Consider the following 72,089-nt stretch of genomic DNA (forward strand, 5'->3'; position numbering starts at 1 on the left):
GGTTTGGGCAGGAAAACTCTCAGCCGCACGGTGGGGAAGTGGATGGGGTCACGCGGAAGGAACCCTGGGCAAAATCCGAATGAGAGCCAGGAATCCCAACCCACAGCCAAGGGGAAGGAGGAGAAAGGACCATGGCCAACAAGGGTGGCATTTGGAGGACACGGCGGACATCACAGCTATGCTTTGTCACTCTGTCCCCCGTCAGCCACCTCGCTGCCTGCTCCTAGCAAGTGCGTTGCACCCGTCTGCCACTGTCCTACCACATGTGTGACATGCACTGACTCCTTCAATGCTCATAGCAACCTTTGAGGATGGAAGCATTATTATCTTCATTTTGCACTTGAGAACACAAATGTAAGGAGGTTTATGTGTTTGGGGTCAAGGTGAGAGGGGGCAGAGGAGGGATTGGAGTCAACGAAACGTGGCTCTAGTGTCCATTCTATTTTTTGCTTTAAGTTTATTTATTTCAGAGTGAGGTTGGGGTGGGGGCGGGAGGGAAGAGAATCCCAAGCAGGTTCTGTGCTGTCAGTGCAGAGCCCGTTGCAGGGCTCAGTCCCACAAATGTCAGATCATGCCCTGAGCTGAGATCAAGAGTTGGACGCTTAACCGCCTGAGCCACCCGGGGCGGTGGGGGGGCCCAAGATTCCTTTCTATTAACGAGGGTGAGTAAGGCAGTTCCTGGTGGGGGGAAGGAGACTCCGAAGGCACCACATAAGTTAGAACAGAGGAGCACAGAGGACAGGGAGGCACTTGGCTGGGAACTGGCCCTGAGCATCTAGACCGGGTATTTCAGAGATGAAAACATTCATTTCATTTTGTTCTGCTTTGAGCATGTGATGAGCTGCTCTCCCTTGTCCCGGACCTGAGCCCTTGTCTGCCTTTGTCACTGTTCTTCAGGCAAGTTCTTCTCTTTAGATGAAGGTGATTGGAATGATCCAGATGAATGGCGGTAGCCGGTCCCTACAGCGGGAGCCGCTCGTGGCTCCTTCTATCCTTGGAGCAGAAACTGGCTGGAGAGAAGAGGGTGGGAGAGCGGGCTTTGTGGGAGACACAGCAGCAAGGAACCGTGGTCTGGGCTCACCTTGACCCTGAGCCAGCTCCCAGCTTGCCTCACTCATAAGGGGGGAAGCCCTCCCGCCCTTGCGGTGCTCGGTGAGGGTCACGCGGGAAGTCCCACGGTGCACGGAAGGCCTTCAGGTCACGCTGTGTCCCTTGCCGTCTTGTCATGCGTCCCGTCTTCTGTCAGCCCCGGGCTCCCCTTCCCTCCTGAGCTGTGTGGTGCAGCCCGTGTACCCTGAGTCTGCGATCCCCCAGCCTCATGGCTTTCCCTTCCGACTCTGCACTTATGGTCTCCTTGTGACGGTCCCTCCCCCCAGCCAGCCGGCCGCCCTCCCTCCCCTTCCCTGCACATGCCTGAGGGAGCACCCCCACTGTCACCTCTTCACGGAGCCCTCTGGGCTGCATGGGCTCCGCTCGCCTCCCCGCTGCACGCCGACAGGTCTCCCTTCCTCGCTTGGTCTCGTTTCAGTGTGTTTGCTCCTGCCATTTCCCATGCACACTTTGTCCTCTGACTTCTAAGCCTTTTTCAGCTTTTTTCATGAGGGGCCAGACCCTTGATGGTGGTACCTGAGACCTCATTATTGAAAAACAGTCCCTCTGGTTTATTAGTTATTATAGCTTCCGGAAGTCTCTGTAAACATGCAAATTCTTCTTGGTTGGTTTAAGGTATGTATCGAGGCCATTGACAGATCTTTGCCTGAGATGCTAATGTAGGGCTTTGAAAGAATAAAATGCAAGACAGGTTGGTCTTGAAAAGGTGATAAGAGGGAGCAGAGGCTGGCCGGGGTAAGGTGCCACAGTGGGTGGAATTGGTCACATGGGAACGTTATGGACGGAATGTGTCCCACCAAACTCATATGTTGGAACCCTAACCCTCAATGTGATGGAATTTGGAGGTGGGGCCTTTGGGAGGTAATTAGGTTTAGATGAGGTCATGAGGGTGGGGCTCCCTTGAAGGCATCAGTGCCCTTAGAAGCAGAGGCAGCAACCAGAGCCCTCTCTCTCCACCATGTGAGGACAGAGAAAAGGTGGTCATCTACAGGCCAGGAAAAGGGTCTCACCAGGAATCAGATCTGCCAGCACCTTGATCTTGGACTCCCAGCCTCCAGAACGGTGAGAAGAACATGCCTGTTGTTTAAGACCCCCCAGTCCATGGTTCTTTGTTGTAGCAGCCTGAGCTAAGACGGGGAGATATTTCCAAAGCAAACAAAAATGTGCAAAGGGGAAGGGAGGGGGAGGGTCAGACCACAGGCTCTGGAGTCAGACCTCTTAGGTTCCTGTATCACCTCTGCCTCCTGCCAGTTATCTAACTTTGGACAGATTCTTAAACCGTGTTCTTTTCTTTTCTTTTTTTTTTTTTTTTTTTAATTTTTTTCAACGTTTATTTATTTTTGGGACAGAGAGAGACAGAGCATGAACGGGGGAGGGGCAGAGAGAGAGGGAGACACAGAATCGGAAACAGGCTCCAGGCTCTGAGCCATCAGCCCAGAGCCTGACGCGGGGCTCGAACTCACGGACCGCAAGATCGTGACCTGGCTGAAGTCGGACGCTTAACCGACTGCGCCACCCAGGCGCCCCTCTTTTTTTAAATCTGTGAAATGAAGACCCCAGTATCTTCCTTATGGGTCATTGTGAGTGTCCTGCGTGTGAAGTGCTTACGACAGTGTCTTCACATTAGGATGTGCTTACTAGGATTGCTCCAATCATCTTTATTAGTCTTGGTTGGAACTCTTTCCTATTTACAACCGTAAATGCACGGGAGCTTGGGTACCTTTCCTGGGAAGCTGATATTACCACCCCCACTTTACAGAGGAGGAATCAAGAATTTAGATTTCCCTGAGGCCCCACAGAACGCTCAAAGTTGAAATCCCAGTGAAGGTCTTCCTGCTGGGTTTACTGCACGGCCTTCCTGCCTGTCTGTGGCAGGTGTATGCTGTTTCCAAGCATCCTTGGGCACTTTCTGGTGGTTCGTCTTAGGACCCAACTTGGCCAGGCTGTGGCACCTGATTGGTTGGCAACGATGTTATCAAACACTGTCTAGTCATTTCTGTGGAGTATTTTTAGGGGCCATTAACGTCTGAAGTCAGTTGACTTGAAGCAAAGATTTTACTTTACCTTAGGAGGCCTCTAATGTGGGTGGGCCTCATCGAATCAGCCGAAGTCCCTAAGAGCACGCTATAGTCTGCTCAGGCCGACATAACACAATACCACAGACTGGTTGTTACACAACAGAAATCTATTCTCACAGTTCCAGAGGCTGGGAAATCCCAAGATCAAGGTGCGGGCTGATCCACCTTCTGATGAGAGCTCTCCTGCTGGTTTGTAGATGGCTGATTCTTACTTACCTTCACACGGCAGAGAGAGCAAGCTCTCTGGTGTCTGTCTCTCTTATAGGGATCCAAATGCCATCATGAGGGCCCCACCTCATGACCTCTTCCAACCTTAGTTACCTTCCAAAGGCCACATCTCCAAAGTCCATCACATTGAGGGGTAGGGCTTCAACATATGAATTTCCAGGGGACACAAACATTTAGTTCACAACAGAGCAAAGACTGACATTCCCCTGAGGGGAAGGGAATCTGCCTCAAGACTACAGTGTGAACTCCTGCCTGGGTTTCCCGCCCTACAGATTCCAGATGTGTCAGCCCCCACAGCTGCTTAAGATCCCCCTTGATTCCCCGCTCCTCCAGTTGGCTAACCGCCACATACGTCTCTTATTGGTTCTGTTCTCTGGAGACACCTGACGAAGACGTGCTCAGAGACAGGTTTTGAGTCCGTAAGTTCCCTCCTTTCACGTTCAGGCCAGGAATGACTTACGCCAGCCCAAACCTGGAGACTTAAAATGCGACTTACCTCTCCACTTCCATCCCCGTTGCTACAAAAGGCCATATTTCATTCTTTCTCATTGCCACATTATGCTAAGTGAAATAAGTCATACAGAGAAAGACCGATACCATATGTTTTCACTCTTATGTGGATCCTGAGAAACTTAACAGAAGTCCATGGGGAGGGGAAGAAGAAAAAAAAGAGATTAGAGAGGGAGGGAGCCAAAGCATAAGAGACTCTTAAAAACTGAGAACAAACTGAGGGTTGATGGGGGGTGGGAGGGAGGGGAGGGTGGGTGATGGGTACTGAGGAGGGCACCTTTTGGGATGAGCACTGGGTGTTGTATGGAAACCAATTTGGCAATAAATTTCATATTAAAAAAAAGAAACGCAAATGTTGTGCAGAATGTTTCCGAAGGCTCTTAATACCGAGTAAATTTTCATTCCCTAAAAAACAAAACAAAACAAAACAAAAACAAATGACTTACCTTTGGAAAAATATAGTGACCCTAGTTGCCAAAGCTCATTTTCCCACTATGGGATCAGACTCCAAGTTCACTGCCAACCACTCCTCCTCTTGCATCATGGGACGCTTATCAATTGTTGTAGGCAAGGTTCAGGGAGAACTGTTGTCAATGGTGAGCCATTCATTACTGTAAGGAACAACTTAATTGCTCCTACTCATCTCTTTGTTAAGCCTATTTCTTTATTCTTAATCCTTGCATTATTTTAGAAATATAGAAAAAAATGAGTTAGAAAGAAGAGAAAGGGGATAAAAGGTAACTGGAGGGTGTATGGGACTCATTATTCTTTTTCATTTTACCCAAATGTTATTAGTTCATTTGAACATCGATTCTTTATCAGTCGTCGTCGTCTTCTTCTTCTTCTTCTTCTTCTTCTTCTTCTTCTTCTTCTTTTAATGTTTATTTATTTTTGAGACAGAGAGAGACAGAGTGTGAGCAGGGGAGGGGCAGAGAGAGGGGGAGACACAGAATCGGAAGCAGGCTCCAGGCTCCTAGCTGTCAGCACAGAGCCCGAGGTGGGGCTCAAACCCATGAACCATGAGATCGCGACCTGAGCTGAAGTCGGATGCTTAACCGACTGAGCCACCCAGGTGCGCCACCAGTCTTCTTGATGTTAAGGTGGATTCTTTGAAGGCCATCTTCCACATACCATTTGTGAAGAGACAAGGGACAAATAATTAGTAATAATATTAATGGTGCATTATAGCCATGCCGCTTTGTACCTTGGGAAGCACATTTGTAGATCTTATTTCGGTTCATGCATTAAACCTTGCCATACCACAGGGAAGCCTTTCTATAATCAATCCTTAACACTTAGGAGAGATTTTTTCCCCCTGAAGCCTTCTTGCGTCTTTAGAACCAGTGTGTGTCAATTCCTTTATAAAATAGAATTGAATGTAATTTGAAACCTTTGAAGAATAACATAAGACATGACATGCAGAGAACAGCAGTGCCAGATGGGGAGGAAGGAGCTAGATCCCAGGCACGGAGTTGGGAGTGGTGCCTCCAGCCCCAAGCCCTAGAGTCCTCCTGCCTATGGCCACTCAGCGTCTCAACCCCTCCCAGCCACTGTGTCTGTTCTTTGGCATGTCCTGGGTCACCAATCACCTGTGAGAGTTGACACGGGAAAAGTTGAATTTTCAAGGGTCTGTTGCAGGGCTGGAAAATAGGGAGCATCTTGGCAGCATTTTCCCACCCCAGACCCACTGGCAGATACACCTGATTGTCTATGGGAATCTCTTCCTCTCATCTCTGGACTGTGCTTCAGAACCCTCCCTTGCCACACCTCTCTAAGGAGCCATCAACCAATCAGAATCAGTGCTAGCCTCAATCCGTCTTTGCTGCTCAGATCCTATGTTATTATTCTGCTAGTCTGAAGTAATTGGAAGGAGTCCATGTGATTTACTCAGTCTCAGAGAATTTCAGAATATCAGAATGGGAAGGGGACTTGGAGATTGATGGCAACGCTTTTACTGAATAGCTAAGAAACTCTAGAGAAGTGGCCAAGGAGATCTACACCATTGGGACAAGAACCCAGATTTCCCTGCCCAGCGAGGGACTACCATTGTTAACATGCCTTCCAAAGACCATGGGGAGAATCACTTCATTCTCCCTATTCTGAGTTAATGGAATAATTACAGGTTCCCTGAGTCACAAGGACTTAATGTCCACTTGGTCCAGCTTCCCATCCATGGGAGGAAGAAGGCCCGAATTCTTCCAGTGACAGAACTCCTTGTCAAGAACCTTTCCATTTTGGATTCTAGTTGAATTAAAATCTTCTACTCAAGAGCTCTCAACAGCTGACCCCAGTTTTTCCCCTCTCAATGAGCCTGACAGACTGGTGAATGTATTATCTTTACCAAAGGGGGTAGAAATTTAGCTTAGTTAAGTGCATCTATCTCCAGCTCCCTCTTAAGAAGTCAATCTAATGGTGACCATTTTTTAAAAAAGATTTTTGATGTTTGTTTGTTTTTGAGAGAGAGACAGAGAGACAGAGTATGAGCAGGGGAGGGTCAGAGGCAGAGAGAGATACAGAATCCAAAGTAGGATCTAGGCTCTGAGCTGTTGTCAGCACAGAGCCCGATGTGGAGCTCAAACTCACGGACCACGAGATCATGACCTGAGCCAAAGTTGGACACTTAACCAACTGAGCCACCCAGGCATTCCTCTAATGGTGACCATTTTGAGTACCATGTTAGGTGGAGGGGAGACACTTTCAGGCAGATGGACATTCTCTGGGGAGCTTTTGAATAGCTCCATCCAGACACCTGCTTTCTCCTTCACACACCAGGTCAGATCTGAGGCTCCCAAGGAATGGGCCTGAGTGGGGTGTCTTTGGGCAGGTGAGCCACAGTCCAGGCGGTTGTTACTGAGGCTCCAGGAGTCTCTCTCTGGCCTTTGTCTGGACAGGTGACCTTACAAGTATTTTCTGAGGGTTAAAATGGCTTCCTCTAGGTATGTGAGCTCCTCTCTGTGTGCCATCTTGACTGATAGTCATTTTTTCCACAATGTAAGCCATTTTGACATGAAGAGTGTGCTTTTCCAAGGCACTTTTGTACTGATCGTTTGCCATCAGACTTTGACAAAGCTCCATATTATCGGAAATACCAGAGGAGCAGCTCCACTCTTCACTATAACTCAGGAAGCATATTAGGCCCTGAAATTCTAATACCTCATTTTCATGACAAACGATGCAACAAGAGCCCGAAATGGCGGCCATGAATCTCTGTTCCTCACTGCGGTCACCCTGGGAGAAGGAAAGTGCCGAACACTTAACCTCTCTTCGCCGGCACATGGGTACACGAGGTGTGTGGGGAACACTGACCACAAGTTAGGGCTGCCATTCACGTGGCTTTGGGACCCTCATAACTTCGAGTAGACTCAGTTCTAAAATATAGGAACATGTCAAGAAACCAGGATTATGATGGTTACACTTGACATTGCCCTGACCACCGAGGCCTTGGCAAAAGGCACTTGAAAGCCACAGGAGTGAAAACATCCCACTGAAGGGGGCACACTAATCACGGTACAAGTTAGCTCTCCAGGGGCTCTGCAAGAGTAGCAGAAGGTTACCAAACAGCATGCAAGCTTTCATTTCACTCACTTTTTTTAAATGTATATTTATTTTTGAGAGAGAGAGAGAGAGAGAGAGAGACAGACAGACAGACAGACAGACTGTGAATGGGGGAAGAGTGGAGAGAGAGGGAGACACCGAATCCGAAGTAGGCTCCAGGTTCTGAGCTGTCAGCACAGAGTCCGACTTGGGGCTTGAACTCACGAACCACAAGATCTTGACCTAAGCCGAAGTCGGGACTCAAAGGACTGAGCCACCCAGGCGCCCCTCATTTCATATGCAAATGAAACATGGCTCAATGTTTGTATCAACTTGGGAGTCCCCAGACACTCAGTCTTAGTGATGGCAGTTTTCATGATAGAACAGAATTCAGAAGTAGAGAACAGGCACCTTGACCTCCCATAAGAGACTCTAGTAATTAAAACACAAGGGGCTTATGGGTTAGGGTCCTCCGGGAGCCAGGACCGATGGGATGTGCGTGTGTGTATGTTTGTATGTGTGTGTATCTGTAAACTAAGGAACTGGCTCATGTGGCTGTGGAGGCTGGCAAGTCTCACAATGTGTGGCCAACAAGCTGGGGACTCTGGAGAGCCAGTGGTGCTGTTACTGTTGGACTGGAGGCCAAGAGCCTGGAGCCGATGATGCAGTTCAGCGAGGCTCCACTGCTCCAGGTTCTAAAGCCAGAAAGAAATTGATGTTCCTTCTCTAAGGCAGTCAGATGGGAGGAATTCTCTCGTACTCAGTCTTTTTGTCACATTCAGACCTTCATTTGACTGGGTAAGGCCCATCCACATTAGGGAGAGAAATCTGCTTGCTTTGATTCAAACGTTAATATAATCCAGAAACACTCTCACAGAGACAACCAGAATAATGTCTGGCCAATTGTCATTGGTCCGTCATTGACCATGACATTGGCCTAGTCAAGTCGACACATGAAATTAACCATCACAAGTCTATCACTTGTCACTTGGCGCTCATTCATCTCCACAAGTCCTACTTAATATCCACGTGAAGACAATAACAAGGTCATAACTCTGCCTAAGCGATGCCTGTCCTGAGTGTACCTGACAGCACGCTGATTCAGACTCTGGAAGAGGGGGTGAAGCCCCCCAGTGAGGCTTACTGTTGATTTCCTGTAACAAATACTAGGATGTCATATTAGCAACACTTAAATACTATGGAATAAAGTCAACGCATCTTATGCTACATGATGAGGGAATGACAGGGAAGTAGACAAAGATATTTGCTTAATATATATGTACACACACACACACACACACACACACACACACATATGCACACACACAGACACATTCCTAACAATCTAAGGAGGAAATGCTCATGGCAATTACAATCCTCATTTGTGTAACTGGTCACCTGGCCAGACCTGGTGTTTATAACTACCTTCTTTCTCTACCCTTTCTGTATCCCCTTTGCCTTCAGCAAAATACCTCACCTGGTTGTGGTTCTCTACCTGTGGGGTGATCCAGACCTCCATTCCTGAAGAGTCTGGGCAATTAGTAGTCCCACCTGGTTGGGCAGTTGTAGTTTTCCGTTGGCTTTAATCACAGGGCATAGCAATCCTAACACACTCTAAGGGAGCTCCTGTATTCCAGACACACTCTTCCTCCCTTCAGTGTCCAGTCTCCCCACGGTGGTTAGGACCAGTCACCTCCAACAGAGAAACTCCTTTGGAACTAGAACCTCTGGGCCAGGAGAGCATAAGGTCATGGGAATAGGAAGCAAACATTTTGCTAGTGGTCACTGGGTGGTTCCACTTTCCCTTTGACCCCTTGATTGTTGGGTCTGTGAATCCTGGCCATGGGAGAAAGAGCGCCATATACCAGACAGCGATGCTCAGCATGTACAGTCTTCTGGAGAGCCTTTCCTCAGCCCTGCGGGGCATTGCCACCTAGCTGACACTGTACCTGAGTCTTCAGAAGGACATTCCACCGTTCTACGAGGCCAGCTGCTTCAGGAGGGTGGGGACACGTATGGCCTGTGAATTCCAAGCGTGTGGAGTCATTGCTGCACTTCTTTCGCTGTGAGGTGGGTCGCTTGATCAGGAGCAAAGCTGTGTGGAATGCCATCTTGGTAGATCCGGCATTCTGGAAGCCCAGAGATGATACTTCTGGCAGAAGTACTGCATGTAGGGAAGGAAGATCTGTATCTATAGTAAATGTCCATTTTAGTAAGGACACAATGCTGCCTCCTCCACAATAGAAGTGACCCAATGCAATCAACCTGCCATCAGACAGCTTCCCGGGGCATGGCGCCATATTGGACACTCAGTGGTGGCCATGGTCAGGTCAGCCTTGGTGCGTGGAGGTCTGTGTTGCTGAGCCCATGTACAAGCTCCATCCCTGCCAGCGTGGCCACTTTGTTTATGAACCCATTGAGCAGAGACGGGGGTGGGTGGGGAAAGAGGATGACCAGTATCCACAGAACAATCATGGAACCACTCGGTTTTTAAAATCCTTCTCTGTCCCCTCGCCCACATTCCTGCCTCAGTCCTGATCTCTCTCCCTGGTAGCCAGCCCTGATGTCTGACCTGCCCCTGGGTGGGGTCCTCCTCACTGTCCCCCTCCACCAACCTCTAATCCTCGGTGAGGTCAGCCCTCGTCTCGGGAGAGGTGGGAACAGCCTTGTCTGCTAACGTGTTCAAGTGGCTTCCACAACTCGCCTCATGGTACGTATTTGCTTTTCTCCTGGCATTGCATGGGGGTGCGTTCCCAGGGGAGACCATGTGAATCAGTTGGGGTAGACAGAAAACACATCACTTATTTCCCAGCCCCATTCTGGAGCTTAGCTGAGCTTATTCGATTTGATTAAAGGATTTTATGTCTGGCTTGTTGGAGAGATAGGGATTAAGCAGTAAGGAGCTTTTCCCTTCCTGGGCTCTCTGAACTTATCACCAGAGTATAGCCGTGTTCTGGCTTCTTGGCTGCTTCTCTTAAAATGCCAGATTCTTTTCCTTCGTGTGTATTAATGAGATCAGTCAAAAATTATTGAACCTTGTGCAGTTTTGCAACCTGTAAATTATCAAATATAAAAGCTGGGAGTTTAGAAAGAATCCCACCAGCCCCAAACATCATTTTACTGGAGATAAATATGAGATATGAGAACTGGAGAGGTTGACTTGCTTGAGGTCACACAGCAAGTTCCAGGCAGAGTGATGAGTAGAACCCAGGTCTCCTGTCTCCTGAATTGGCAATGCTTTGCGTCCTCTCTTGGCCCTGGAGATGGAGACTGAGCCTCGCAGGGAGCAACAGCGAAGGGAAGTAACAAAGGGAGAGTTCTTTCCCCGTGCCTGTGCCTACTCGGGCTCTCTGCTCCCTCTCTGGCAGACACGAGCAGCCAGTAAGCCCTGACATTTTACTAGAGAATACCAAGGGAGTGGTGTACCCAGGAAAGTTACAGGATCACGGAACCGGAGAGAAGGGAAAAGGGCAATACGAGAATGTGACAGAGAAAGTGGTCCTTAGCGATCAGTCCTCGGCGAGTCGGTGTTGTGTATTTATGGCCACCATACACCCGGGGCCGGGACTGTGAGACTCCCTGCATGAGGGGCGGCCTCTGCTGGGCTCGCTGAGGAGGAAAGAATTGAGGACTCCCAGAGTCTCACAGCTGAAAGCATGGAAGGCCCTCTTGGCCAAGGTTATGGCAGGTGCAAGTCAAAGCCAGGAACGTAATGCGGGGCTTGACTCCTTCTCCGCATCCTTCCTCAAGGCCTTGGCTCCACCATGAACAGAGGGTCCGTCTAGACTGAGGCAGGTGTTAGTGGCCTGGGGTACTTAGGAGTTTAGGAGAGGCCATGTGTGTTGGGTTTATTTCTCGAGAAGGTGGCTGTTTTCCTTCATGTATATTTGTGTGTAGATCGTGGCTATAGGGGCATTAACATAAATGGACTCTGTCTGCTTAACTGGAAGCAGGGTTGACTCTTGGAGGTGAGTCTGGGCACACCCGTTGACGGGATGGGTTCCGATGCAAATGGGAGGCATTCCAGCAGGTGGGCGAAGTGCAGGAATCAGAGATGGAAAACATCCACGCAGGGTAGGATGGGCAAGTCCCTGGGAAGAATGGGGTGTCCCGTGGGCAGAAGGATCAGGGACCGCTTGGAAATATAGGCCTGAGCCAGTGGGTAGCAAGAATGCCTGAGAGGCAGCAGGAAACTGGGCACAGGATGGGGGTCAGGAGGTGTGGAGAAGCATGGGGTGGGGTGTGAGGGCCCAGACTCAATGCAGGAGACTGGGCACGGTCATGGCTAGTCAGCAGAACGGAGGTCTGCCTGTGCCTCACCGGGAGGTGGGAGGGTGCTGGCTCTAACCAGGGCTCCTGCTCCAGGGCCATGCCCTGTCCCCGAGCCTGACAGCCTCTGCTCTGGCCCCGGGTGTCTGGTCCGGCGGCCTCCTGGCCCCGTTCTCCATCCAGGAGCTCTGCCTGGGTGCACTCAGTCTCCTCCAGGCATTTATTCACCCAGCACCTTTCCCGAGTGTGTGTGTTCTTGGGATACGAAGAGCAGAATAGTCCAGAGGTGACTCTGGGGCATACTTGGTCCATCAGGAAGCATCAGTGCTCGGTAAGTCTTGTGGAATTGAACTGGATTCCCCAGAGTGCGAGCGTCTGGCCCAGTACTGGCCAGTGGTGGGCCCAAGTCCCCATACCTCAAAAGCTTAGCCACCTATGGTTTCTGGACAAACACTGCCTGAGGCAAGCAGGGTCAAAGGACCCCTCCCTCACTAGCAAGTAGGTGCTGGAATTGTCCTTACTCTCTTGGGACCATTATCCAATCTGCCTGGGCAATATATTGGCTGGAGTCAAGGCAGACAATCTGAAATTGCACTAAAAGTTCATATGCATAACCTCAAAATGTTGCCATTAATGGAAATACCCTGATTCTGTGTCCTGTGCATCATATCGGACCCTTGAATACACCTCTGGTCTCACCTGGGTTCTTTGAGGACACTGGACAGCTGGCTGCTCTGTGTGGTGTGGGGAAGAGGTTCAGTCCTACAACCACATAATGGGCCCCACCTTCCACATCTTTCTCCTTCATTCATTTGCCCACATGCCTAGCATCACAGCATGCGCTGGGGCAGAAGCTTCACGGGACAGGTTAGGTTGCATATAATAGAACATCCAACTGAAACTCATTTAAATACTTTATTTGATTTATTGAGCCATGTAACTGGGGAAAAACCCCGGAAGCAGATTGGATTTTAGGAATGGTTCAGTGAGATTTCTGTCCCTCTGTCTGTGATTGTCTCAGTTTTGTCCCCTCCAAGTTATGTCGTGTCCTTGGATTGGCTTGCCCCGTGGACACACAATGGCTGCCAGCAGCAACCACGGCAACATGCTTCCTTAGGCACATTCAGCAGGAGAGGCTGTGGCTTCCTAAACTTGTCAAAGAGCCTGACCTGCACTCTGATGGGATCACACCTGCACCAATGGCTGTGGTAGGGAGATGCTGTGTGCTGATAATCCAGGCTGGAGTTGGGTGCTCACGACTCTGGCAGGGGAGGCTGCTATCTGACCGGGAGCCTCCCCCTTGTCCCGGAGCTGGGCATGAAGCCACAGACACACAGACAACACGGCAGGAGACAACAGGGGACACCGGGAGGCTTGTCGGAAGGTACTCATGACTTCAAGAGCTTGAAGAATAGGTAGGATTTGGAAATTTCAAATTATATGACAAATGCAAACCCACCTGCCATGTTTGTGTAGCAAGATCCCAAGGGTAGACCCATTGCCACCGTATCTGTATTACTGTAATGTTGTTCAGGCCGTGCATAATTGTAAGCAGATCAGAGCTGGGTGAAACAGGCGAAGGCCAAGCAGGTAGGGAAGAAGCAGGAGGAAACTCAGGACAAATTGGCCGACTCTTCGGCTGACACGACCCCACGCTTCCCCCCGCCCCCCAGAACATTATTTTGATTGGCCAATTACATGCTAGAAGATCAGATTGAATTCCATGAAGAAACACTTGGATGGAAATAATTGTAGGTAGAGTCATTTTATTAGTATTCCTAAAGACCTCTGATGAGGAATAATGATGGTAAATCATTAATATATATTTTCAGCTGCTTTAAAAATTAAATCTGTTCCACAATGTGTTTCGCCATTTTATGGCCATTATACAGAGCCCTTCGGGATAGTCTCCTAAAAGGCATTCCATAAATTTGATCTGTCCTTGTATTGCATTACATTTTACAGCAATAATCTGGCATTTTAAAAAGCTCCCAGGCATCATCTCTTTCAGAAGCAGCAGTGAAGGAAAGTGTGGGAGAATGGAAAATAGTGGGTTCTGGAGATGGAATCACCATCCTTTTTCAGAGGGGTCCGAGGAAAGGGGTCAGATGCGATCAGTGTTTTGGGGAGAGGTTTATTCCACCATTCCCTGAGGCTTCCTGTTCAACTCTTACTACATAGGTCTCTTCCTTAACTGTCCTTCCCCCCCCCCCCCAAAAAAAATCCAGGCAGGGATCACCTCTATAAGACATTCTATAGTGGGGATCACTCTTGCCTTGTGGCACAGTGGGGTTGAAGGGATATGGTGCACATGATGTCGGCCCTGGAGGTGGAGGGAGTAATTCATCCCTTCCGTTTCTGCAGCTGTTGACATCACTGTCCAGTCACCACCCACATGCTGTTTCCATAGTGCCCACGATGCTTGGACAGCCTCTCCAGGCATTTGAAGATTCAGATACAGAATTTGCAGAGTATTCCCGAAGGGAAGACAAGGCAAGGGATCTCGTAACCTGCGGGGGCACCGTAGCTTCTCAGTCCTCTAAGATTGTTTGGATTTGGGGTTGGAAAGTCTACAAGGTGTGCATTTCTTGGTATTGAGGTCAACAGCATTATGCGGCTCTAAATGGAGAGGCCCTGATGCTAGCATCTAGAATACTTGGAACTGAAGTGACGTCAATGTGGAGTTGATTTATGGATCTGTTCTTGGGGCCACGGTTGCTGCAGGAGGAACTGACGTGTGACCCAGAGACATGGGCGACCATCTTCTGGCCGAAGCAAATAGAAAAATGAACTAAAGAGAAAGGGAGTGGGAGGGGATTTGTGGGAGGGGAGGATCGTTTTAGGAACCTTAAGTGCTTCGTGGGAACAGGATCTGGGCTTTACAAGGGCAGAGTGTCCCTTTGTCCAACGTCATGGATGTCTTACCCCTGCGACGCATTATTTGGGCTCCACCACCGTGGGGTGAGCTTGATTGGGCAACGTGACCATTGTAGTCAGTACTGCGTATCAATACCCTGTGCTCGCCTCCCTGGGCTCACGCGGGTCTGTGCTCCCCAGACCCTCTGCCGTCAGGCAGGACCATGTGGTGTGTGCTCGCCAATGAGCTGTGAGCTGGGGTGACTGTCAGTTTCCAGGGTGACACAGTGACCCTCGAGCTTCTCTGTCCTCTCCTTGTCCAGGAGCCCCGAGGTCTTCTGCTGAGCTGGCTGAACAAGATGGGGGCAGCAAGGGTCACTGAGTCACTGGGTGGACGGTGCCCACACTCACAGAGGATTTTATGTGCGAGGCAGATGCTGCACTGATGAGGTTTTGGAATTTTGTTGTTGTTACTTCCGCTTGGCCTAATTTATCCTGAGTAGGATCGGAACTGTATACTTTGAGGCCGAATTAAAAGAGGGTAACTTCTCAACCCACCAGGTTGGAGGAGCCTCATGAAAGCTTAAGTGATGTCTGGGTCTTACTCATTTCAAAGGCTTCCGAGGCAACCACAAAGAGACTTTACTTATTTATTTTTTTAAATATTTTTTTGTAAGTTTCTTTATTTTGAGAGAGAGTGTGAGCACACAAGCGGGTCAGGGGCAGAGAGAGGGAGGGAGAGAGAATCCCAGGCAGGCCCTGCACTGTTGGCACAGAGCCCCATATGGGACTTGAACTCACGAGCCAGATCATGACTTGAGCCGAAATCCAGAGTCGGATGCTTAACCGACTGAGCCACCCGGGCGCCCCAACAAAGAGACTTTAAAGCCTTGATGGAGGAATACATCTAGGGGGTCCCTGGTAGTCACGAAGGAGCCCCAGGGCCCTGGTACCTTGTGCTGGAATGTCCTGGAGTGTGGAATGCAGGGCAGTCCCGATTTCCCACCAGACAGGGAACAGCCTGAGTCTCGGAGCCTCTCCTTGGCTCTCAGACTCATCAGTTCACAGAGTAAAGAACACCAATTGGGGAATCACTGGCTTGTAAGGTCGGCCCCAGGCACCAGCCATGCAATGCGGCACCTGCCAAGGTGTGCTCGTACGGAGCTCTGAACGCCCTGGGCGCCGGGCCCCCAGTAAGAACTTTTTGGAAGCCTGCCCTCACGGTGCAACCCTCTGCGTCTGTCACCACATTTGTGGATCCAGCGTCTGGCACACGGTGGCATTCAGACAGATGACAAATGCGCCAGACCAGAGGACAGTCTTGGAGGAAGTGTCTGCAGAGTCGCTGGTGGGTAGTGTCATCCGGGCTTCGAGTAGGAGCACGTCCGGGACCGAAGCCGAGAGCTTCTCACCGTGGCGTCCACGTCAGATCCTGCTGGCCCCACGTCAGGCGCATGGGACTCTCTCCTGCCTTCAAAGCGGTGTTCAGCCTGATTGTCTTTTGCACCTGACAGCTTTTGTTCTGGGGAAGAATCCTGTACCTTGTTTTCTCCCCATGTCCTAAGGTTACGATGGATTGCATTAGAAGCAGCAGACAGTTCTTAGGAAAAAGCAATCCTCTTTGTTTATGGTGAGATGAATCAATGCAGGGGACCCAGCAGAAGTCACAGTCAATAGAGCTTTTCCCCGACCGCCACGATCTCTAACGGAGTTGGGGCACCCTGCTTATAGTTCAGTGGAGTGTCCTTGAGTGAAGACTGGTTTCCAGGACATTGTTGGAAGTGTCCCCAGTGAGAAACTTTCTAACTTTGCAGAGAGAGCAGTAAGATAAGAAGCTTGGGGATCTTCCTACAGCATGTGTTGATTCCTTGGTATAATTTTATGGTTTCAGCTCCCTACCTGCCCTCCGGTATTACAGGCTGTGGATCCTTAGTCCTCTTGGCTTAGTGGGGCCTGGCAGCAGAAAGTAAGCAAAGGATCAGACGGTAGGCCCAGAGCAGTTAACACATGAGTGGGGTGTGGAGATTACCAGCCAGTGTCCTGAAACTTGAAAAATAATGAAAAGATGAACATCCATTTCTTTTTATTGTTACCTGCTTTCTTGTACGAACTAAGGCTTAGGGAACGTGTTCTGTACACGTCTTCAGATTGGGATTTAACTAATATAAAGCATGATCTTCTCTCTGATTTGAACTTCTGCACAGAGCCAGCAGCCAGTGGATAAAATCAGTGCTTGTTGGGTTTAACTAGGTTGTAATCTTGGAGCATTGCGCTCTCAGGTTTTGTCCTTATTGAATGACATAGTCTGATATTGATAAGCTTTTCTTTTTTCTTCTCCCCCTTTTCTTTCTTCTCTCCTTCCTTCCTTCCTTCCTCCCTCCCCCTTCCTCCCCTCCTCCCCTCCTCCCTCCCTTCCTTCCTTCCTTCCTTCTTCCCTCCCTCCCTGCCTCCCTTCCTTCCTGTCCCTCCCCCTCCCTTCCTTCCTTCCTTCCTTCCTTCCTTCCTTCCTTCCTCCCTCCCTCCCTCCCTCCCTCTCTGCCTCCCTTCCTTCCCTTCCCTCCTCCTCTCTTCCTTCTTTCCTTCCTTCCTCCCTCCCTCCCTTCGTTCCTTCCTGTCCCTCCCCCTCTCTTCTTCCTTCCTTCCTTCCTTCCTTCCTTCCTTCCTTCCTTCCTTCTTTGTGGTCAGCTGCAAAGTTAATGTTTTTCTTTCCCTCAGCTCCTTTTGCTTCTAGATTGAAATGTCCTTATTTGTACGAAACATTTTAGACATGTGGAGACCTTTTAGGATTGAAAGGGAGGCTGCGTCTCCCAGACTATGTGCGGTGAAACCTTCTCCAAGGCGCCCGACTGACCACAAGGACAAAGCTGGCAGTGTTTATGGAAGCCTCATGTACAACTGCCCCGTAACCCAGCACGTCTGCTCCTGGGCGTATACTTGAGAGGGATGGCTGCATGTGTCTCTTGAAAGATGTGTACTCGAATGCTAGCAGCCGTCTCTGTAACAGCCAAAAAAGAGAAACTTCCTAAGTGCCTCCAAGGGCAGAAAGGATAAAGAATCATGGCTACACCAGTCTACTGAAACAAGAAAGAGCTGCTAATAAACAAACACCACAACCTGGATGGGTCTCAAAGAACACAGTGATGAGACAAAGAAGGCAGACCCAGGACAGCAGATGCTATGTGATCCCCCTCACGTGACGTTCCAGAACAAGTGGGAGTTCTCTATGGGGGTAGAACCCAGAATAGTTGTTAACTTGGCAGGAGGAGGGTCATTGTGCAGGAGCGTGGTGGGGGGCCTTTGAGGTATCAGAAGTGGTTTTCATTTAATTTTTTAAGTGTATTTATGTTTTGAGAGAGAAAGAGAGAGAGCAGGGAAGGGGCAGAGAGAGAGGGAATCCCAAGTAGGCTCTGCACTGTCAGCACAGAGCCTGATGTGGGGCTCGAACTCACGAACCGTGAGATCGTGACCTGAGCCGAAATCAAGAGTCAGACACTTAATCGACTGAGCCACCCAGGCGCCCTGGGATTGTTTGTACAAATTTTTTTAATGTTTATTTATTTTTGAGAGATAAAGCATAAGCAAGGGAGGGGCTGAAAGAGAGGGAGACACAGAATTCGAAGCAGGCTCCAGGCTCTGAGCCGTCAGCCCAGAGCCCGACGCGGGGCTTGAGCTCATGAACTGTGAGATCATGACCTGAGCCGAAGTCGGACGCTTAACCGACTGAGCTACCCAGGCGCTCCTCTGAGGTGTTTTTGAATCTTGATCTGGGTGATGGACACACACACATACACACACTTACACAGAATTCGTCAGGCTGTCTACTGTAGATAGACACATCCATAATCCTCCTAATGAAAAGACAAAGGCTGATACAGACAACTTGCTTTTTCAACCCAGTTTTATGTTCGCATTCCCTCCCACTGCTCATTCTTGTTCGGTTGTCCTGTAATGAAGGGCGATCTGTTTCATTAGAGTGAGTGCGTATGTTTAACTGAATCCGTAGATAAGGTGTGTTAGGTCCACGCATTCAGGGAGGCTGGGAAAAATGAGACAAACATAAGGTGATGGTATTGGGAGTTTGTACTCCAAGGGACGTGTGACCAAATGCAACAGAATCTCCATAGGAGACTCAGCTGTACAGACCTCGTCCTGGTCACTGCAGTCACTGGGCACCCCCCTACACTCTAAGAATTTGTGGGGACCCGCAACAGTGAGACACTCCTGAGGCTCACGGAGGGGGCAAAATGCCCATCCCCTGGGTCCTGCTTGGACACCGATAAGCAGCAGTAAGGCCTGGGCCAAGCCCTCATTGTCAGAGGAGACGGGGGATGGGGTGGGGTGTGTGTGTGGCGGGAGACCGGGGAGTGCTCATGGAGGGCTCTTGTCCTGCAAGTAACATGACTGCTGTTGGCTTGGGGACTTCGGGGCCTTTCTTCTGTTATCACAGCCATACTGAAACGTTTGCAGGTCAGTATCATCTCACTGGTTCTTCTAGGTGGCCATTCCTGCACAGGGATGGAAGATGGTGTTCATCTTCCTGGTGTGCCTGGAAGAGTGCACAGTTAGACACGGGCTGGAGGCAAGGACAGTGATGAACAGGTCACACAGTAGAAGCCCAGGGGCACAGCATCCTAGCCTGTGGCTCGTGGGACCCCTCAGTATTCTGGCCTGTGGCTCCCGAGACCCTGGAGCAGACACAAGAGCCACAGGCACAAAACATGCCTCTCCTCTTCCATCTCTGCCCTGGGCGACCCCTAGGCTCGTTACAATGCATCGCAGTGCGGTTACAGCCCCCCGCGCCCCTCTCACGGGAGAAGGCTGCCATGATGGTTCCAGTACAAACCTTGTGGGGTCAAAACTCCCCCTCCCAACCCATGGGAGGAGCCCCCCAGATGATTGGAAGCAGCCTCCCTTACAGAGCACCCTGTCCAGGACCCAAGACCCTGTTCACACAGAAGGAAAGGACCCTGTAGGCGCAGGTCAGCCACCACCTCTGGGCCTGCCCGCTCTCCCACCTTGAGAGTGTCCTGTCCTTAATCCACTGCTCTGTGCTCACCACTTTCCCCCTGGCCCTCTTTATTCCAGCACGGACACTCATGTAGATCTTCTGGGTGGAATCCAAGAGCCCAGACCTCCACTCAGACGACACAGACTCTCCCGCCGGTAACATACTGACTTTTCACGGATTGGCTTGAGTTACCAGAAACTGGCAACTTATTCCCTTGGTTGCTTTCCCTCTCTTGCTACCGTCCAGAGCTCACCTCCTGGGCTCACCCAAAGGGCTCATCCCTCCCGCACACTAGCCACCATGGGAGGGAAGTCTACCTAGAGTCACAGCAATCTAGAATCTGAGAGATACAGCAAGTCTGAGGACCTTTTAATAAAAACACTCCACCACGTATGGAGTTTCCACCGCGTCCTGAGTGTTCTCACACAAGCCCTCCCAGCCTTCCGTATTTTATGTGTGTATTCATCAAAACACAAGACGAAACAAGAAACGATGAAGGATCAGAGGGGTTAAGTGACTTTACCCAACTGGTACCGTAAGGGCACTCAGTCTCTGCTAGAGATGGGACTCCCCGTCGGGTGATGCTTCTGTCATCTGGCAATCATTGCTCATCACTGGAGAGCGATGGGAGGAAGAGGGGGAGGGGGCGGGAGGCAGAGACAGGAGTGGGGAGGGGAGAGTCGGAAGACAGGATGCAGGGCTGGAGGCAGTGTTTGCTTCTCTGCTCCTCCAGGACCAGCCCTGGCTCCTTGGCTGTTTTATTTCCTCCCCTGGCTTTTGTCTTTCCAGCTTCACGGACATGTACTTGACAGGAAATGGGATGTGGGTTGAAGGTGTGCAACAGTGTTGCTCTCATAGTGCAGACAATTTCCACATGAGCTCCTGCCTCTGTCCTGGCACATAATTACTTCTTCCTTCTTGTGGGGAGAACAGGAGATCTGGCTCTGCAGCTTTGGAGTGTGTAACACAGTATCATTAGCTGTAATCACCCTGCTGGAGTTTAGCTCCAGAACTTGTCCATCTCATAAGTGCCCCAGGCTGCTTCCGATGGCCGGTTGCCCAGGCCGGTGTTGAGGCATCAGGTTTGCTGCCCAGGGTGTGTCCTCCGCCCACCCTGCTCACCTCTCAGGTGACCCGACCGTTGAAGCCGCCCCAACACGGCTCTCGCCTTGCAAATCTCTCGTTGCCTCTCAAATTCATTTTGGATCTTCTTCCGTTAATAATTGCTGGGGAATGTAATTTTTCGGCTTGTTTTCACACATATCTTAAAATTTTTTTTTAGCATTTATGCATTTTTGAAAGACAGAGACAAAGCGCAAACAGGGGAGGGGCAGAGAGAGAGGGAGACACAGAATCCGAAGCAGGCTTCGGGCTCCGAGCTGTCAGCACAGAGCCCAACGTGGGGCTTGAACTCATGAACTGTGAGACCAGGACCTGAGCCAAAGTCGGACGCTTAGCTGACTGAGCCACCCAGGTGCCCCTGTTTTCATGCATATCTTTTGTCCCCTCCACTGGACTCTTATTCTTGGGGCAGGGACATGTCTGTTTCACTCCTCCTTTGTGTCCCCAACCATGTACCTCCCAGCTCCCCCCCCCCCCCCGCCTCTGGTTGCCGCCCTCCGAGGAAGGGCCGTTGAGCTGACATGACTGCGAGCGAGACTCCGCGGGGCTCTCGGGGACCTGACTTGCGTGTGACCGGCTGGCACTGGTCACTCAGCCCTGGGCCCCCAGCTCTCGGGTAGAGATTGGGAAGCGCCTCCTCGGTCTGCATCACTAGGGACAGGCTAGGGTGACCCAGACCGCAGAGACGAGGGTGTGCCAGAGAGTGAGCTATTGTGGATGAAACTGTTTCTTTAATGGAAATTAACAGTTTTTGGTCCTGTGAGGGACTGTTAGCATATGCTTGGAGATCCGAAACGGCTGGATTTGTCTGCTAGCTGGGTCAGGTACTTAATCTTTTATAGACCCGATTCCCTCATTTCTGGAAAGGGGCTAAACACGTGCACCGTTAAGGACAGAGGTCGGGGTCTGCAAGGTATCTGGTGCCACCCATGGTACATGGAGGCCGCGTAACCCAAGGCAGAAGGAGGCAGTCGGGAAGACAGAGAACGGCTGTGACAGATGTGAACAAGGGCAGAGAGGAGGCAGCCGAGGAGGAAGAGTGTGCAGAGGTCACGTGTGAACAGGGGCGGTCCCTCGAGTGCCGAGCTCCGTCCCCCGTCCCTCAGCCCGGGCTGCGCCCCTCTTTTTGCAGAGATGCGGTGACGTAAGTGTGCGATGAAGGGTCTCGGCCCAAGTGCTGCCTGTGCGCAGGCAGGACTCCGGAGTAAAAATAGCACAGAGCTGTGCCACTCACAGTGGGTCGCGTGGGGCCGGGAGCGGCACGGGGCTGGCACGGGGCGATGGCTGCGGTGGGTCACTGCACAGCCGGGGCCCGCCTCTGCCACCCCGCAGCCCTGAGTGTGCCGCTCGCACACCGGTTCCCGTCCGCCGTGTTTGCACGCCTCACCCTGTACGGAACGCTCCCTGCCTGTCAGCAGTTTTAATCAGAGGCACGAGGCCACATGAAGCCTGTTTAAATATGCTAATGGCTGACGGAAGATTAAATAGGCCCCTTAACAAATGGGTCCATCGAGCCCGGGTGTCACCGCCCGACACGGCTGCACGTTATTGGCACCGACGGTCGTGCCCCTCCGAGGCATTCCATACATCTCCCGGTCTCCGCTCCTGCTGTCCTCCGTGAGCCCGTGACACCCTGAGAGTTATCACACCCCTCTTTGCACACTATCCCTCTATCTTTCCGTGGCCACCGAGGTGGCTTCGGGAAGCCACCCTGAGAATTATGGCCTCGCTGATCTATCTGTTCCTGGGCCACTTGCCCGGGCGAGTGACAGATTGCTCTCTACAGGGAAAAGCCACTTAGACCGCTTCTGACAGCAGAGACAAATTTCTCATATTTCAGGTTCCTTTGAAAAGCCACAAGAAGGAAAGTTTCCTGCAAAGGCTTGAAAGGTACGAGAAGTTGAACGTTGAAACTTTTGGGGCGATTCCCCCCTCACGCCTGATGTCTGGGGACGGGGGCACGTGGGTAACTCAGCCTCGCTTGGCATTAGGTGGCAGGGACGCCCGATGGGCCTCGTGGTCCAGGACGGCGTTCACCCCGCTCTGAGCGCTGAGGGTCTCCTGGGAAGTACCCTCTGCCCCCCACGTGGCCCCCACTCGCTCCCCTGCCTTCCTTTGGCCGGTCAGGGCTCTGCGTGCCCGGGTTTCCTGCTCATTCGCTCGGCCTCCCCTCACTCCCTAAAGCTCGGCCGTGTTACCTGCTCTGCGTGACCGTCCCGGGTGCTTCTCCTCAGACTCCGCTCCCAGGGAACCCCGGCCGTTCCTACCAGAACAGCTGCAGGTAACAGCTGTGTGACCGTGGCTGCATCAGACTGCAAGGCCCTGTAGGGAAGCGGTGATTCCTTTGCTCACTTTCATATTACTAGGGCAGGTGCCTGATGCAGTGCAGGGAAGTCCGGGCCTCAGAGGGTTCTCGATATCAGGTCCGTCTTTCCATTGCGAGGTACGGAACACGCGGTTTGTTATGAAACAGCGTGGAAACGAGTCACAGGAAAACGTAAATGAGGGCGGTGTCTTGTCGGGGCCGGGCAAGAAACAGCACGTTCAAAGTGGGCAAAGGAGGACAATGTAATGGAGGGACTATTTACAGAAGCTGTGGGCAGGGCCTGGGAGGCCGGAGGGAGGGGGCGCCCCGGGCAGGACCCTGTGGGCCGGGGACGGCTTGGGCAGCCGAACCCGGGGAGCGTGCAGCAGGACGAACACAGATGCTGAAGGCTGTGGTCTTCGGTGGAGGCACGTGGCGGGTCCCTGGTGCCCCCGGGAGAGGAAGCCAAGGGCACGAGGACCCCCAGTCTCCCCTCTCTCCGTCTTCAACTGACCAGTGGTGTCCACGACCCGCCTCAAACCGGGACCCAGAAGGTCGTCCGTCTGGGGCGGGGGCTGGAGCACAAGCAGGTGCGGATAAGTGGACAGGGACTGGAGGGGTGACAAGGTATCCGCCCCTGGGGCCGTCGGGCGCCCGTCCTTGCTCCCATCCAGGCGAACGAGTCGCGTCCCCGACGCAGGGAACACGCAAGCCTGAAGCAGCCGCCCCACCACCAGGTGTGACAAGCCCTGCACCCCCACCTAGAGTCTAACTTGCCCCCACCGGAGTGTCCACGGGAGGCACACTAGAAACGTGGGAGAGGGGAAGATTTAAGTAACATCAAGAACACAGCTTGTGAAGCACTGTTCCTGCGGCTGGTGGAAGGCTGATGCCAGTCGTTGTGGTGAGTTGGGCCAACGTGGAAGTCACCGTCCATCCCGAGGTCTGGGGGCTGCCAAGCCTCTTGCTTCTCGGCGCATTTTCGTTCGTTCTAGGAATGCTTTCTCTGCCCTGCTCACCGATAACTTCCACCTGACGCTGTGGTTGGTCTCTCTCACTTTGTACCCCTGGGAGCGCCCGGTGCAGGGCCGGGCGAATGGTGCGTTGTCCGTAAATACCCTGGAGGAACATCCAGTTTCACCTGCAGGCTTCTGCGGGGGGCTCCCCTGTGCACAAACCATCCGCGAACAACCCGCAGGAAAATAAAAGGAGATAGAAGTTTTCTGTCGGTTTCCTGTTAGCAGCTCTGCTTCCAGGACCGAGGGGAAAGCTGACAGCCTGGGCCAACATGGGGCTTGGGGATTGTCATCCGTGTCAGAAGCAGCCCAGGTGTCTTTAAAGCATCTCTGGATGTGCCCCTCATTAAGGCGGCCCAGCGAACGCTGTGGTCGGTGCGGGCCGCCTGTGAAATCAATCTGGCTGTTCCACACCAGAATTTGTATCTTGGTGTCGGATAGTTTTCTCCGGCCCCTGACCGGGCTCTGCTCCAGGAACTCATCCTTCCGATTCTCCCAGGACGGCTCTGTGCCTCCGGGAGAGTGACCTTACTCTGTTCTCTGCCCACAGTGCTGGTTCCTGGGCAGCACACAAACCCAGACCGGATGTACCCGCCGCCCCTCCCACTTACCCGATGCGGTCTCTCTCCAGGCCCTATTTCCAGCTTCCTAATTCTCACAGGTGACAGCCTGAGGAGCTCCGGCAGGGGTCAGTTGTTTTGTCCTCCTCAGTTCTGCAGCAGGTGATTACCTGGGGAGGGAAGCCAAGAGTTTCCCTGCCATGCTAGGTCAGGCTCCCCAGGCTCTGTGGTAGGCAGGGTGTGCGGACATGCCGAGCCAGGTCACCGTGGGAGGCGGAGGGGGGCAGTGTCCAAGGAGCCCGGACTCCCGGCTGAGCCTGTGTGCGTCTGTGCCCCACGACCGAGCTCTTGGCCTGGAGACTAGGCAGGGGTTCGCAGTCCCAACGTAACTGCCCCGATTCTTGGGGTCTCTGTGTGTGCAGTGAGGGAGGGGACTCAGGGATCTCCTGGGTCTTTTTCAGCTCTGCTCTCATCGGACGCAGAAGGCCGGCGCGGGCACGGAGGAGGCTTGCAAGGGTTCTGTTCCTACGCCCGCGGGAGGAAGAAGATGGTCCCCCAGGAGCTCGACCGCACTTGAAGCATGGTAGAACTTGTCATGTCACCGAGGAATGACAGATGACATTTAGTGACATTCCTGGCGACTCATTCCGTGGTTGAGAACGTACTTGTAAAGAGCTCCCTTAGCCTGGAGCAAGATCATTATTGCCTTCTCACGCACTCAAGAAACTCCAAGAATGAAAGCTTAAAAACGCGCGAATGCACCTTGTTTCTGCCGTGATTTGATGGACAAGAGGGAAAGCTCCTTGAAATGGATTATTTTTTACCACAAGGTAAGTGAGATCTTGGCGAAAGACAAAAATCTCTCCCCACGCTCCCCCGCGCCTGCCCACGCCTACGACCAGGAGATGCCCTTGAGTGATGGGTTTGCGATTAGCCACAGCGGGGAACTAAGTCCAGCAGCGGGTAGCACATACAGGCTGGATTTGAATCCACACTGCCACTTACAGGCTGTGTGATTTTGAACGTGTCACGCAGCTTGTACGAGCCTCAGTTTCTGCATCTAGAAAGCGGGCATAAAAGCACTCAGCTCATGGGATTGTCGTCTGGGTTTATTTACTTGGCCACCGTTTCCTGACTGTGTGTGTATTATGTTCGGAGGCAGGTACCCCGTGCTTCTATTGATGCTACTCCACTTAAAACAATAAGGCTCTATGAGGCTCGCCCACCTGTCCCTCTTTCTGTCTGTCTATCCTACTGGTCTCGGCTTCCTGACCATCTTTCCTTCCCTCCATCTGCCCTCCCTCCACCCCTCCCTCCTTCCAGTCCTCTTTCCCTCCATCCAAAAGCCTATTCTAAGAGCTGGAGTTACCAAGATTAATGATGGTTGTTATGAGTTTTCTTTTGGTCCTTGGAGTCTTGAAAACATGATGTTTCTCAGAAGTGGTATAAAGATGTTATGGGGAATTTTGGGCATGACTTATCTGGGAGGATGACATACATTCTGAGAGCAGCGTTTCTGTTTTGAAGATACAAGCGGTTCCTCAGTACATCAGGGCAGTTGTTCACCGTGTCTGAAAGCTGCTTGTATCCTCAGTTGGCCCGAGAAACCCACGGGGCCTGGCACAAGCTTCCAAAAGGCAGTTAGCATTGCGGGAACTCCGTTTTCAAGCCTACATCAACAACTCTGTGGAGAAAACCCTCAGCTCTTTGCTACACATACAGAATGTGAGGCAGCCTGCAAAACTCTATCCCGACCTTTTGAGGAATAAAGTCTGTTTTCAAGTAGGATCTACTTGTCTTCACTCTTTCGTGAGAGTTTAAAAAGGAACCGTATGCTCACCTCTGAGCCCTGAGAGAACATGCCTCCCTTTACGGCTGTGCTTCTCAGACCTTGCTGGACGTGCAAATATCCTGGGGCTCTTGTTAGATGCGGTTCCTCACTTAGTGGGTCTGGGGTGGGACCTGAGATTCTCCATTTCTCACAAGCTCCCAGGTGGTGCTGACACTGCTGGTCTGGGGACCACCCTTCCAGCTGTGAGACAACTGCTCTGTTTGTGTCACTGAAACTTCCAGAATTTGCAATTTGCAGGCCTGGTGTGTGTGTGTGTGTGTGTGTGTGTGTGTGTGTGTGTGTATAGTGTGTGTGTGTGTGTGTAGTGTGTGTGTGTGTGTGTGTGTGTGTGTGTGTGTATATATATTTGGTAGCCCAAACTTTGTTCTGAGTGTTTATGTAAATGATTATTAGACATTGTTGTTCTTTCTTGCTCTTGAAAATGTTTAAATCTATTAATCTTTCTTATTTGTATACTCCTCTCAAAGTATTCAAGGAAGAATCCTGTCAGGTATTTGGTTGAATTGAGTATTTCTTTATTAATATTAAAATTCCAGGGGCGCCTGGGTGGTGCAGTTGGTTAAGCATCTGACTCTTGATCTCGGGGTTGTAGGTTCAAGCCCCACGATGGGTATATAGATTGCTTAAAAATAAAAATATAAATAAAATCTTCAGGGGCGCCTGGATGGCTCAGTTGGTTAAGCGTTTGACTCTTGATTTCAGCTCAGGTCATGATCTCGCGGTTTGTGAGTTCGAGCCCTGCGTTGGGTTTTGTGCTGACAGTGCAGAGCCTGCTTGGGATTCTGTCTCTCATTCTCTCTGCCCCTCCCCCACTGCTGCATGCGCTCTCTCTCTCTCTCTCTCTCTCTCTCTCTCTCTCAAAATACATAAGAGAAACTTAAAAAAAATAAGATTCATTCCCAGAACAGATGTTCACATTCATAGCATCAGACGTATTGACCAGAGCCACAATTTAGACTACGAAGTCTATTCTTTGTTTTAGGGTACAAGGTCCCCCCCCCCCCCCGCCCAAAATCTTAACAGGGATTATATTTTCTGTTTCTTAAAGAATCTTATTCTGTTCACTAAAGGTTGACATTTTATTTCCTGGGTGTGTGCCCTAGGTCTGGAGATCTTAAAGGCATCTCGTCTCCACCCCGTTACCCTCCCCCCTCACACACGCACACACACACACAGCTGGAAGAGGAAACAAAGGTTCTACGTTGTGAAGGTTATTGAGATATGGAGCCTTGGTCAGGAAGGGGTGCTGGGGAGCAGATGGTGGCATCTGACAGGGCAGGGGAAGGAAATCCTCACCGTATCGCCGTGGACACCGTGATTCCTCGGGACACAGGGGTGCCTGTGTCTGAACCAGGTGTGGCACTGTGGAAGGGGCCACTGAGCTTTGGCCATGGGCTCACGTGCACGGGAATCAGCAAGGAAGCTCAGGCATCCGGCTGCGAGGGGTTACAGACTGCTTAGAGGGGAGCCGTGGTTGGCATGGGGAATGGAGAGTTTGGGGTGAGTATGTGTGAGCACGTGTGCGTGCGTGTGCGTGTGTGTACATAGGTCGGTGGGGAGTTGGACTCTCTTTGGGGTCAACTTGGCCCTTCAGTGGGTTTCAGCCTTGAGTGGGACACTGGGGTGTTTCAGTTCAGGCTGAAAGTGAGGTGTTAGCGTACTGTCGTCTGTAGTGAGTGTGTCTGTTTTTGTTTGTTTCTTTTGTTTTTGTTTTCAGTAGGCTTCACGCCCAGTGCAGAGCCCGGTGCGGGGCTCGAACTCACAACTCTGAGATTAAGACCCGAGCTGAGATCAAGAGTCAGACGCTTCACTGACTGAGCCACCCAGGCGCCCATGGGTGTGTCTGTTTTCTCAGGGGACCATATTCATGGCGTGCTTATAAAATTAGCGGTTCATTAAGAGTGGGCCCACGGTCTCCGGCCACCAGGCAGGTCTGGAGAGGGTCAGTGTTAGGAGCACAGGAGCATCCTGAGGTCTGGGGGAGGCCAAAGTGTATGTGGGGAGATTTTGTGGAGGGGGGACGTGTGAGGGAGACCTTCAAAATGAATGGGACTTTCATAAATCTAGAGGGACAAGTGGAGCGTCTCTGGCAGAGAAAGGATGTGAGCAAGTGAAAGGTAAGGTTTAGAAGGATGTGTAGGGAAGAGCGATTGACAGTGTTGAGGACCGTGGGTTGTCATACAATGGAGGACCTGGAAGGCCTTTCAGTGTCGTTTCTTCTCTATCTTCAGACAACGAATGGTAAGCACCCTAGCTTTGTCTTTCCTTTGCATGTATGTGTACGTGTGTGTGAGTAAGGGAATGTCATAGGTTGAAGACCCTGGCAGATAGATCAGAGTTGCATTCAAGGAGTTTATTAGAGGCTGTGGTGGTGGTGATGCTCTTGGGAGCCATAGCTGTGAGCGTGGGCCTCCAATACACCATCTGGCTAGAGGAGGGACCGCCCTGTCCCGGTGGGGTGGGGGGGGGGGCTGGGTGGCCGGGCAGGCATGACAGGGAGTGGAGCAATCAAGCCAGGAGGTAGCTTGGGCTGGGCGCTTCTGAGTACCTAGTCTGCAAGTTGTTCCCAGTCCTTGATGGCATCGGGAGCTTGTGTCAAGATGAGTAGCGATGCGATGCTTCCGTGACCAAGAAAGTCCTGCCACGGAAAACAAAGCAGAACAAAACCAAGGTCAGTCGATCTGAATGGTGCTTCGTGATGTAGTTGACTTGTGCTCTGGCACGAAGTCCTCTCCTCGGGCGCTCAGACAGCTTGCAAGCCGGCAACGCTCAGCTGGCCACTTTGAGGGCTCTGCTGTAGACCAGCTCTTCCCGCCATGTGGGAAAGTCACTCTGGGTCATTTCTCCACCGCCTGCACATGTGAAGACTTCCAGAGTCTGGAGAGAGGAGCTTTGCCTACTCTGTGCTTTCCTGAAAGGCTTTTCTCCCCCGTTTCCTCCTGGACTGGGGAGGCTGAGTCATCTCGGTGGATCTTGTCAGATTGTTTCTGACCACATACATTTCGTCTTCCCGAATGTCCGATCTTTGTCAGTGGCGAAATATCTGAAATGCTGACAAGGCTCTTATGGACCACATACTATCGTTGCAGAGTCTGTAGGATTGATCCTTCCTAATTATGTTAGTGCTGGGCTATCACTCAAGTTTAGTGATGCTGTCTGGTCGTGTCTAGGAGATTTGTAGGCACCTGTGTTCATCCCCCGTACGGGATGCCACGAATAACTCCGATACCTTTTCAGCATCTTTCTTGTGTGAGACAGTGTTATACAACCATCACAGGAAGCTCTTTAATAAATAATCACTTGTTTCTCTAGGCCTGGGGCCTTGGAAGGGGCATTTCAAAATTTGGGATTGTTTTTTTACAATTCCTGTTCCTTTTCCCTGTTGCAGAGTCAGAAACCCACTCTCTCCAGCCAGAGTGTTTCATTTCTAGTCCAGGGAATATTCTTCAGAATCATATGCAAGTTCAGTAGGCAGAATTTAATCATTTTTATGTATGTGGCCTTTGGCTTCCCTGTCATTGAGTCTGAAATGAGTGGGCTTCAGACAATCAGAAGGAAAATAGTGAATCTAGAATCACAGACTCGTGAGGGGTTGGAGCTGAAAGGCTGCTGGGCTAGCTCACGATTTTGTCCTGGCTTCACATCGTCACTTGTGCCGACGGATTCTGAGTCAGGAGTGACTTTCTAGCACCTGTATATCTTTAAAGCCTGACAGGAGATGCTTATGTTCATCTAGGTCTAAACACCATGCCTGTAATTCTCTCTCAGTCTAGAGAGGGAAAGGAAACTGGGTGGAGAGGCCTTGTTTGTACAGTGAGCGCAGGTCTCCCCCATTTTCATTGATGGGAATGTGAACCCAAGCCTTGGGAACAGGACAGCAGAGGGAAAGGCATTGGCCTGTCCAAATATTCCAGCAGTAAACACTTGGATGGAACCTCTGTACCAAGTCCTGTGCTAAGCTCTTAATGCCTTGTCTTTTAAAATATCAGCATAATTCCATGCAGTTGATGTAATTATCCTCATTTTTAATATAAGATTAACATGTTTTAAAAATGTCTATTTATTTTTGAGAGAGACAGAGAGAGAGAGAGAGAGAGAGAGAGAGAGAGAGAGCATGCCCACGCATCAGCAGGGGAGGGACAGAGAGAGAGGGAGACAGGATCCAAAGGGGGTTCCTCACTGTCAGCACAGAGCCCAACGTGGGGCTTGATCCCATGAACTGAGATCACGACCTGAGCCGGAGTTGGGTGCTTAACTAACTGAGCCATCCAGGCGTCCCACCCTCATTTTGTATGCGAGAAAACTGAGACCTAGAGAGGTTTCCTCACTTGACCGAGGTGCTGTGGACAGCAGGCAGGAGTCGGGCTGAAGCCACACCTTCTGGCTGAGAACCTCTGTTCTTCTCTCCCTGCCAGAGAAAGACCACTCGGCGACTTGCAGGGGCCACCCGTGGCTTCCACTGGAAGGGACGTTGTATAACGCACGCATGCGAGGTGGTTTGGCAAATTTAATGTAGTTCTTAGTGCAAGAGATCTGTAGGAGGGGAAAGGAGGATTCCAGAGCAAGAAGGGGAGGGAAGTGATAACTGAGCGATGAGCAGGAAGGAATTGACCAGTGGGGACACGGGACACACAAGGCCGACAGGGGTTTGCGGTCATGTATACTCACAGCTGGGAGGACACCCCATACCCCGCTGGCCACACGGCAGGGGTGCTTGGGAACACTGTGAACAGCAGGGGCGGGGGAGGCCGGCTTCACTTTCCCCAGGAGGATGAGCTGGGTTTGTCCGAATAATTCCACAGGCTGGTAGGGAATCAGACTCACCACTCACTGCTAAGCAGGTGTCATGCCCGGTCCCAGGGGTGAGTCCCTGAGGGAGCAGAGTGGGCAGGGGGACTCAGAGCTGGACCACTGGAGGCCTCCTATGTTTGCCAGATGTCACATCGGCATAGGTTGCTGAGCCCGAGTCTCAGGACTTAACTGTGGCCGTTCCTTCCTCAAAAGGTTGCGGTAATGACAGCGATGGGGTCACGATGTAGAACCGGAAAGCATTCATCAGCATAGGATTTTCTAGAGCACTACAAGCTTGCTAATGGGCAACTTGCTCTCTTTCCGCACCTGCACGGAGTTATTCAAACCTGAAATTTTAAGGTTTTATTTTTTTCAAAGGTAAACATAGCATGTTTTATTTATTTATTTATTTATTTATTTATTTATTTATTTATTTATTTAAAATATAATTTATGGTCAAGTTGGCTCACATACAGTGTGTAAAGTGTGCTCTTGGTTCAGGGGTAGATGCCTGTGGTTCATCACTTACATACACCACCCAGTGCTCATCCCAACAAGCGCCCTCCTCAGTGCCCGTCGCCCATTTTCCCCTCTCTCTCACCCCCTTCCCATCAACCCTTAGTTCTCTGTATTTAAGGGTCCCTGGTGGTTTGCCTCCCTCCCTCTCTGTTTGAAACCACTTTTCCCCCCTTCCCTTCCCCATGGTCTTCTGTGAAGTTGCTCTAAAATTATGCATGAATTCATCCAAGTGACTACTATGAGTTTGAGCAAGACAGACCACATCCATCCATTTTCGCTGGTCTGGGATTCAACCCTGCATCCTTCTGCCTATATGTCAGGTGGGAAGAAGACTGGGCCCCCAACCGTATGAAAGAGAATTTCATGCTTACATTGTTTTCTTGCAAAAAAAAAAAAAAAAAATCTTACCCAAGAACTGGCAGAAAAAGTCACATTAGCACCAGGTAGAAAAAAAAAAAAAATGAAGGGCCAAATACAATTTCAGATTTCAATTAAAAGATCATTTCTGTGTTCAGCCGTCACCGCTCTGTCCCTCATTTCAACATTTAAGATGAAAAGGGAAGCGTAACTCTACTTCCCCAGTACGATGGCACTCAGGATCCTCCAGAGGGTAATAGCCGCCGATCGATTACATGGTCGACTTGTTGAGCGTGATGGAAGCCATGTACTCAGGTGGCGAGGCACCGAGAATTTTAATCGGAAGCGCTTGGCGAAGCATTTTATCCAGGCTGAAATTGAAGTGATCCTGCGCTTTTCGTGGACTCTTTGCTCTTGATTTATAAAGGGAGATTAAAGCGAGAAGCAGTGAAGTAATGGTTTATGGATTCATAGACGAGGGGTGGAGCACAACATGGAACGGAAGGAACATTCATCCGAAGTCACGAGACCCGGAGCTGAGTCCTGACCGCAGGTGCTAACTGCAACTTTAAGGAGGCGGCATGCCCTCCGTCAGCTCCAGGGTCCCGATTTACGAAACGGATGCATCACCTCCTGTCCTGTAACCGTGCTGGAAGGGGAGGGTCAAACGTTGAAAGGGGAGGACGCATACTGGTTTAGGAACTGCACCCTCCTCGTGTATTTATTATTCTGTTATCCTCGGGGGTAGTCCTGGCAGTTTGGGAGGTGGAGCTCTGTTCTCGCGGAAACCCCAGGCGGGAGGCAGGATGTATGATTCAGGTTTCTTGTCACCCCGAGGAGCATCACCCACCCCCCAGTGGGTGCATGGTGGAATTTGGTTCCTTTCCTGAAGAAACTTCAGGTTCACTTGGCAGAAGTCACGTGGAGAACACAGCACGTGGCTCGGAGGCATCCTGCACCTAACAGTGCGGCTCCCGCTGGGTTGACCCGGAGCCACGGGACTAGGGCTGGCCCGCATCCCTCATCCCTGCACACAGGCAATCCCGTACGTGCTGGGAGGCACATTCCAGAGGGAGCCCTGCCGTCCGGCCCTCCCTTGCATCAGGCAGTGCCAGGCAGCCTCGTGTAGGGGAGGAGAGGACAGGACCCTCTCTCAGGGTCCGGCGTCCAAAGCCCCTGCTGCCAGGCCGGGGGCTCCTGGTCCCGTGGGAAAGCAGCGGCAATGGTGATGCATCTGCAAGATGGTTATTACTGCCCCCAGCCCATGGGGCTGCCAACAGGACTGCAGGTGCACAGATAGGCCCGAGAATGGCCTGATTCTGGGGAAGAGAGTCCCCCCGGTGTCTGAACCCTACTCAGCAGGAGCTAGGTCAGAGCAGCAAGGCCCTCCGGCCCCTTCTGCAGCCCTGATGCACCTGCCTGGCCTGGGGCCTCCATGGCAGGCCGCTTATTCAGAGGCCAGACAGAGCAGGGAGTCAAGCGCTTGTTTCCTTTCTGGAATCGTCAAGCACAGCAGCCCAGCAGAGACCCAGTGACGTGGAGCTGCCCAACAGGCTCTGATGCACAGACCCAGGGGTGATGTCCCCTCTGAGGGGCTTGGCGCTCACCTGCCTAGCCCACATTCACTTCGCTGCTGGCCCCCGCCCCCACCGTGATGCTGAAGCACGTGCAGATCTTAGGCATAGCCAAATGGCCCATATGCTCATTTGTTATGGACCTTTCTCTAGGACTTCCTGGATGGCATGAACCCACCCAGTTATCCACCTGGGTTTCCAAGAAGTAAGGGCATTGCCAGGGAGAGACGATGCAGGGTTGGCTTCGTGTGAAAGGTGCCAGGTCAGCCAGAAGGCAAAGAAACTAATGTCAGGTCTCCTGAGACCGATGGGTCACCGATGTGGTGACCACACACTGCTGAGAAAATGACCAGAAAGAGGGGAAGGGTCTCTGCATGAGTCCACTGACTTGGCTAAACCCAACAGGGAGACTTGGAGTCAGCAATGGCTCGCTCCTATGTTGGTGGTGTGGGTCCAGTTGTGTCCTCCAAGTTCATATGTTGAAAGCCCAGCCCCCCAGGAGCTCGAATGTGATCTTATTTGGAAATAGCGTCATTGCAGATGTAATTAGTTAGGATGAGGTCACTCTGGACTAGGGTGGCCCTAATCCAGTAAGACCAGTGTCATTATAAAGAGGGGAAATTTGGATACAGATGCATAGGGAGAACCCCATGGGACGATGAGGGTGGGGGTGGGGCGATGCTTGTGCAAACCAAGGAGCACCCAAGACCGCCAGCGCTCAGAGGCTGGGAGGCAGCAAGCGTCTTGCTCACAGCCTCACGAGGAGCCAGCCCTGTGCACACCTGCATCTCAGACTCATGGCCTCCAAACTGTGAGACACTAAGTTTCTATCGTTTGCAGCCACCCAGTGTGTGATGCTTTGCTACGGCAGCCCCGGAAGGTGAATGCAGCAGGCTGGTGGGGTTTCAGTCTCTCCCCTGCTTTGAGAATAGCGTTAGCGGAGTGAGTTGACGGACGTCTTAGTTTTATCCCAGGGGTCAGGATGGAGCAGCCGGCGGAATCTGGGACTCGGCCGGAGGACCTCGGCTTGCTTGGTCAACAAATAGTCGCGGCTACCTTTTCAAACGGGCACACAGTGGTGCCTAATAAGTGAGACGGGCACAGAGTGGAAGCTGTGTGAGATTGGGGAACTAATGTGGGAAACAAAACACATGCTGTTGATGCTACCATGTGGGAAATACTGCTCATGTATTCACGCACTCACTCAAGTATCGGTGCACCTGCTAGGAGGCGCAATGCTGTTCTGGGCTTAGCAAACACAGCAGCGCCCACACACACAGAAGACCTGCCTTGGAGGTTTAGAGGATAAACAATAAAAAAGTAGATGCTATGGCTCTCAGTGGTAAGTGTTAGGGAGGAAAACTAACTCAGAGGTAGGGAGGGTGGCAGCGATGGGGGGTTGACACTTTAAGTAGGGGGATCAGGAGAAGAAGAGGGTACTTGGGGGGCATCTGGCCTGTGCTTGAGCAGGAAGGAACTGAGGACAATGCCAAACAGTGTGATGTGTGACCTTGCCCATATCAGCTGGTGTCCTGGAGCGCTTCATCCAAATCAGCCTCGTTGCCTTTATCCCTGGAGTGGGTGCCTCCCCTGTCATACCTGCCTCACCTGCCTCACCTGCCCCACCTGCCTCATCTACTCACCTATCACCCCTGTCTTACCTGCCTCGCCTACCTCACCTATCACACCTGCTTCACCTGCCTTAACTGCCTCACCCTGTCCCAAGGCCATGAGGCGTACAATGACTTGATGGATGAGAACGTGCCCCATTTAAATGTCAGTTACCACGAGAGCACCACTTTGACATTTGATGGAAATAAATGAAAATGTTAGGAGGCAATGGCAGAGACCTGAGGCTTTTCTGAATATTTGAGTCCAGGTAAAATAATAGAGCCCGAGGGAAGTTCAAGCGAGTAATCAGATAAGGGAAAAAGTCGGCAGCCTGTGATCCCAAATTAAACTGTCTGCTTGGAGACCTGGCAGGCCATGCCCAGAATGGATTCTGTGAGTCTGGGTGAAAAAATGTCAATGCGGCAAGTGCTCACTGAATTCCCTGTGAGCTGTGGAGAGTCTGAAAGAAACAAGGTGGGAGTCTAGAGTCTTAGGGGAGACCCCTTTAAAAGACAACAGAACAACTCAAAACTTTGGCCTCACCTATGTCCACATGCCAGACTCCAGGGTGGGGAGGGACATCCTTCTGGAAGGCACAGAGGGGAGGGCACGGCGGCTTTCATAAGTCCACATGTGGTCTTCACAAAGGCACCTGGAGGTGGGTGTTGATCTTTGAGCCCAGGTTTTCCATTTGTAGAATGAATTTAAGTGCCTTGCTCAAGCTAATATGTCTCATAAGAGGCAAAGTATAGATTCACATACAGATAAGGCCTGTCCAGGTCATTCAACAGGACTCAATACACCGAGTATAAGAAATTGAATATAAGGGACAGGAGCCTAAGAAGTGAAAAATAATTCAACATGTAGGCCAAAAGAACATCGCAAACAAGAATTTCCCCCATAGCTTCAGAATTTTTAAGATAGGTTTATGGAAGTTTGGCTTCTAGTTTCTGTGCTCATGCATAGCCTGTCTGTCGGGTAAACCAACATGGTGGACGGATGGGACTTGAACTTGTGGGTGGGGTATGTGTCTGTGTGGTAGCACAGAAGAGACGGGATGGAAAGGGCAGGGTTCGGGAGAGCTTGGCATGCAGGGGCAGTGCGGGTTGGGATGAGAAGGGGGAGGTGATAGGTCATGGTCATCGAAGGGAAGGCATGGGTCTGTATACAGGCTGCACAGAGCTGTTCTTTTGGTCCAAATACTGTTTCCCCAGCAGGTGATTCAGGTCAAGGTGGCAGTGGGGGTACGTCTTCGTTTAGTCGGATAGGAATGTCTCAGGACATTACTTAGGGATTACATAATATTATAGTACCTCAGTTCATTCGTTCATTCATTCATTCATTCATCACCCTCCAGGGCCGTGACAGTCTTTGGCTCGGGACCCTGGTCTAGCCATTCATTTATAAATAGCTCTGAAAGCGTCCCCTCTGTAATAACACTACTTTCACCTCACCGTCCGTTGTGGAATTTGCTGGTTGATTCCTGGCCAAGATGTCCCTTTTCTTTCCTAAAAGGAAGTCAGATTTGGTTCAAGTGTTTTTATCCCTTCATCTCATCATCCAAGTTCTGCAGAGAAAGGGGACCCCCATGCGAGGGGTGGGCCCTGATTAACCCACACCTCATTGTTCTTCTCCTCGCCCCGTGATTGGTTGAGTGAAGGATATAATTCTGGCCAATGGGACACGAGGCGGGGGGGGGGGGGTTCCAGAGGTTTCTCACTTGTGTGGGAAAACTGGTAGAAACTACCAAGGTCTCTTCATAGCTATTCTGAGGGAACATTCTGCAGCCTTTCCTGCTGCACGCACAGGAGGGGAACTGGCCTCTTCCTGTAAACAGCGGGAGAAGCGGAGGGCAACTGAGCCCTTGGATGTCTGCCCCACCTGTCATCTCTGAATTGGCAAGCCAAGTAACTTCCTGATTGTTGGTTCCGTTTGGATTCCATTTTATCCCATTTGCCACCGGAACTATTCTAATGTCCATCACCCTTGGAATAGATTGGTAGTTTTTTTGTGCCCCATGCCTAAAATACTCCGAATCATTTCTTCTCTGTGCCGTACGTAAGGTCGGAGAATAAAGGACAGCTTGAGTTCTCCATTCGACTCCAAGAGCCTGGCATAGAATCAGACGTAATCTTAACAGTTGGGAAAGTATAAGATCTCTCCACTCACTATGTGTCCGTCTGAAGAGCAAATCCTCTGGATTTGGAAGAAAGGAGAAAGAATTGTGGGTTTCGTGATGCTATTAGAAATCGTACACAGACTGGATTAAAATATCGGCAGCCCTGACTTTTACAATTCCACCAGTAATTTCTGAGGCAATAGTAAAACCTCTCAGTCAAAAGTAGGTTTAGTTCTGAAAACTAAGGATATGTGTATGTGTGTTTGTGCAGATAGAGGGGCAGAGAGGTAGACAGAGATGTAGGTATCATCCCCCAAAGAAGTGCAATTGAAATTAGGGTGCTTGTAAACCATAAAAGGCTGGGAATATCTAACAATTACTTGAAAACTAGCTAATCTCCTGGTTCGTTAAAAAAAAAAAAATGGCTCTGCCTTCCTGGAGACTTCTCAGTTGAAATACTCATTTGTAGAACACAAAGCAGATTAAAAGCTATGAAAGCCATTCTTTCTGGTACGAGGACTGTTTCTGCGGTAGATAATTCAGGTCAAAGTGGCAGCACAGGTGTGTCTTTGCAAAGATAAAATTAGATTTTCTCGTTGCTGTTCCTAAAAACGGGGACATCATATTGTATTTCATTTTTTCCCATTACGGACTCCAGGAGCTGATGGCTGCACTGGTCATGAAAAATGCCAGCAAGCGTTTTATTTATTTATTTTTTACTGCTTCTGAGACAGCCCGCGAGGATGTTAAGTGACAGGTGCCGAGCACGGCGAGGGTGGCGGGGAGCCACAACGCCGCCGGGAATCTGTGCTGCAATTCGTTGCTGTTGCAAGTTCCGATGCCCCACTAACGGTGCCCACGTAGGAGATGAGTCAGTCCCCGTGGACGTTTCAGCCATGAGCTTGTGTGCCAGTGAGGGAGTTGTGCAGGCGAACATGCCTGCTGTGAGTACAGACTAGAGAAAGGGCAGGGGACCGTCCGTGCCCTCAAGGAAGCCCCATGTCCTCAAAGCTAAGACAGCCTGTGGGTTTGGGGCGGTAGCTCCCCATTGGCAGACCCAGCGCAGACCCCTTGTGGCCAGTCGTCCACCGGGGGAGGTGAAAGCGCGAATGCCACACCCTCGTGATTGCTTTCTGTTCCCCACGAAAGGCTCTCTCACCTCTCTCCCTCCTGCTCCAGACTCAGAGCAAATCCTAATTGGAAACTTTTCCACACATGCCGACCATTGTCAAAAGCATGTTTAAAAGGAGCCTCACGCAAAGGTTTCTTTTTGTTTTACTTCTTATCATATACAATACAAAGAACAGCTATGCTCAATTCTGGTGGAGTTGATTTCCAGTTCCACATCAGAAACTCTTTAAATTTGCAATGACTGCTTAATCTTAAATCCCTGGGGGATGTTTTAATCCAAAATTCAATCAAAGTGAGAAAGCTCTCCGGGCAATGTGGCCTTTTACGTCAATCCCATTTTATATATATACATATATATATACATATATATATATATATCGCTCAGTAAATGAAACGAGAGTGAGAGACAGATCATATATTGCATCAAGGATACGGGTAATCCGGATGATGTATGGTTGAGCCCATTCCTCTCTCAGATAAAAAATGAATTTTACATTAAACCCAGAGGCACTGGGAGACCTCACTGATGATCACCGCACCTCCCTTTCAGCTGGGAACAGGTGATCCATAGTTTCTCTTCCCTGGAAGATGGAAACCTGTGTTTAGCTTTTAATACGAATGCAAATGATTTTGCTTTGTGACACAGGAAACGAAAACAAGGTGTCAGAACGGGAGGTGGGGAGGGATGGGATTAGGATCTGTTGGGAGTCATCTGACCCTGGGGACGGAGGGACATTTCAGACTGGGCCAGAGACATACGCCATAAGTTTCTTGTTGGATTTATTCCTTCAGAACTAAGCCACCTTGTGTGGCTTCTGGCTGTTTTCACCGATGAAGGGGAAGGTAGACCTGTCTGTTAATCGCTAGACAAGACTTTGAGCATCAACTTCCTACTCAACGACTTCTCCCTCTGGTCTCGCCAAGGCCTGTATTGTTCGCGTACTGAGCACAGAGTCCCAAATTCCACCCACCTCATGGTGCCCCCTAGTCCAGAAAGCTCGCGAAGTATGAGATCACGACCCGAGCCAAAGTCAGACGCTTCGTGGCCTGAGCCACCAGGCGCCCCTGTGCTTATTTTAAAAGGAAGCACAGCCGGAATGAAAGAAAGTAGGTTAAGCTTTTAAAAAGAAGACCCCAGAAAGCGTCTGTTGTATTTACCGGGTGGAACACAGTTTTTGTCGAGAGAGAAAGGGGGCAAGACGTTTGATGGGGAAGAGGCATCCACATTTCGAGTCTTAGCAAGCAAGATACAATTTTTGGAGAATGTGACAGTTTTCTGGTTTAGCGATGGTCCCAGGTGGAGCCTCCTCTGCGTTCATCGCTGGGATTGGAATGTGACCACGTGCACCTGCAAGACAAGGGGGGCTGGGCCACTGGGTGGCCACCTGCAGGGAGGTAAGAGGTCTCCTGAACCTTGCTCACTCTCTTCCAGCTGCCTCTCGGGTGAGGAAGGAGGGGTGCAGGGCACAGGATGAGCCAGACCTCTTTTCCCTCCCACACAAACCTGTTGAGGTCCTGGGATGAGAGGAGAATTAAGTTAAACGTCATTTCACCCTTATTCCTGCAGCCCAGGGTGGGGGACAGCCTCAGGCTTCCCGGCAGGAACCTTCCTGAAACTGCTGTCTCTTCTTCCCTGGCAGCTGGAAAATTCCTCTGGTCCCTGAACAGACTGTGTGGTCACCGATATTCAGGAACGAAGGGCCCAGGCTCCAGAGTCAGTGTCCCTAGACTGGCCCAGAGGCAACAGTTCACAGACCTGGCTGGTTTCTTCTCTGCCGTCACAGCATCAGCCGGGGCTCGGGAGCAAGCCATGCCAATGGCAGCGGGGATGTAGGAACCCTTCCCAGACTGTTCCTGCTGTGCTCCTGGGCTGAGGTGAAGGCGGGATGCTTGACCATGGGGTACCAAGTGGCTGTGTACCCGCAGCTTCCCAGCATGAGCTGAGCCCAGGGAGACCTGCTGAGTCCTGAGGGTGGACGAGCCCAGCAACGACTCACCGTCGTCTGGAGATGGTACGTGTGGGACGAGCCCGAGCAGGGCCAGAGGCGTGAGCAGGTGTCCCAGACCACCCAGCGTGGTGTGCTAGCTCCTCCGGCAGCTAGTACCTGTGGCCATCCGCGGGGGTCCTGTACGACTCGCTGAAGGAAGAGAAAGGTCAGTCCCTGGTCTTCAGATGGGTTGGCTCATATTGGGTACAAGCCCAAGGTGGATGGAGTCGTATTACAGCCACACCTGGGCGACAGCTGCCAGGCAAAGCCTTGCCGATGGGCGGTATTGAGTCCACCTGGTGATCCGTCCACTTGTGTGGAAGGAGAAGTGGCCCGAGGCGAAATACATACATGTCCTCCTGGCCGGTAGCAAATGGCCTGGGCTGGGGGAAATTTTGTTTCCCATCATCTCGAGCCTGGCCTTTGCAAACGTAGAGATCTTGGCCCCCAAAGGGGTAGACCCTTTCTGGGAGGCATGGCGAGGGTCCCATTGGGCTTTGGACTCCTTGTGCCCGGAGGGTAGCAGGCGAGAAGCGGGGGTCACTGCCTTCGCCAGGGTGAATGGCCCTGACCGGCAGGTCTACGGCTGTCTCAGCAGACCAGGCAGGGAGAACACGTGTGGAAGCTGGGGATCTGCGTGGGCACCTCTCAGTACCGCCTTGCCCACTCGGGGCTGCAAGTGGACAAGGATGGCAACGCTGGCTTCAAATGCGAATGGTTGTCAGGGGCTCAGGCCCCTCGGGAAGGGGCATAGGAGTCATACCAGCTGTATTAGGTTCCAACTTGCCACCAAGTGGGGGGCTTGGAACAGCACAAGTCCATTCTCTCAATGTGCTCGGGGCCAGAGTTTGAATCAAGGTGTCCTCACGGCCACGTTTTCTCTGAGTGCTCAAGGGGAGAACCTGTCTTCACCTCTTGCAGCTTCTAGGGGTCCCAGCAACCACTGACTTGCAGACACCTCAGTGCAACCTCTGCCCCGGTCTCCACATGACCTTCTCTGTGTGTGTGTCCCCTTCTTGTAAGAACGCAGTCACACTGGACTTAGAGCACGCCCGGCTCAGTGTGATCTTCTGCAGAGACCTGTTTCTAAAGAAGTCCACATTCACAGGTGCCTGGAGTCAGGACCTCAACGTACCTTTCTGGTGGGCACACTTCCAACCACAACACCGGCTGAGCCACCGAGAGCAGCAGGGGTGATGGCCGAGGCGGGGGGGGGGGGATTTGTAAATGATCGTGAAGGAGGAAGATGTGTAACATTTGCACCCCAAGGCCGACTGCAGTGACAGGACATGGACTGTCCCCTGCTTCTTAGTCCCCCCCGGGAGAAGCCCGGTGGCACCTCGGAGGGTCTGCTTCCTGACTGCGGATGGAGGGGCAGTGGGTAGACCCAGCCACTGTGGAGGTGCCCCCCACCAGTACAATCTTCCTTCCGGAGAGAATGGTTCTACAGTTGGCTCGTGGTGTCCGGGCGTAAGAGGCTTTGCTGAGCACGGTGAGGGTGAGCGTAGGGAGAGCCTTGCATTTCTGCCCGACGCTTCTGGTGGGCAGTGTTTGCCCTGAAGCTCCCCATCAGCTCGGCAGAGACTTATCAGGTCTACCTCACAATTGGAGAGGATACTTAGTCTTTTTTCCTGTCTCCTTCGTCTTGCATGGGCAGCCTGCCCCCCCCCCCCCGCACCCTCATAAACCTCTTGCACCCTAATTCTACCTCGGCATGCGCTCCTGGAGAACAGGGTCAGGTGGCCATGATGACGTTGGGGAAGGAGCCAACCTGCGCTCACGTGGCTCCTTATGTCCTTCCTTCCCAGCGTCCTCCACTGACCGCACAAACCCTCTCCCTGGCTCTCTCCCTTCGCTCTGTCCTCTTTCCCTCTCTCTTGATTCTCGGGGCATGTGATTCTGTCCCACAACCGAGAAAGATGCCACACCAAATGATTATTCAGTTGAGGTTTGTGACCACTGAAGACAGAGGGAGAAGTCTGTGTGATATGAATGCAAAGTTCAAACACACCCTCCCCGTTGCTTAAAGTTCTTTATTCAGTCAACATATCCCTTGGGGAGTCATCCCAGTTAAGAAATTCCTTCCCTTGGACACAAACATCCCTGGAGGGAATAAAGTCTGGTGCTTCTGTTATCAGTAACGTATACTTAGGGTGAATGCAAGTTTAATCCAGAGGCAAAAATCTAACCCATAAAATAAACCGTATGGTAGACAGGATGTGCTGACATCTTGCTGATTGTCACTGTTTAGATGGGTGGGATTTAAGAAAACAAATTTGAATACCGTCATGCTACTTTTCGCTGGCTGCCTCGATCACTACCTGGTAATGGAACTGAACTGACTTCGGAGCGTGCCAGGAGTGCCCTGTGGTTATTCACTGTGGGTGGAGAGACCAACAACCATGACCTTCTCCATCCTATACGCTGTCCTTAGCTTCCTGTTGTTTGAGCTCCCAGAGCAGAATAAAATATATTGTGAAGACAACAAAAATGAAATCGCTGAAATGATATGTGGCCCGAACTCCAGTGACAACATGACAGCTCCATTGTATCCTTTCCGGTTCCATACTCGGGATGGGTAGACTGAGAGTGCCCTGTGATTGGTTCCCTGATCTGTGATCTTTATGGCAGGAAGGGACGAGGAGGGAGATTTTGAAGCCCACTCACTTTTGGGGTAACTTCGTTGGTTAGCATCACCCAAAATAAAGGATGCTGGATGGCAGGACGAATCATATGCTGATGAATTCACCTCTCCGGTCCCTGTGAGAACAAGAGACGTGGCAGGTGATGGTAGGCAGCCAGTAGCTCAACCCGGTGGTCACCCCATCCCAGGGGTCGTGCCAGTCAGGGGACCTTCACGGGAGGGGAGCAGCACAGCGTCTGGCTTTTGATACGTGGTTGCTGACCTACAGATGTTTTCTTCCCTCCCCCTCCATTTTGACTAGATTTATCACGGTATAATTCACACATGGTACAATTTACTCATTCAAAGTGTTTAATTCGGGGGCGCCTGGGTGGCTCAGTCGGTTAAGCGTCCAACTTCAGCTCAGGTCACGATTTTACGGTTCGTGCGTTCGAGCCCCACGTCATAAACTCACAGATGTGTGCGACCGTCACCCCAGTCAGTTTTGGAACATTTTCATCATCTCAAAAAGACTCCCTGTACCCTTTAGCCTCCCATCTCCCTAGGCCCCCTCAAGCCCTAAGAATCCACTATTCTGCTTTCTGTCTCTGTGGAGTTCTCTGTTCTGGATTTTGCACAGGAACGGAGCCATGCAGGGTGTTCCTGTGTGACGGCTTCCTTGCACTCAGCATGTTTTCGAGGTTCATGGTTCATCCATGTTGCAGCGTGTGTCCGTGCTTCATCCTTTTTTACTGCTTGGATAGCCTTCCATTGCCTGGATGTGCCACCCTTGGTTAGTTGTTCGTCAGTGGTTGGACACTTGGGTCGTTTCCACCCTTGCTATTATAAACAGCACGTTATCCTGAACATTTTGTACAGGTTTTTGCAGAGATGTGTTTTCATTTCTCTTGGGTACACACCTAGGAGTGAGACCAAATACTTTCTTTTTGAGTCATCAGTAAGGAATTTAAAAATTAGCTTATCTGCAGAAACTGGGGTGGTGGTTCTCATTCTCTGTTTTGCCCCAGAGCTATGTGGACTCTTCAGTTGCTTGTAATATGGTTCATGGAGACCTTGAACATCTCAGCGTCCCGCACGATACCACCTTGGTCCATAATATTGATGACAGCGTGCTAATTGGGTCTGATGAACAGAAAGTAGCAATTTCCCTAAATGGCCCAGTAGTTCCCCTGGGATCCAGAAGGTGAGAGACACAACCGCGTCAACATTTGGGGGGGGGTCTGCCATGTCAGTGCAGTTTATGGGGGTCCGATGCCTGGGACATGCCGGGATTCCTCCTGTAAGGTAAATGAGAAATTTTGAATCTTGACAAACATATTGCTGAGAAAGAGGCACTGCGCTTGGCATGCGTCTTCAGGTTTTAGAAGCAGCACATACTACTCTGAAGAATATTCCTGCCCCACAAATTGGGTGGATGGGAAGGCTATCAGTTTCAACAGAAGCAGAGCGAGAGGGCTCGGCAGAGAGTCCAGATCGGGGGGCAAGCTGTCTTGCCACTTGAGCCACCGAGCCTGGCAGGTCTGGTGGTGGGAAGGGGTGGTCATACCAGATTAGGAAGCTCTGTGAGCCCCACAAGCGTGGCAGAAGGGCTGTGCCATAGAGCCCTAGCAGCAAGGTGACACCTTCTATTGGAGAAGCAGCTCCCCAAGGGTGAATTGGCGTAAAGTTGCCCTTTACTGTCATGCCTTTGAGTCAAATAATCGGATCCGTCCCCAGGCCAATGACTACCATGCATGGGCTAGACCCAAGGGGGTGTGGCAGCCCGAGGGGCAGCTTGGACGGACCTCTGTCCAGTGGGAGTGCTTTATGTTGGACCCAATCAGACACTTGCTGATAAAGACTATGATTCTGGAAACAAATATAAGGTATATCCCACTAGCTTATGCTGCTCATCTGTATCCCCAGGTCTCCTTGAGGTAGGAGGCATGTCCCAAGTTTCAAAGTGACTGTACAGCTAAGGAAGAGACAATATTCTGTTCCTTTGTGTCTTTTCCATGAAACACTGCTCTCGATGGTGAGCTGGGCACTTCTCTTTACTGACTTAGAGGTAAACCGGCTGTATGACCCCGGACAGGAGGTCTCTGCAGGCGTCTTGCTGGTCTTGGTTGAAACCTCCGCAAGATACAAGGTCTCTTCATTTCCTAGGAGGAGGTGTAATCAACATTCAGTTGAGTCCCTATTTATGTGGAGCCAGTTCCAGTTTGCATATAGCTGTACTGGAAATTACGTTTGTACTATCGTCAAAGTTGGCTTTCTTGGGAAAGCAAAGACATGGTATTGGCTAGAACTCTTTTTCACAAGTGACTTCAACTTTAAGTGCCTTAAACAAAGATAATCTATTGGGTGACTTAACCAAAGCCACCAGGGATAGATTTAGGCATGGCTGGATCCAGGAGTTCACTTAACAAATCCATTCAAAGTGTCTCCCTTCCCATTTCCCTCATGTCTCCGTTTACTTTGAAGGCTATTTTTGTAGATTTTGGCTCTCACAAAATGTGGCAGGTCTAGACTATCTCTAGCTTTGTCACTGTTAACAAATCCAGCAGGAGGAGGATTTTGTTGCCCCAAACTCCACCATCATGTCCCTGAATTGGAATTGGATTGGGTCCTGTGGCATCCTGCCTAGGGAACTGAGTGGTTTGTCTAGGCCTGGGCACATGTTTGCCCCTGGAGCAGCCACATCGAGGGACACAGACCCGGAGAAACGTGGTGCCCAAGAAGTCAACTTGCCATTTATCAGAAAAAGAGAGAATGAATCCCAGGCAGGCAGACGCATCAGCTGTGTTGGGAAGGCTATATCTTTAAGTCTAAGCAAATTAATAATGATCATAATTCCCTGGGGAATGCTCATCTTATTTCAGAAAAACTGCTTTCAAGCAGCAGCTTTTGACTCTAATCAGCTTGCTAATTATAATTATTTTCATTAAAGCAGGTGCTCAGAAGCTTTCCGCTTGGCAACACATTGTTAGTGGCTTGAGTTATTGCATGTGGTAGGGAGCTTTTAAAGTTATATTTCTTGCTGAGTATTTGATCGATAACTTGAAGCAATTAGGGGCAAGTTCCACCTTAATGGAGTTTTGCTATATCTCCATTACTTTTCATTCTTTTATTCTGTGAATGCCAAGGTGCCCAGGGGCTACCTGTGTTGGGCTTGACTCACATGCTGGTGGTGATGTTACTACGACTATGTAAATCCTATGGAGAACTGGGCTTTGTGGCATAGTACAGTTTCTATTCTTTCTGATATAGCCTGCCTGCCTTCCTCCCTCCCTCCCACCCTTTCTTCCTTCCTCTTTCCTCGTCATCTTTCTCTTCCTTCCTCCTTCTTGTTCTTTCCTTACTGCTGTAGGTACTTATCACTAATTCAACCCCAAATTCTCTCCATATTGTGTAAATCTCCTCTCAATATGTTCATGTGCATTTGACAGTGTATCACTTTTGTCTTCTTAAAGACATCTCTCCTGGGGTCTTCTCCAGGTGGGTATCATCACCTTTCTCTTGTTGATAAGAAAGGAGAAGAATGAGGTTCAGAGCCAGAGGAACAGGTAGTGAATGGCTGGGGATCTTACCCGAGTCCTTGAAAATGCATACACTTACGCCAGGAGTTAACTTTCTCTTAAATATAGCCATTCATTCTGCTTTTGTCTTTTCTTATAAACCAAACTGTCTCTAAGTATGTCAATATTTGGCATCCTGTCAATTCCAAATCCCTATTGATTTCACCCATATCTTCTGCTGGATGGTTGGTGATGTAAATACTGACCACAAAGTGCCTTCTTGATATTCAAAGATGAATTTCATCACTCTCCAGTAATTTATGAGTGGGGAAGAAGATGTTTGTCTTTTCCTGGTGCATTTGTAATTCACATGTATGGCAATTTGATATAAATCAGAATATTTGATTTCCAGTGATGTTTTCCTACTCATACATCCTGAATGGGAAAACGAGACACTGCCCATAGAATTATAATAACTTCAAAAACCTTTAAAAAATTTTTTTTTACATTTATTTATTTTTGAGAGACAGAGAAAGAGCATGAGTGGGGGAGGGGCAGAGAGAGAGGGAGACACAGAATCCGAAGCAGGCTACAGGCTCGGAGCTGTCAGTACAGAGCCCGACGGGGGGCTTGAACCCACGAACCGTGAGATCATGACCTGAGTCAAAGTCGGATGCTTAACCGACTGAGCCACCCAGGCGCCCCACTTCAAAAACCTTTTTACAGTGCTTGACTCATTCAGAACCGAGTCACCTGTAACATTGCACATGGGCCTCAAACAGCTCTCTAAGTTAGGTAAGAGGGGGGTGGTATTTTTCCTTAGATTCAGAGACATTAATTGGCCCAAATTCAAGTTTATTCAGTGCCTGAGATCACAGTACTTCTGCTTTCAGTGTTTGGACCTCAAAGAACCCTGATGTGGACACTGTCCCTACACCTACTTCCTCAAAGGTAGAAGAGAAACCCACGAGTATTACTGTCCCCCACGCCTGCCTCCCCGCTGACCACCCCTGGGGTGGCTGTGCTTGAGGGTGACCTTGGGCCAAGGACAGAGGAGGTCAGCCTCTGCAGAAAGATAGAGCTCCTTTGACCAAGGGTGTTGAAAACAGTGAGGCACAGGGGGCTGAGCCAGAGTGGCTTTGTTTCAGAAAGTGTTGGCTGAATGTGAGCTTAAAAAAAAGGACGTAAAATCTCATAACATGAAATTAACTACTCTGAGTGTATAACTTCCCTGGCGTTTAGCATGTTCACGGCATGTTCATGATTGCCACCCCTCTTCAGTTCCAAACCAGTATCATCGCACCGGTCTGCTTTTTGTCTCTGTGGTTTACCTAGTTTGGATATTTCCTGTAAGTGGGGATCGTAGGATGAGTGGTGTTTTGTGACTGGTTTCTTTCACCCAGCGTCATGTTCTGGAGGCCCGTCTATGTTGTGGCATCCATAAGGACTTCATTCCTTCTTATGGCTGAGAAACATGGCATGCCATGGACATCTCCCATTTTGTTTACCCGTCTCTCCAAATGACGCTCACTTGGGTCTTCTCTACCTTTGGCTACTGTGAATGGCGGTCCTGTGATCATGGCTGTGCATGTGTTTGAGTCCCTGTTTTCACTTCTTTTGGGTATTATACACTTGAGGGAGGGATTTCTGGATCGTATGGTAATTCTATGGTTAATTTCCTAAGGAGCCTCCAAGCTGTTTTCCACAGTGGTTGCACCATGTATGATCCCCACTGGCAGTGTGTGAGGCTTTCCATTTGTCCACACCCTCCCCAACACTTATTATTTCCCGTTCTTAAAAGTCATTATAGCCATCGTAGCAGGGGTGAAGCGGCATCTCATCGTGGTTCTGATTTGCATTTCTCCAGTGAATGGCCTTGAGCGGCTTTTCACGTGCTGGTGGCCGTTCGTATATCCTCTGGATGCAGAGTTTTCACCATTTCGGGAAGCGTTCTTAGGATCTTAGAAACCCCACAAAGCCCCCACACTGTGCTCTTCCCCCAGTGACCCATGAGTAGATGCAGGGTAAGGGGGAGGTGGGTGGTCGGGAAATAAAAGAACCAGGTCCTGATATTTCCCTCTACTCAGTCCTGCTTTGCTCTTCCCGGACAGGCTGCTTTTGAAAACATTATTCTGCACTGGCAGGACATCTTGGCTTTTCTAAAGCCCGTGCACTATTTTCTCTGACTCTTTGGGGACCTGGCATCCTTCCAAGGAGCAGTAGGCTGAGGACGGAGCGGGTACAGCTGCGCCGTGTAATGAAGTCTGGGTCCCTTGAGCTGCCCACGATATTGCCTCAATAAAGGAACTTCCGAATTCAGGCTGTAGCTTTATTCTGCATCCGTTTCCGTCTCCTCGTGGGAAACTTCAATGCTATTTAGCTCTTCCTGAGTCTTGAGCCAACAGTTTAACACAAACCATGAACTTGCTGTGGGCCAGCACAGGGTGTCTGCCCAGCCTCAGATGGATAATACACATAAAACCCAAAGTTAACTACCACACTTGGGACATGACACGCCCCTACTTAAAACCTCCCAGGGGCTATCCCTTTCAATGATGCGTGAATATTCCTGCAAGGCCTACATGCGAGATACGGCCCTGCCCACCCCCGCCACGGCTTCTACCTTTCTAGGCCCCATCACGCTGGTCCCATCACATCGGGCCCCCACATCACGTCATTATTTTGATTATCAAAAATAATATCCCTCTTCCTTTGGTTACTGTTAAGGAAAAATGTATGCCAACATTTGTTAAAACAGCAAGGAAATTTTATTGAGGACCCACGTGATGGGTGTCAGGGCTCATGACTGGGAGCAATTGGGCTCATCTCCAAACACAAGAACAAGTGGGGATTTATGGGCAAGCAGCAGTTTTGGGGGGTCGGTGGATGGAGAGTAAGAGGAGACGTCAAGGGTTGGGGGGCCCCAGCTACACTGACCTGACAGGATCCTTGCTGCAGGCAGGCCAGGGTGACCAGATGTCAAAGGTGAGGGATTCCCTTTCAATGAACTTAGCAGGATTCTTGCTAAAACGGGCCTCTGTTGGCCCAGCAAAGATGGGGCCAAAGGGCAAGTTCTAGTTGAAAAGGGGACAGGAGGAGCCAGACCAGTCTGATGAGGAGAAAGCCTTTGGCATTCCTCATTGTACAGATCCCTGGATTTTTCTTTTATCGCATTGATTATAATCTGTACACACGATGCTCACAATGGAATAGTCTTTGCTGTTCCTTGTTTTGTCTTCCCCACTGAAGCAAAAGCTCCTGGGGCAGAGGTGTTTGACCCTTTTCCGCCCCGTCCTCGGTGTCTAGAGCAGTGCGTGTGCTCAGTGAGTGCATGAGCAGTGGGAATTTTCCAGAGTATCGGGAACAATGGAATGTGAGCCCTTTATTGTATGGCATGTGCAGACGGACAGGAGACAGGGCTCTGGTGGGCTCTGTGATACGTACGTCGACCCGTCCGTCTCCGCAGCTCACCTGCAGGTTTGCTGAAGCAGCATCGTGGTCCACATCCCGTCCTCCCGGCTTAGGGAAAGCCCTGGCAGAACAGGATTTCTGCTGTGACTTAAGAATCCTGGAAGGGATGTAAGCTGCCAACCTTTCCATCTCTCACTTGGTGCTGACATTTCCTATCACGCCTATCTGTCACGGGTGGCCGTGGGACTTCCCAGAAACTCAAGGAAACTCACCAGGGTTTCCTGGTGCCCCACCGGAGTGCAGGATGGGCATATACAATAGTGTTGAAGCAGGTGTTTAAGTGCAAGCTGTGTTTCATTCACAACATTGGCCATTGTTACGTTGTTAGAGTTTGATGGTCCAGGCTTCTTGTAGGAAATTAGTTTCTAGCACCGTTAGAGATTGGACTCCCAACGAGCCTGGATTGCATATACCCTCGTACATCCCACAGCTGCTCTTGGCATCCAGAATTCTGCAGATGCTTCGTCACGGACTAACACAACACTGGCTGCAGTGCAGAGGATTTTGAGGGCTTTGTTGAGAACGAGGCCATGAATCTCAGCGGTAAGCGCTAGCTGTCTCAGCATCGAGAGCCCGATGCCTGTATTTTTAAGTAACTTGAGGTGGGAAAATGTTTTCTTAGCACTTTCATTTGATAGAAAATGGGCTGAAGGTCCATTGCGGTCTACATCTGACCGTGGGCATAATCAGGGCTGGTGACTGCTCACATGATTTACGAAAACTTTGGCCAGAAACATACCCTTTATTAAACAGGTTTCTCACCCACCCACTGGATTGCCAAAAATACCATCTTGGTACGTTGAGTCAAGGCAGATGTATTCTCTGAGGCAGCTGTCATCGGCCAGTCTGCACCCTTCATTTGTTTTAACGATGCAGAGTCTTAAGCTTGAAGCCCTGGGCTAAATGTGGGAAGGCAGGTGTGGCCCTCAGGTCTGAACTTCATGCCTGGTGAGCAGCAAGGCTAGCAGGCTGAACTGCCCTCAGCCTCCGGAGTCCTTGCGGGTTAGATTAGGAATGTTTAAAGGAAAAAGAGAGGACGGATGACCATCATTCTCCTGTTTCCGGGAATTTGACTATTTTAGATGTCCCATATAAGTGGAATCATGCAGCATCTATCCTTCTCTGCCTGACTTATTTCATTCAGCACAATGTCCTCCGAGTTCATCCAGGTTGTCTCAAATGGCCACATTTCATTCTTTTTTAGGGCTGAATAACATTCCATTGTGTGTATAAATGACATCTTGTTTATCCATTCATCCACCAGTGGACATTGAGGTTGTTTCCGTATCTCAGTTATTGTGAATAACGCTGTAGTGAACATAAGCGTGTAGATAGATGTGTCTTAGAGATCCCGATTTCAAGTCTTCTGGATAAATACCCAGAAGTGAGGGTGTTGGATCAGATGGCAGCTTTATTTTTAATTTTCTGAGGAACTTTCATACTGTTTTCCCCAGCAGATGCACCATTTTGCGTTCCCTAAAACTGCACGAGGGTTCCACTTTTCCCCACATCCTTGGCAATATCGTTATCTCCTGTCTTCTTGGTGGTAGGTCATCCTAACAGGTACAAGGTGATAGCTCACTGTGGCTTTGATTTGCATTTCTCTGATGACTAGTGTTGTTGAGCACCTTTCCATGTACCTGTTGGCCATTTGTATGTCTCCTTTGGAGTAATATTTATTCAGTTCCTGTGCCTGTTTTTAAATCAGATGGTATTTTTGCTATTAAGTTATATGAATTCTTAATATATTTTGGAAAAACCCTCCCGTCAGGTATGTGATTAGCAAATATTTTCTCCCATTGGCTAGGCTGCCTTTTTGTTTTGTTGACAGTTTCCTTCAGGAGCAGAGAGAGGGGGAGACACAGAATCCAAAGCAGGCTCCAGGCTCTGAGCTGCCAGCACAGAGCCCAATGTGGGGCTTGAACCCACGAACCATGAGATCATGACCTGAGCCGAAGTCAGACACTTAACCGACTTAGCCACCCAGGTGCCCCGTCCTCTTTAATTTTTACTTTGGTTGTTTGTGCTTTTGGTGTCAAATCCAAAAAAGTCATTTCCAAGATCAGTGTCAAAGAGCTTACTCATGATGTTCACCATGTTTTCTTCTAGGTGTTTTTTTTTTTTGTTGTTGTTGTTCTTTTAATTTACTTAAAAGGCCCTGGAAGGCTGGTCATAGCCCTCATGAGTGCTCTCTTACAGTGGCAGCTATGGGTGTCTCTCTCTAGGATCAGTAACCACACGCTCCCGAACACAACTTTCAACTCTGCTGAATCACAAATAGTCAATCACACTCCTTGAATGTGTCTTCTGTATTCAGCTGGGACCTTGAAGGGTATACATGAATGTCATTATCCATGCTTAGATCTACAGTTTTCTTCTGGGCTTTGCTTTAGCTAGATCTCACGGATTCTGTTATGCAGCGTTTTCATTGTATTTTTCTAGAAATCTTGCGAACTTGGTTTCTCCTAAAAGCATGATACATAACATTAAGATTATTCAGATTATTTGCTTGGGTATTTTGTATACCTAATTTTGAGTCTGGTCGGCCTGTTTGGGTCCTAAGTGTCATATTATTTCCACTTATTTTGCCGTTATCTCTTGCCATTTCTGGATTTGGATGTTGTTGCTGTGTTTTTTGGTTCATAGCCATCAGTTACATTATTAAGCATTTAACATTACAATATGTTCTGTTTCTTTTCCCATTTAGTGCTCCTAGGCCTGAATTCTATCTTGTTGGATATCAAGATACGGAGTACTATTACTTGTGTTTGAAAATTTGGAATATTTACATTAAAAAATCCACGATAATCTTTTGACAAATTTTTCCAAACAATAAAGACAGTTATATCATCTGCAGTGAGGAACATTTTGCTTCTTCCTCTTTGGTGTTGATAACTTTTATTTCTTTTTCTCTTTTTATTGCCCTCACTATCATCTCTGAGGTAATGTTAAATAGAAGTGGTGACCAGAAATATTATTTGATTTAAAAGGGACACTCCCTCCATCGAACATGTACACACACTTTGAGTAATTTCCTCTGCTGTCACTAGATTCCTAAGATTATTTTTATTTTAAAAAATTGTTAATGGGGGGGGACACCTGGATAGCTCAGGCTGTTAAGTAACCGACTCTTGGTTTCAGCTCAGGTCGTGATCTCACAGTTCATGAGTTCAAGTCCTGCGTAGGGCTCTGCACTAACAGTGTGGAGTCTGTTTGGGATTCTCTCTCTTTCCCTCTCTCTCTGCCCCTCCTGTGCTCCAGCTTGCTCGTGCACTCTCTCTCTCTCCCTCTCTCCTGCCCCTCTCCCACTTGGCTCTGTATCTCTCTCTTTCTCAAAGTAAATAAATAAGGATTAAAAAATAGTTAATGGGCATTTAATTTTATAAAATAGTTTTCTTCCATCTATTGATGATCATATACCTTTCCCTTTTATCTGTTAAGTAGTGAATTATATCAAGAATGACTTTTTAAGACCTCCTGTCGTAAAACTTAATTGGGTGTGACCTATCTAAGATCATGTATTGCTGAATTCAGTTGGCTATCTTTTCATTCAGAAAATATCTATATTTATAAATGATTTTGTTTTCTAGTTCTTCTGTGTTTACTTAGCAATTTGTTAGTATCTCAAGGGAATGTCAAACAGGTAATTGGTGTATGATTTTTTGTTTTTGTTTTTGGCTGGTAGTGGATGCCATGGGAAACTGATAACCCTTGCTGAGGCACTGTGAAGCATCTCCTCTGCCATAGGAAGGCAGAGATGTTCACCACCTCACTAACCCTAACCCTTTGTGTCCTTACAGCATATACTTGGATCATGTTAGATTAACTGTTCTGCCAGTCGAATTCTGCCTTTTTAAGTTGAGATTTCAGTCCATTCACATTTAATGTAATTTACTGATCAGGTAGGATTTGAACCACCTGCCTTCGTATTTGTTTTCTGTGTGTCTTATGTCTCTTGGTGCCCTCAGTTCCTCCATTGTTGCTTTGTGCTGTGTAAAATATGTATAGCTTTTTTCTTGTATAGAGTTGTAATTCTCTTATCTCCTTTACTAAATATACATATATATTATATATAAATATATACTTATATATATTTTATTTTACATAATATATATATTTTGCGTATATATATTATATATATTTTAATATATATGTGTATATATTTTTTAAAATTATTTTCTTAGTAATTTCCCTGGGGGATTTCCATTAACCTCTTGATTTGTAAGATATAGTGCAGAGGTATACAAATTTAGCTTTAATAGTACCCAAAACTTTGCTTCTGTATAACTCTAACCCCTTTGTGTTGTTACTTTCACAAATTACACCTTTATATCTTATGTGCCAGTCAATTTGGTTTACAATTATTGCATTACGCAGTTCCATTTTAAAACAAATAGAAAAAAGGATATGGAAACAAAAAAACATATTTATACTCTTGTTTATATTTACCCATATAGTTATTTATCATTACTGCTGCCTTTTATTTCTTGATGCGGATTTGAGTTACTGTAAGTGTCCTTTGTTTCAGTCTGAAAGATTCTCTTTAATATTTCCTGCCGAGCCATTCTGATAGTAATAAACACTTTCAGTTTCTGTTTTCTGGGTAATATTTTAATTTCTCTTCTGTTTGAAAAACAGCTTTATTGAGATTAATTCACAGGCTACACAGTTCACTTATTCGAAGTGTACATTTCAACGGTTTTGAGGATATTCGCAAATATGTGCAAGTACTGCTGTGCTCGATCGATTTTAGAATGTCTTCCTCATCTCAGGAAGAAGCCCCACACTCATTAGCTCCACTATCTGTGAAGTTTAGGAAAAACTGATTTGGCCCAACTTGGATCTGAATTCCATTTGATGAGTGGGCTTAGATTGGAAGAGGTGTTTAAAATCTTTTTTTTTTTAATTTTTAATGTTTATTTTATTTTTGAGAGAGAGAGAGAGAGAGAGAGAGAGGATGAGAGGGGAGAGGGCAGAGAGAGAAGGGGACAGGGGATCCAAAGCAGGCTCCAGGCTCCGAGCTGTCATACAGAGCCCGACACGAGGCTCGAACCCACGAACTGTGAGATCATGACCTGAGCTGAAGTTGGACGCTTAACCGACTGAGCCACCCGAGGTGTGTAAAATCTTATTAATCTGTTCCTTGAATCTCTACTAATAGAAGAATATCACAATTAGTGATGTGAGCAAAATAGTATCCTTACCAGGTGGCTTCCTCTATTCTTGCTCTAGTGGGATAAAGTTTTTGACGTCATTGAGGCTGAAGCAAACAGGAAGAGTATATGGTCACAAGATGACTTGGCTGAATTGAGTTGGTGCTGTTCTAATGGTGTTTCTTGATGGGATGCTGTTGGTGTTTTGGGCAGGATGGCTCTTACTGGATCAGTCTAGTCTGCATTATTTCAAAAGGTCTAATATCCCTGGTTCCCTCACACTAATATCGAGTTTGCTCCACGATTTTGTTCCAAACAGTAGCCCTCCCCTAATATTTCCACATGTTCCCATGGTGTAGGCACCATCTTCCACGCACTGCCTTTTGTCAATCACTAAAAAATTCCCGTGGGCTTGGCAAATGATGGATATATCTTCTCAGGACCAGAGTCTGACAGCTCTTTGAGAGATGTGTGTGACTCCCTCTTCCCTGTACCTTCGTTTTACTTTTCAATTTTTCCTGGGTCACTGGATTTGCCTTAGGATTGTAAGTGATATGGAAATGCATTGACCCATCCCATCATTCAGAGTTCGCAGTTGTTGAATCCTGGACTTTAAGTCTCAAGATACCTGTCATTTTATTATTTATTTGTGATTTCCCCCCACCCAAACATCTGCCGCCCACTTGCTTTTAATTGCAATGCTCCTGAAACATTCAGAGATCCCCGAGGGTAGAAATTTTTCATTTGGGATGACAACATCAACTCAAGACCTTTTGTAATATTAGTGCTTTCAGAATAATGAAGTCTTGAATTTGCTCACTTTCATTAAAATCAACCACTGAAACAGAATTTAATGCCTCCAAACTTTGCCCTTCCGTCAGTGAGGTTACAGCAGCTCAATAATACTGACTGGATGATTTATTTATGTAAGGCATGTAAAGAGCTTTATATGCTCATACTCCATCTTCCATTAATTTGGTAATTTGCTGTCACTGTCCCAACTCCCCCTGGACATAGGCTTCGGAGATGAAATACCTTAGAGAAGTTCACACACTTACAGTAATGTGGGTAGGCTTGTTCTCTGGAAGCTGGTTGATTCTTGGAGGACTGGAGAATTCTTTCCTTGTTGCTGCTTGGAAAAGAGCCATTGATCGCTGGGCCTAGTGCAGTAGTATACCAGGAATGCTGTAAACCTTCCCCCGTTGAAAATATTTAATTACTCCCTCATGGGGGCACCTCGGTCAACAGACATACTTCAAATCAACATATTTTACAATATAACTAAATACATGCGATGCATGTGAAACCAACCATTTCAGTTCTAGTTTCTGAGCCTTTGTTTATACCATCCCGTTGGCCCAGAATGCCCTTGCTTCTTGCTTCCTACTGAAAACATTCCCTACACGCAGGTGTGATATAAACTCTACCTGTTCTGTTAAACCCTGTCTGGTATGACATCCTTTAATGAGCTTTTTTTTACTGAGTGTATTTACTACCCTTCACATCTCTGCCATCCGCTTCAGCGTTGAAGGCAGCGTCTTATGAGACAGCATACCTCTAGCGACTGGAGGGCAGGATGGCTTCCATGGTCCCTGCCAAATGTGGCAAAGGAGACCCTGAGTAAGCACTCATTTGTGGATTATACAAAATTCCGGAAAGAATTTTATCTTCCCATGTCAAGATTCAACTTTGCTTACTTTCTAGGGTTAGCCCACCTCCCAGTGTTTATTTATGATGCCGTCTGATTAAGCAGACTGGGCAAGAGTTGGCCTAATGAGGGGGGAAAAGCACTTTTGCTTGTTTGGAAGCAGAGGAGTGTTCCTGCCTGCGTGCTGTCACAGACGTATTTGCCTGCCTCCCCTTTATCTGTGGTCTTCATTTTAATTTGTTTTTAATTGCCTGTTTAGCACACCTAGCAATTAAGGTGAAATGGCTCTTTGACAAATGTGAGGGCTTTTTAATTAGTGCTAATTGCTTTTGTTAATTAAAAGTAATGCTTTATATTGTGTTATTGGTATTCTCTTATATAAAACTGGATTAATGACTTCCAGTCAATCCTGCTACAAAAGGACTTTCCTTTGCAATCTTTGAGACTTTAGGGCATGCTGTTCCTGCAGAATGACAAAAGACAACTAGGACTTCAAGATAAGTGAGGAAGGGAGGCAGTGAGTGCACAGGGCTCAGCCTTTGCCCACCAACGTGAGGCTCCTTGATGAGGGTGGTCTGGGTTGCTGGTTCCAACAAGGAGGGCCACTCTCACGCTGGCGTAGTTTGAGGTTAATCTAATAACAGGACTATAAGAGTTGGGCCGGGTAAAGGGAGCCACAACAGAAAGACCTCTACTGCCCTTAGGGACACAGGAAGGGCACATTTACTAGAACCTGGAGCCTGGAATAATAGATACTTGGACAAAGGCTGCTTTCAGAAAATCGGGGCGGGGGGGGGGGCACCTGGGTCGATCAGTTGGTTAGGCATCTGACTTCGGTTTAAATCATGATCTCATGGCTTGTGAGTTTGAGCCCTGCATCGGGCTCTGTGCTGACAGCTCAGAGCCTGGAGCCTGCTTCGGATTCTGTGTCTCCCTCTCTCTCTGCCCCTCCCCATCCATGCTCTGTCTCTCTCTCTCAAAAATAAATAAACATTAAAAAAAAAAAGAAAGAAATCAGGAACCATTGGGTGGAGGATATATTCAAATGGAAGCAGACTTGTGGGAGTGGATCCAGGGGACTAATATCCTGTCCTCACTTGCCTTTTTCTCTCTGAATGCTTGCTAAGGCACCCCTTCGGCTGAACTCAACCAAGTCAGAGCGCGAGGGAGCTCAGTGATGAAATTCGTGTAGGTCAGACTTCTGGGGCAGAGGGTGGAGTGGAGAGTGGATCTGTAAAGCCCAATGGAGTGAACCTGGCTCACCCGCCATATTTATATCAGAAATTCCTAACCTCTAGGCCAACTTGCACTTTGTGGTCTATGATAGACCATGATAGACTTCACCAACAATGGCCCATGGGAAGCACTACCCCAGCAGTATGCCAGTGATATCTCCTGGGGCCCCGGCAGAGTGTTGGGTCCTCTTTCATGAAACCAGCACCATCTTGATAATTAACGTTCTGTCCCCTGGATCCAGCACCCTTGGGACAGTCCCATGCCCGTTCTCCGTGCTCTGCTCAGTGCTGGCTGGTTTTGCTGCATCTAAAGAGTGCTCTGGTTCTGGGATGGCCCTTCAGAGTTGTCCTGAAATGGGGTGAGGAGGTGGGCCTGATTCACCCTCATCAATCACTAATTCCCTGCTCAATTACCTAAGAGAAGGAATTGCTGGAAGCCAATTTCTTGTAGTAAATGTTCTCTGTGTAAGCGGTTTAGGCTGGTTTTAATTAATCCCCCATTTTTGGATATGGAGGCACTGAGCTGTGACCACGCTTGTGTCTAAACCTCTGTGCACCTTCATGATTCTTCTATAAAGCCCAGTTCCAAGAGGGGGAGGAATTTGCCGGCTCAAAAGATTTAAAGCTCTTGTTTACCTATTGCTAACTTTTCTTCTGGAGAGCTTTTACCGGTTTATACTCTCCTTGCCATCTTTTTTTTGGTCACTGACCATACCTTCAGCCTCCACATGGGCCCTCTGAGCCCTGGTTTTCCAATCTGCAGCATGTGGCCGCAGACAGGGCACCATGATGTGAATGGTGACTTTCGTTCCGTGCTGCATACAATCAGTGCGACTGTCCCCAGTGGTCCTGCCAACCGGAACCTACGGAACAGCATGGGAACAGGCTTTGCCTTGTGGGAAAGAGCTGCTAAAAGTTAAAAGTACCAGGTGGGTGGGTGATGGTGCTACCGTGCTGCCTCTCGCTGCTCACGGGTGTTCAATTCTTCCCCTTTCATCTCTGACGTTTGGCATTGGCTCTTCCTCCTCTGGGAAGCCTTCCTTCACTTTATGCAGGCACTCACTCGAATACGATGCTGTGCACTGCCCGTATCTCACATCTCTATGTCTTTCTGTTCCCGTCTTCAGGCTCAGTTTCTCAGTTGGGACATACCTGCCTCCCCTGCTCCCCGCCCCCACCCTGCATCCCATGGTGCTTACAATAATCATGCGATGGAAGGCACGGCCCAGTAAGCTCTTCCTTTGGCCAGAATTCTGGCGATCATTCTCCCCCACCCCCACCCCAAAGAGCCAATAACCTGCTCTTTGCCTGGGACTGACACTTATTTCATGAGGCCAAGATGCTAACCACCACCCACAGCCCCCTCAGCTCCTCGGTATTTCCCCTGGCACCCTGCCCACCATCACGGTCGGACCAGTATTGCTTGGTACACTCAGCTGCGTCCCCGCTTTCCTGGCCCCTGTGCTGAGGGCAAGAGCTAGCTCACGGACGGTGTAGACTCGAAGACAGGGTTGTGAGTCTGAGCAAATAAAAGTACTACAGGGCTCTTAGTTAAATGTGAATTTCAGTTAAACAGCCAACGCATTTTCACGTGTTTTTGATATGCGTATGCTATGCTGTTCATTGTTTATCAAGAATTCAAGTTTAACTGGACCTCCTGTATTTTGTTTGGCAACCCTACACTCAGAGAAATTGTATTGTTGCATATAGTGTTGATGATGCCAAGGAGCTTTGTGGCATGCATGTTTGTTATTTATTATGTGAGTTTATGAAAAACACTTGTTATATTAAAGTAACTTACCCATCTACCTGGGCTCTACAGCCCCCTCCCCCCTCTCCCATTTGCCTCTTTCTGTGTCTTCTTTATCTTCACTGTTCTTCGGAGGATGCTAAGGAAGTTCTCACCACGTCCTAAACCACACACACAGTGAGTCTGGAATGAACCTAGCAAAAAGCATAGATGTTCTACCCATTATTATAATGGGGATATTGAAGTCTCCAACTATTAATGTTGGATTCTCCTTCCTTCCTTCTCTCTCTCTCTCTTTATCTCTTTCTTTATTTTAAATTTAAATCCAAATTAGTTAACATACAGTGTAATAACAATTTTAGGAATAGAATTTAGTGAGTCATCACTTACATATAACACCCAGTGCTCATCCCAGCAAGTGACCTCCTTAGTACCCATCTCCCATTTAGCCCATCACTCCACCAGCAACCCTCAGTTTGTTCTCTGTATTTAAGAGTCTCTTATGGTTTGTCTCTTTCTATATTTTTATATTATTTTTGCTTCCCTTCCCTTATGTTCATCTGTTTTGTATCTTAAATTCCATATGTGAGTAAAATCATGTGATTTGTCTTCCTCTGACTTACTTCGCTTATCATAATGCACTTTAGTTCCATCCACATTGTTGCAAATGGCAAGATTTCATTCTTTTTGATTGCTGAGTAATATTCCATTGTGTATATAAACCACATCTTCTCTATCCATTCATCAGTCGATGGACATTTTGGCTGTTTCCATACTTTGACTATTGTTGATAGCATTGCTATAAACATGGGGGTGCCAATGTGCCCCTTCGAAACTGCACACCTGTATCCTTTGGATAAATACCTAGTAGTGCAACTGCTGAGTCATAGGGTAGTTCTATTTTTAATTTTTTGAGGGAACTTCATACTGTTTTCTAGAGAGGCTGCACCAGTTTGCATTCCCACCAGCAGCGCAAAAGGGTTCCTCTTTCTCCGCATCCTCACCAACATCTGTTGTTGCCTGAGTTGTTCATTTTAGCCATTGTGACTGGTGTGAGGTGGTGTCTTATTGTGGGTTTGATTTGTGTTTCCCTGATGATGACTGATGTTGAGCATCTTTTCATGTGTCTGTTGGCCATCTGGATGTCTTCTTTGGAAAAGTATCTATTCATGTCTTTTGCCCATTTCTTCACTGAATTATTTGTTTTTTGGGTGTTGACTTTGCTAAGTGCTTTATAGATTTTGGATACTAACCGTTTATCTCATATGTCATTTGCAAATAAATATCTTTTCCCACTCTGTTGGTTGCCTTTTAGTTTTGCTGATTGTTTCCTTCGCCATATAGAAGTGTTTTTTTTTTTTTTTATCTTGATGAGGTCCCAATGATTCATTTTGATTTTTGTTTCCCTTGCCTCTGGAGACATGTCGAGTAAGAAGTTGCTGTGGCCAACATCAGAGAGGTTTTTGCCTGCTTTCTCCTCGAGGATTCTGATGGCTTCCCGTCGTACATTTAGGTCTTTCATCCATTTTGAGTTTATTTTTGTGTGTGATGTAAGAACGTGGTCCGGGTTTATTCTTCTACATCATTGTCCAGTTTTCCCAACAACATTTGCTGAAGAGACTGTCTTTTTTCCATTGGATACTCTTTCCTGCTTTGTCAAAGACTAGTTGGCCATACATTGGTGGGTCCATTTCTGGGTTCTCTATTCTGTTCCATTGATTTGAGTGTCTCTTCTTGTGCCAGTACCACACTGTCTTGATGATTACAGCTTTGTGGTATAGCTTGAAGTCTGGGATTGTGATGCCTCCTGCTTTTGTTTTCTTTTTCAAGATGGCTTTGGCTATTTGGGGTCTTTTCTGGTCCCATAAAATTTTAGGAGTATTTCTTCTAGCTCTGTGAAGAATGCTGATGTTATTTTGATAGGGATTGCATTGAACGTGTGAATTGCTTTGGGCAGTATAGACATTTTAATGATATCTGTTGTTCCAATCCATGAGCATGGAATGTTTTTTCATTTTTTTGTGTGTCTTCTTCAATTTCTTTCATAAGTTTCCTATAGTTTTCAGTGTATAGATTTGTCACCTCTTTGGTTAGGTTTATTCCTAGGTGTTTTATGGGTTTTGGTGCAATTGTAAACGGGATCGATTCTTTGATTTCTTTTTCTGCTGCTTCATTATTGGCGTATAGAAATGCAGCCGATTTCTGTGAATTGATTTTATATCTATGACTTTGCTGAATTCATGTATTTGTTCTAGCAGATTTTTGGTGGAGTCTTGGGTTTTCCACATAGAGTATCGTGTTGTCTGTGAAGAGTGAAAGTTTGACTTCTTTTCTTGCCAAGTTGGATGCCTTTTATTCCTTTGTGTTGTCTGATTGCTGAGGGTAGGACTTCCTACTGTTGGATTTTCTGTTTCTCCTTTCAGTTCTGTCAGCTTTTGCTTCAGGTATTTTTGAACCTTTTTGTTAGGTGCATACGTGTTTGCAATGGTTATAATTTCCTGATGGATAGACCTTTTTATTATAAACGTCCCTCTTTAATTCTAGCAAAATCTTTTGTTTTAAAGTGCATGTAGTCTGATATGAATGCAGCCACTTCACCTCTCTCACGGATGCTGTTTCCATATGTTTTCCCATCCTTTTGTTTTCAGCCCTTGTACATTTCTGAATCTCAGGTGCGTTTTCTGTAGACAGCATATCATTGGGTCTCACTTTTTTTTTTTAGATCCAGTCTGACAAGCTTTTGATAGGATTGCTTAATCCACTCACATTCTGGTCTGTTTCTCCTGAGTGCTACGCCTGCTGTATGAACAGGTGCTGGGCTGGACTGGTAGTCCCTGGTGTTCTGGGCTTGTATTCCTGGTGTGGAACCTCTTTCTGTGAATTAGCTGGGGTGGAGTCAGTCGAGGTCTCAGTATTGTCAGCCTCCTACAGACATTCTGCCCTCCAAGGTAGGGCTGGCAGGGGGAATGGAGCCTCATACTTTCAGCCATGCTTTCTGGGAATTCTGGGGATATGATCACGGCCAGCAACCTATGGCTCCCTAAGTGAAACTGTCCTGGCCTGGGACCTAGGTGGCTGTACCTGCCTGAGTCAGAGCACCTAGGTCTGTGTAATAGAGTTACACAGGGTAAGAGTAAGGGTTCTTACTACTTAGTTGATTTTCTCAAACACATGTTTCTGTATTTCCTAAATGCCCTTAGGACAATTTCCAGAGACTTCAGGCGATTATTTTAAAAAATAACTTTCACTAGCTAAGTGGGGGATTTTTCAGGGAGAACGGTGACTGGGCTTCTCACAGTCATGCCCGAAATCTGCCTCTAAAGGCAACTCTGAACTACGTAGAATAAAACTCTTCTTCTTTTCTATGGCCTGCACTGGGTGTGGGCTGCAAATTACCATTTTTATTTCACGGAAAGGTTTAGCATGAGTGTCTTTATTCACGACATATGACACCGAATCCCCTGATATTACCTATTAAATATTTGGATTGCTGAATTCTTGTTACACCTTCTTGATCCAGAGGAGAAAATGCACCGTGAGACCTGCTGTCTTTGCTTCATGAATATTTGTGAATTTTTATGAACAAATGCCTTTGGACCAGCAGTCCTATTACAGATTTAAATCCTCACCTTAGAGACAAATTTATTGTTTTGTTATTTGTTATTTGTGCCCTAGGGAGAGATTTCCTCTCGCTAGAGTTTATATGGAGTTTTATGACAAGACAACAATGCCCTATGGCTCCTTGGAATGTTTAGTCATGGGTCTATTGTGTTCAAATAGTTGAAGACATTGGCGTTGCTAGAGAATTCATCTATTGTCCTTTGCCGTCCTGGGTAAAGATGGACTGGAAGAACCGATATGCTAAAGAAACGAAAGCAAGTAGCCACACTACCTTTCTGCTCTGCTGTATTCTCTGGTCTTTGATGAAACTGTGTGAGGCAGGGAGGCATTTTTTTCCCCTTAGCCATTTAAAGATTATGTATGAGGATCTGTTTGTGTCCTTCATGTATCAAGTGTGTGACACTGTATGCGTATGCATTTTTCCCATCTAATATTCAAATCATTGGCACCTACAGATGACCAGTTAAATTTAACGTTTGCCAAGTAGGTTGGGACTGTTGGGGACGTATTCATGTGGATCATTAAGTTTAAAAAGATATGGTTCTAATTAAGCCTTTAAGTACATGGAAACTGGCCAGTCACCCTTCTCTTACCCTTATCAACCAAAAACTTACGGAAGACTTACTACAGGTCATATTCCCAGGGGTATCTCAGGGATACAGAGAAGTATTTGCCTGAGTCTCCTGTAGGAAACCCCACTTGTCCCAGTCAGGCTAAGCTCCAGCTGTGGAATTATTCAGCAGGTGAAAGTTTGTGTTTGTCTTTTCGACTCTCCCTTGTTCCCTTCTCTCAGACAGCCTTCTGCCCGCCCTTTTATGTGGCTCTTCCTTGCATGCTTTCAAGCCCTGCTTTAAAAGGGCCTGGGTCTGAGTCAGTGCCTCTGACTTCTGAGGGAATTTGTGGGGCCAACACTCTGGTGTGCAGGCCGTGCCTTGCACTAGGGCCCTTTGGCTAAGGGAGCAGTGGTACTGAATTCAAACCACATTCTGCTTTGCAGGGCCTGGGACCTTGTGGACCATTCCAGAAAATGTGGATGCCCTCTATAACTTTTCTGTGTAACTGGTGCATCTTTGACTAATTCTTACGAAGGTACTGCATGTGCAAGCTGAAATCCTGAATATCTGACTTTTAAGGAAAGGACCTGGCCTTTTCTGTAGCGTCCTGCCAAGTCAGGGAGAAGACAGACTATTTTAGGGACTATGGGGCCACTTGTGCTTATGAACCGCTAGGTTGAAGCTGGAGGCCCTCCCTACTTCTTTACCAAGCAGACCCTCTGCCCGCTCCTGTATCCTGTGTATCTGCGAGAGATGAGACCGGCCCCTTCCATGTTGGACAAGATGTAAAACTGGAAACCCCTGATGGGAGTTTCATGTTCAGGTTTGAACTACGGGTATCTCTGGGAGAGAATGGACAATGGATTGCAGTAGTTATAAGAAACCACAGATCAGACAGTGATTATCGTCAGTGATCTTGGCCCAGACAGCTCCAGGGGCACGTGGACTTGGGACGTGAGGAGGAACGAGCCCTGGCACAGAGACCCACTAGGATTCGAACAGGGGACCTGGCATCAGAAACTCTGAGTCCAAGTATGCAACTTAAGCATCAAACAAGGGCCTGCATGAGGAGGACAGCCATCGACACCATCAACAGGCTCCACTGCAATGTCTAAGTTTCCTGAGTTTGAGGTGAATGCAGAATTAGGAAGAACTGTGGTTGTAGCGGGGAAGCTGTGGCATACCAGGGTCTTTTATGGACACTTTGAATGGTGTCTTCCCGTTAACTTAAGGAGAGTAGAGGGGGAAAGCAAAGGACATGAATACCTATCAGGGTCAGAAGCAAAGCCTCCTGGCAGGGGTGAGGGGAAAACATGGCATCGGGGACATCTCTGGTTGCACGTGTGTGGGTCTCTCTTAGTTCTGGCTGGTGGTTTTCTGGCCATAATGGTGGCACACTCATGGACGGGACTTCCTCTTTGGTTTAGCATTTCTTGGGAGGCCATGGCCAGAGGGTGTCACTGTGTCTCAGGTCCAAGATCTTCTCCCTTGCCCCTGTGCCTTTCTACCAGAGAGGAGAGAGGGAGAGAGAGAGAGAGAGAGAGAGAGAGAGGGCATTGATTTTGTTTGAGTTCCTGTTGAGGATTTCTACACAATTAGCAGCAAAGTTTCAAGAGAGCCAACGAACTTTATGACCTTGTAATAGTTAGTAGAGTTTTTATCTCTTATTTCTGTACCTTTTGAAATAGTTAAAGGATGCTTACTTGGCTCTCATGTTGAGGAGAGCAGACTAAATATGTAAATTGAACCTAATGTCATGAAAACACTTCTTTGTGTGTAGAATTTTAAAAGGCAAATTATCAGCAGTTAGGAGTGGCAAAGATGCGTGGTTTAATTCAACAAGAACGGCAGCTCAGATCTCTCTGCCGAGAACTGGAGGGTCACCGCTGCTTCCCCGTAAATGATGTGCTCTCCTGGGTGTTATAAAAATTAGGATGGTTAACAGTCACTCTAAGAGTTTTGTCTTGTAAATTTGATTTACAAACCAGATGATGATTTAATTACCGAGCAATTTTTTTTTTTTTCACTTTTACAAAAGGAAATGGCAGTTGAAGTTGTTGTGAGCTCCGATATTGCACTGAGCCGTGTTTAACTCTGCCTAGCCCCCTAGGAATGCAAGAACCCACCTGCACAGAGGATTGCATTCAAGCTGACGCCCTCTTGCTGGCAAAATTGCCTTCAGTACTTTGACTTGTAGAGAGTTTGGGTGAGTGGACGCATGTCGGGATGTATCTTAGGGTTTGGTTCTTTACCAGGATTGGCATGGAGGAGGAATTCCCAGAGTTCTTAGGGCAGGGAAAAGCTTACTGAGCTAGGAGAAGGAACGCTTCCCAAGCCTAGGCCTATGCTTTTGTGATTGGGCCTGTCAAGTTCGGATCCGCAGCAGGTTCCTCTGCAGAAGCTGTTTAAAAGCAGAAAGTGGTTGGCCCCTGATGAGTCTACGAGGTGTGCATGCGGTGGGCGCAGACACCTTGTTGTTTACAAGCTCCTCAGAAAATCCGGTTGTACAGTGATGTCGATAACCCTCACGTGCTCTCTTAGAGTGATTTTCGAGCAGCCACATCCTCAGAACGCTTCTGACGGAAATCGGCGAGTCTGTTGATGAGTTCTTCTTCCTGGACTGCTTCCCTTTGTTGTAAATGACAGTGGGCTGTATGACTTCATGGAGCACACAGGAGCTCGCAATGGAAATGATTAATTCTGTCTGGCAACCCTATTTGTCCATTCCACAATAGACTAGCTATTTTGATATCTTAGTGTGTGCGCAGCCTTTGTTCTGTTGGCTGAAACTTTGATATTCTGTCACACCGTTCCGTGACGATTTTGCGTAGGATTCCTGTTAGATCAGTAGAGCCCCAAACGCCTCTCCTGCGCTTAGCTCAGCCCTGTGCTAAAGGCTTCCAGGTCCCAGGAAAAATGATCTGAGGGAATGAGTATACTCAAGAAAATGTAATTAAGATGAGAGTTTTGAATTACGTTCATTGATTTGGGAAACTTGGCTTTTGTTCGAGTAAAAATCAGTTTTAAGTATTTTTGAAAAAGGATTAGGAAGGATTTGCATTTGTTTAATGTGAGCTAAAACTCTCCAGTTGCCCAAAATGCCACCATTACAAATTTAAGCCTTAATTTAAATTCTGGTTTCTGGGGAGCCCGTCACGGTGAGAGTGCTGGTAGGTTTCAGCCCGATGATCTTCTGGAGGCGCCGTGATGCAGAGGAAAGGCCACGGCCGTGGGGATCCGATTTGCCAGCATTAACTCTGTGATCTTGGCCAAGCCGCTGGCCTCTGAGTCCGGCGTGGACCTGAAAGCTGAGCGGGTTGCAAAAGTATCTCTTAATCCCTACCCTCAACTACACCGCCTTCCCGCCCCACGCAGAGTGAGCTTATTACCAGACATCGGAAGTGGGAAATCTCGCCAGCATGTGGACACCTGGTTTTTCTCAAGAGCTGGCCCTTGATGGGATGGGGGCTGGCCTGGGCATTTTGGGGTGAGTGTCATGGCCCATGTGGAGTTGCTTTTTCCTCTCCTCTGGTGTGTTCCTGGCTTCTCTCTTTTCCTCATCTTTACTTTTCCTGCCAGTTTTGTTTTCTTTGGATGCTGGTGGTGCTCAGGACTCGGATCACAGATCATCGCTGTGATACGCCTGTGGCACCTGAACTGCTATCCCGGCAGTGGCCACAGTGATAGATGGTTTTTCTTCTTCCATCAAAACCGGCTGCCATCTTACTTGTTCCATACTCATTTATATCAATTTCCAAGGGGCCTCTTAGCTGTCTGTCTTTATTGAGTTTGTCAATCTTATACCTAGCAATGAATATTTAGGGTACAAAGTCCCCCACATTGGAAAAGAATGAAAAGACATGGAAGCAGAAATGAAAAGGGCATGAACGGGGGAGCCTTTCATGAGAAGTCTGGCCTTTCTAATCATTGACATTTGGAGAGGGTTGGGCTTGATTTTAGGGGCCTTGGCAGCCAGGCTGGGGCTCTGAACTCGACAGAGAAGGGACAGAGGAGCCAAGCACGCTCGGAGACGGAGACTGGGTGCAGGAAGTTTACAGGGAGAATATTCCAGATCAACAGCCATGGAAAGAAGACTGGGGAGGGGGAAGCTGCCATTGGCAGGCTCCACAGTGTGTCTGCTGGCTGTGCTGTGAGGGGCTCTGAAGCCCTGGGCACTTGCAGGTGGTCCCACAGCGCCCGGGTGCCTGGCCGGTTCCTTCTGTACTGGTTGGTCAGTAGGTATGGGCTTCCCTGCCTCCAGTGCTGTGACCTGGGGTGAAGGAGCTGCCTTCACTTGCAGGCAGCTTGAGGGGCAGGTGACAGCTAAGGGATGCCAGTCAGCAGCAGGGGGAACCATCCTGCTGCCCTGAGGGGGAATCCGGGTGGCACACGGTGACGTCCATTGCGGGAAGTCACTGCTGTTTCGTAAGTAATCTCCCGTCAGTGGCAAAAATGGTTATTTGGAAGTGGTAAGGTGCCTTTGAAAGGACAACCGAGCGAGTCCTATAAGCTGTACCCAAAGGTTGTAAGGTTTACAGTAAAACTCTGTGGAGAAGTGAGTGGCGTAAATACAAATCATTATTACACCTAATAGCATTTGCTCCCATACATTTTGCACTTGACTGGCACTGTAGCAATGTTTAAATATGCCATCTTGCTTTGCATTCTAGGGACCGCTGCATGGTGTGCTGTGTTTCATTACCATTCTGCTGGTTGTCAGCATTTTTGTGATACAATTAGAGGCATGTAATTCCCAGAACAAATGAGCCATTTCGAATATTGTGAGATGTGTAATTCAATAGAATAGGAGCCTGTAGAATAATTGAGTTTAGAGAAACAAATATGCAGGAGTTTGGGCTGAGCCACCCCACAGACGAGGAACCCCAACAGTCCCCTTCCCTTCTGATGTGATCATCAGCATGGAAGTGACACCTGAGGAGGGCAACATCCACCTGCGGCCCCTCGGCTGCCTCGTTAAGGCTGCCCTCACCCATTAAGAGACAGGATTTCACTTCCCCTTGGAACTGTGGACGGTATAATTTAAGTAAGTAGCAGCTGTAAATAGGAGTCTACCACGAATAGAGAAGACCATTGTGGTAATGAAGCTATTTTGTTCTCCTGTTTTCCTATTATATAGATTCAGCCAGAAGTGAATATTGTCTTTGTCCAAGAAAGCGCGTGGCTTTGAACCTTGGATTTCCGTATCTCAATTGAAGCCATCCCACTGCTTTTAATTATTCTTCAGCTCATCTGCTAGGAGGCAGTGTGTGATTGGCAGGGAGACAGTAGCAGGGGTGAGCCAGCTCTGGGGATGGGCAGAGGCAGAAAGGGGATGGGAGAGCCCAGCCTCTTACTGAGCAAAGAGAGACCCTTCGCTATGCTGCATCAGCCTGGAAAACCGGGCTTCACAGCGCGGCATTCACGGCCCTCCCGCAAGGCTGCACAGGTGCTCTGGTCCTTCTGTACGTACGGGGCCTGCGGAGGGGTGTCTGTCGCTGCTGCAGCCTTCTGGGGCCAGGGGCACATACCCCGTCGTGCTCCTCCGATCTTATATCAGCTCTCCCACACCTCTGTTCTTGCTTCTTACCCACTGCCTGCTTCGTTTTTTCCTCAATGGGTTGATCTAAATAGGAACCCAGATTATAGCATTTAAACAGGTGTACCTGTTCACTTTGCAGAAGGGATCATGCATACAGGGTGAGTTCGAAACCTGAGAGCTCTCTCTCCCTAACGCTGATCTTTCTTTAAAGCCCACCTTGGATTGTCCCCACCTCACGTCTCTGAGGTAGCAGAGGTAGAACATTTCCCTGCAGCCTCCCCGGTTTTGCAGGCGAGGATAACGACTAGAAGGCATTAAGCAACCGAAATGTCCTGGGAGCAGGGGAATGGTTAGCACACGGTGTACGCATGGCGGGCCTATGTCATGGGATATTTTAAAGCTGTTAACGAAGTTGCCCGGCAGACATTTAATGACCCTACTGACTTAGGGAAACGCTCACGATAAAACATGAGGTGATAAACAGGATGTACTATGGTGGAGTTTCAGTATTTAGCTTTCTTGGCTCCCCCCTTTAGGAGTAACCCTGAGGGTCCAGCACCTGCTACAATCCTAGTGTGGGTGTGTTTGACTCCGGCAGGCTCTGGGTCTACACCACAGGAAGGAGGCGCTTCACCAGAGGGGCGGCTGGCCGGCTGTTGGCGTCTACACGTTCCCATGGCCACGTCCACATCTCAGAACAGTTTGTGGGTGTATCCTTTCCAGATACTCACTGATGGGCTCACAGTGATCATTTCTTTGTAAGACGGGGTTCCTCCAAGAACATCCACTGCTGGGCATGATGGAAATAAGAGAATGAAGTGGTCTGAAAACTGTAATGATGGTTAGACAATTTAACCAAAACTTCAGAAGCACAGAATGCCAGATTCAATAAGGACTTCAGGTTGTGGTGTGACTGAGGTGGCCGTACATTCTGCATATGGACAAGAAGAAGCAGTCTGTGGAATTGTTACATCCTAGGCAGTGCACAAGTGTTCAAGCATAAAGGAACTTGGATTAAAGCCGAAGAAGGTGGCTAATGTGAGGTTCGGGGATGTGTACAAAATCAAGTCACTGTCACATGAAATATGAGCGATTGCTAGAATCCCAGGAGTTTGTGCAAATAGTCCTGGGAGGCTACAGGGGGTGAGAGCTATTCAACCAAAGGTTTTTAGAGCAGGTGCACGGGAGCAGGGACACTAGCCACGCGTGTGGACATGTTTCCTCTGCAGCGGAAGAGGTTGCTGGGGGCACCTGGGACTGACGTGTGTTGAGTATAAACCAAACCTGATATTTAAAAAAAAGCCATGACAAGCGAGAGTTTGGAGTCACCAGGACCATGGGCTCGTCCAGTTTTGGGCGGCAAAGCAGGCTCTGTGACTGTGGACCTACTTTTTTGTAAATATTTTTTTAATGTTTATGTATTTTTGAGAGAGAGAGAAAGAGAGAGAGAGAGAGAGAATGGGTAGGAGAGGGGCAGAGAGAGAGAGGGAGACACAGAATCCGAAGCAGGCTCCAGGCTCTGAGCCATCAGCAGAGACCCCTACGTGGGGCTCAAAGTCACAAACCGTGAGATCATGACCTGAGCTGAAGTTGGACACTTAAGTGACCGAGCCACCCAGGTGCCCCTGTGGACCTACTTTTTAAGCCAACTCCAAAAGATGAAGGGGGAAAGATTGAGACATTTCCAGCTAGTTTTCTTCAGTCTATTTGTCAGAGTGTTATGTATGAATCTGGGACCGGTGAATTGTATTTAGTGATGAGAGCAGACTGTCAGTGTTCACGAGAGCTTTACTGAGGGATGTCTGTAGAAAACACATGCACACGCATAAACACGTAGCCAGGTGAAGGGGGAAGTGAGCGTGGGGGAAGCAAGGGAAGGAAAGAAGAAGGCAATTCACCCAGAGTGACTTGTGACACTTTGCTTGTGGTCGTGATGAAGTTTCGGGGACCAGACTCAACTTTTCTATTTGTGGTGAAGCTGGACACAACGTATTAAGGAACTGCTTTCAAATGCGACAGTAGGCAGCACAGCCTGTGATCCAAGGGGTAAGGCAAAGCCACGCTGAGCTTTGCAAAGCTCGCTTTCTGGCTGGAGGGTTTCTGGAACACGACGTAAGGCTGGGAAGGCAGAGAGCACATTAGTCTTATGAACTGACACAGATTGGGCTGCTGGCGGTGGGTTTGGCCAGGTGAGGTGCTGGTGAGGAGACACCTATTTACATTTTTTCGTGTTTATTTTTGAGAGACAGAGACAGAATGTGACGGGGGAGGGGCAGAGAGAGGGAGACACAGAATCCAAGGCAGGCTGCAGGCTCCGAGCTGTCAGCACAGAGCCTGACCTGAGCTTAGGTCGGATGCTTAACTGACTGAGCCACCCAGGCGCCCCAGGAGACACTATGTAGAAGGAGAGTTCCGGAAGTCTGTGAAGGGTCACTCGTC

This window comes from Herpailurus yagouaroundi, unplaced genomic scaffold (genome assembly GCF_014898765.1).
Source record: "Herpailurus yagouaroundi ecotype Mexico unplaced genomic scaffold, PumYag 483, whole genome shotgun sequence".
Lineage (NCBI taxonomy): Eukaryota > Metazoa > Chordata > Mammalia > Carnivora > Felidae > Herpailurus > Herpailurus yagouaroundi.